The 61658-nt window shown below is 42.2% G+C and overlaps 2 protein-coding genes across 3 annotated transcripts; one reads left to right on the top strand and one right to left on the bottom strand.

Moving 5' to 3' along the window:
• Window positions 1-14749: 14749 nt before the first annotated feature.
• OXNAD1 (oxidoreductase NAD binding domain containing 1) lies at window positions 14750-46164 on the bottom strand. The gene is made up of 8 exons (XM_024197905.3): window positions 45949-46164; window positions 40831-40989; window positions 39436-39499; window positions 34941-35047; window positions 28237-28378; window positions 24081-24323; window positions 15921-16029; window positions 14750-15177 (listed from the first exon to the last, which is right to left on the bottom strand). The coding sequence occupies exons 2-8, from the start codon at window positions 40959-40961 to the stop codon at window positions 15023-15025; spliced, it is 951 nt and encodes a 316-aa protein (XP_024053673.2). The 5' UTR covers window positions 40962-40989; window positions 45949-46164; the 3' UTR covers window positions 14750-15022.
• Window positions 46165-46517: 353 nt separating this feature from the next.
• On the top strand, window positions 46518-53499 carry DPH3 (diphthamide biosynthesis 3). 2 transcript variants are annotated; one of them, XM_024197911.3, is made up of 3 exons: window positions 46518-46625; window positions 50171-50245; window positions 51648-53499. In XM_024197911.3, exons 1-3 carry the CDS (start codon window positions 46518-46520, stop codon window positions 51708-51710), a joined length of 246 nt encoding a protein of 81 aa, XP_024053679.1. In that variant the 3' UTR covers window positions 51711-53499. The 2 variants fall into 2 exon arrangements, with proteins under 2 accessions (XP_024053679.1, XP_024053680.1); XM_024197912.3 differs by lacking the exon at window positions 50171-50245.
• The last annotated feature ends 8159 nt before the right edge of the window (window positions 53500-61658 follow it).

Consider the following 61658-nt stretch of genomic DNA (forward strand, 5'->3'; position numbering starts at 1 on the left):
TAGTTAATGTGATGCCAATTTTAAAAAGCTCCAGAGGTAATCCCGGCAATTACAAGTCACTAAGCCTAACTTCAGTACCAGGCAAATTGGTTGAAACTATAGTGAAGAACAGAATTATCAGACGCATAGATGAACACAATTTGTTGGGGAAGAGTCAACATGGTTTTAGTAAAGGAAAAGCATGCTTCACCAATCTACTAGAATTCTTTGAGGGGTCAACAATCATGTGGATAAGGACGATTCAATGGATATAGTGTACTGAGATTTTCAGAAAGACTTTGACAAGGTCCCTCACCAAATGCTCTTAAGTAAAGTAAGATGGGAAGGTCCTCTCATGGATCACTAACTGGTTAAAAAATAGGAAACAAAGGGTAGGAATAAATGGTCAGTTTCAGAATGTAGAGAGGTAAATAATGGTGTCCCACAGGGGTCTGTACTGGGACCAATACTGTTCAACATATTCATGGAAAAAGGTAAACAGTGAGGTTGCAAAATTTGCAGATGATACAAAACTACTCAAAAGCGACAAAGTGTCCTGTGGCACCTTATAGACTAACAGATGTATTGGAGCATAAGCTTCCGTGGGTGAATACCCACTTCGTCAGACGTATATAGTGGAAATTTCCAGAGGCAGGTATAAATATGCAGGCAAGAATCAGTCTAGAGATAACGAGGTTAGTTCAATCGGAGGATGAGGCCCTCTTCCAGAACAGACTGTGAAGAGTTACAAAGGGATCTCATAAAACTGGGTGACTGGGCAACAAAATGGCAGATGAAATTCAATGTTGATAATGCAAAGTAATGCACATTGGAAAACACAATCCCAACTACACATATGAAATGATGGGGTCTAAATTAGCTGTTACCACTCAAGAAAGAGATGTTGAAGTCATTGTGGCTAGTTCTCTACAAACATCCACTCAATGTGCAGTGGCAGCCAAAAATGCTAAAAGAATGTTGGGAATCATTAGGGAAAGGGATAGATAGTAAGCCAGAAAATATATTACCCCTATATAAATCCATGGTATGCCCACATCTTGAATACTGTGTGCAGATCTGGTTGCCCCATATCTCAAAAAAAGATATATTGGAATTGGAAAAGGTACAGAAAAGGCAACAAATTAATTAGGGGTATGGAACAGCTTCCATATGGGGAGAGATTAATAAGACTGGGACTTTTCATCTTGGAAAAGAGACAACTAAGGGACGGATATGATAGAGGTCTATAAAATCATGACTGGTATGGAGAAAGTAAATAAGAAAGTGTTATTTACTCCTTCTCATAACACAAGAACTAGGGGTCCCCAAATGAAATTAACAGGCAGTAAGTTTAAAACAAACAAAAGAAAGTATTGCTTCATGCAATGCACAGTCAACCTGTGGAACGCTTTGCCAGAGGATGTTGTGAAGGCCAAGACTATATCAGGGTTCAAAGAAGAACAAGCTAAGTCCCTGGAGGATAGGCCCATCAATGGCTATTAGCCAGGATGGGCAGGGATGCAAAACCATGCTCTGAAGTGTCCCTAGCCTCTGTTTGCCAGATGCTGAGAATGGGCGACAGGCGATGGATCATTTGATGACTACCTGTTCTGTTCATTCCCTCTGAAGTACCTGGCATTGGCCACTGTTGGAGGACAGGATACTGGGCTAGATGGACCATTGGTCTGACACGGTATGGCTGTTCTTATGTTCAATGTAGTTTTTCCCATAGGCTGATTTGTGCCTGGTTATTCTCATTAGTCTTTCTTTGTACAGTATTTTAACTCAATAAAATGTGTTTTCTAAGTGCACATCATGCATGTTCAAGCTATTTTTTTAAACTACAGTCCACATCTAAAAGCAATAATGCAATTTGCCGAACACTGCAGGGAGAAAATAATCATACAACTTCAAATGTCCATCTAATTTGGATAATCGCGACTAAATTTAAATCACTCCATTTCATGCACAGAAAACATGTTAGGTTTCAGAGTAGCAGCCGTGTTAGTCTGTATCCGCAAAAAGAACAGGAGTACTTGTGGCACCTTAGAGACTAACAAATTTATTTGAGCATAAGCTTTCGTGGGCTACAGCCCACTTCATCAGATGCATAGAATGGAACATATAGTAAGGAGATATATATATACACATACAGAGAACATGAAAAGGTGGGAGTTGCCCTACCAACTCTAAGAGTCTAATTAATTAAGATGAGCAATTAGCAGCAGGAGAAAAAAAACTTTTGTTGTGATAATCAAGATGGCCCATTTCAGACAGTTTGACAAGAAGGTGTGAGGATACTTAACACGGGGAAATAGATTCAATGTGTGATTGCAGAGCCATTGGCCATTGCCTTTGAAAACTCATGGCGATCGGGGGAGGTCCCGGATGACTGGAAAAAGGCTAATGTAGTGCCCATCTTTAAAAAAGGGAAGAAGGAGGATCCGGGGAACTACAGGCCAGTCAGCCTCACCTCAGTCCCTGGAAAAATCATGGAGCAGGTGCTCAAGGAATCAATTATGAAACACTTAGAGGAGAGGAAAGTGATCAGGAACAGTCAGCATGGATTCACCAAGGGGAAGTCGTGCCCGACTAACCTAATTGCCTTCTATGATGAGATAACTGGCTCTGTGGATAAGGGGAAAGCAGTGGATGTGTTATTCCTTGACCTTAGCAAAGCTTTTGATACGGTCTCTCACAGTATTCTTGCCGCCAAGTTAAAGAAGTATGGGCTGGATGAATGGACTGTAAGGTGGATAGAAAGCTGGCTAGATCGTCAGGCTCAACGGGTAGTGATCAATGGCTCCATGTCTAGTTGGCAGCCGGTTTCAAGCGGAGTGCCCTAAGGGTCGGTCCTGGGGCCAGTTTTGTTTAATATCTTTATTAATGATCTGGAGGATGGTGTGGACTGCACTCTCAGCAAGTTTGCAGATGACACTAAACTGGGAGGCGTGGTAGATACACTGGAGGGTAGGGATCGGATACAGAGGGACCTAGACAAATTTGAGGATTGGGCCAAAAAAAACCTGATGAGGTTCAACAAGGACAAGAGCAGAGTCCTGCACTTAGGACGGAAGAATCCCATGCACTGCTACAGACTAGGGACTGAATGGCTAGGTAGCAGTTCTGCAGAAAAGGACCTAGGGGTCACAGTGGACGAGAAGCTGGATATGAGTCAACAGTGTGCTCTTGTTGCCAAGAAGGCTAACGGCATTTTGGGTTGTATAAGTAGGGGCATTGCCAGCAGATCAAGGAATGTGATTGTTCCCCTTTATTCGACATTGGTGAGGCCTCATCTAGAGTACTGTGTCCAGTTTTGGGCCCCACACTACAAGAAGGATGTGGAAAAATTGGAAAGAGTCCAGAGGAGGGCAACAAAAATGATTAGGGATCTGGAGCACATGACTTATGAGGAGAGGCTGAGGGAACTTGGATTGTTTAGTCTCCAGAAGAGAAGAATGAGGGGGGATTTGCTAGCTGCTTTCAACTACCTGAAGAGGGGTTCCAAAGAGGATGGAGCTCGGCTGTTCTCAGTGGTGGCACATGACAGAACAAGGAGCAATGGTTTCAAGTTGCAGTGCTGTAGATCTAGGTTGGATATTAGGAAACACTATTTCACTAGGAGGGTGGTGAAGCACTGGAATGCGTTACCTAGGGAGGTGGTGGAATCTCCTTCCTTGGAGGTTTTTAAGGCCCGGCTTGACAAAGCCCTGGCTGGAATGATTTAGTTGGGAATTGGTCCTGCTTTGAGCAGGGGGTTGGACTAGATGACCTCCTGAGGTCCCTTCCAACCCTGATATTCTATGATTCTATGAATGGCTTAGCCATTCCCAGTCTCTATTCAAGCCTAAATTGATGGTATCTAGTTTGCATATTAATTCAAGTTCAGCAGTTTCTCATTGAAGTCTGTTTTTGAAGCTTTTCTGTTGCAAGATTGCCACCTTTAAGTCTGTTGCTGTGTGACCAGAGAGGTTGAAGTGTTCTCCTACTGGTTTTTGAATGTTATGATTCCTGATGTCAGATTTGTGTCCATTTATTCTTTTGTGTAGAGACTGTCCAGTGTGGCCAATGTACATGACAGAGGGGCATTGCTGGCACATGATGGCATATATCACATTGGTAGATGTGCAGGTGAACGAGCCCCTGTTGGCGTGGCTGATGTGATTAGGTCCTATGATGATGTTACTTGAATAGATATGTGGACAGAGTTGGCATCGGGCTTTGTTGCAAGGATAGGTTCCTGGGTTAGTGTTTTTGTTCAGTGGTGTGTGGTTGCTGGTGAGTGTTTGCTTCAGGTTTGGGGGCTGTCTGTAAGCGAGGACAGGTCTGTCTCCCAAGATCTGTGCGAGTGAGGGATCATCTTTCAGGAAAGGTTGTAGATCTTCGATGATGCGCTGGAGAGGTTTTAGTTGGGGGCTGAAGGTGACGGCTAGTGGCGTTCTGGTATTTTCTTTGTTGGGACTGTCCTGTAGTAGGTTACTTCTAGGTACTCTTCTGGCTCTGTCAATCTGTTTTTTCACTTCACCAGGTGGGTATTGTAGTTTTAAGAATGCTTGATAGAGATCTTGTAGGTGCTTGTCTCTGTCTGAGGGATTGGAGCCATCTTGATTATCACTACAAAAGTTTTTTTTTCTCCTGCTGCTAATTGCTCATCTTAATTAATTAGCCTCTTAGAGTTGGTAGGGCAACTCCCACCTTTTCATGTTCTCTGTATGTGTATATATATCTCCTTACTATATGTTCTATGCAGCCAATGAAGTGGGCTGTAGCCCACGAAAGCTTATGCTCAAATAAATTTGTTAGTCTCTAAGGTGCCACAAGTACTCCTGTTCTTTTTGAGAAAACTTGTTAGTATTTTTTCCCACAATAACTGAAGAGTATTTAATTTAACAGAATATTAAAAAAAACAGGACTGTAAATAATTTTAATAACTTATGGTACTTTACAGTGAGTTCATTCTGTACCCTGAGGCAACGGCATGTTCCCATACCCTAAACATTCTTTCATTTATTTTCTATTTTAATACAAACACTGTACTCTGGATAGTTAGCAAAATTTGTTTGCAGATTTTATTGGCACAGTATCTTTTCAGTAACTGAGTATAAAACTGGTCCTTAAAACGCAGCCTCTGTCTTACTAAGTTTCTCTGAATTAAAAAATAAGTCAACCAGCATTCTAGGAAAATAGTTGATATAAAGACCATGTATGTTAAATAGTGAATTTCCACTGGAAAACGTGTTTGGTTGCACATGATGACCTACTTTGCTCTAATTGGATGTCAAACATTTACAAAGCTAAAAGAAGAAACAAATGTGAGTGGGAGGCATCTTATTTCACACTCTTGCTATTAGCTTGGCCTAGAAACAAGCACAATCAGTCACGCTGGTGAGTGGTTAAAGCAATATTCTATTAGCATTAGTTGCTGATGTTACAAATCTGGTTAACTAGTTCACTGGTCCCTATTTGAAAGAACTAAGGAGAGACTAATAAGGTTTAGATCCTCAGTGATATTTAGGCTCCTAACTTTCATTGATTTTAATGGAAGTTCAGAGCCTTGTCATAAACATACAGCTAAGGGTAGCACAAAATCCCTTTTTTACCTGTAAAGGGTTAATCCCTCCTTTACCTGTAAAGAGTTAAGAAGCTCAGATAACCTGGTTGGCACCTGATCAAAAGGACCAATAAGGGGAGAAGATACTTTCAAATCTGTGGGGGAAGGTTTTTGTTTTGTGTTCCTTTGTTCTCTCCGGGTCAGCGAGGAACCAGGGCAGGGAAAATACATCTCCCTAAGCCATATCTGAACTAAGCATCTAATATTACAGAAATAGTAAGTAATAGCAAGGAAATGCGTTATATTATCTTTTGTTTTAACTTATGAATTTTCCCTGTGCTAAGAGGGAGGTTTATCCCTGTTTTTTTTTTGTTTGTTTGTTTGTTTGTTGTTTTTTTTTTTTTTAACTTTAAGTTAGGATATTATTCTCAAGCCTCCCCAGGAAAGGAGGTGTAGGGACTTGGGGGGATAATTTGGGGGAGGTAGGGCTCCAAGTGGCCCTCCCTGAATGTTCGTTTAAATCACTTGGTGGTGGCAGCGATACCCAGGGCAAGGAAGGAATTTGTGCCTTGGGGAAGTTTTAAACCTAAGCTGGTAGAAATAAGCTTAGGGGTTTTTTCATGCGGGTCCCCACATCTGTACCCCAGAGTTCAGAGTGGGGAGGGAACCCTGATAAGCCTAAACATCCATAAGGATCTGAGTTTAAACCCTTGTACCAGATTAACTAAAGAAAATTGAACCAGATTAATGAAAGGGGTGATTTAAAACTTATTTAATTAAATTTCTGATTAATTTCAATTTAAACTAGGCTAATGTGATCTATATTAAATCAATAAGGAATCTGTTTAATCTAAACTGCAATAAACCACTTTGAAACCACAGAGCATTTGCACCAGTTTAACTATATTGGTTTAAAATGATACCTTCAGTTAAACTGATGCCACTTCCTCCATGTAGACAAGGCTGAGGAGATATCATGCCAATAGGTACAATATATTTTTTTCAATGGATACACTTTTCAATCACTTGCAGGTTCATAGTGATTATTAGAAAAATCTTGAAAACACAGTTCGCTATTCTTTTATTGGGTTATAATTACTGTACTGAAAATTTAAAAACCCTTTCTCTGGGAGCGTTTGACCTCTTCACACCCTAGCGATTTGTGTACACTATTTCCAAATCCCGAAATATTCAGAGAGCCAATTTTGGCAATGATTGCCACGCCAAGACACCTCATAGTCAGAGATTTTAATTACTTACCAGTACCCAGGTGCAATGGTTGAAATTTGCAAAGGCAAATAGGGATTTAGCCACACAAGTTCCACTCAAATGAACAGGACTTGTTTGGGTAAATCCCCTAGTTGACTTTGAAAATTCTCACCCACTGTCTCAAGGTGGCTGTGATGGGGGTGGAGAAGGGAGAGAGAGCAAGGTTCCAATGATAAGATCATGCAATTGTTTAATTTAGCTAATTTAGTGTTAGCCCTCCTTGCCATTCAGAGGTTTGAAAGAGAGTGGGACAGAGGCCAAGAAAGTGAAAGTGACTGTCCAGGTGTGGTGCTTGAAACCGGGACAATGGGGGCCACAGACGAGAAAAGGAATTGCTAGGTGAGGAGCCTGACTGACATGCCTAAACAACCAATCATACTCAGTCTAGCCTGCAAATGGCTGGGACAGCCCAGACATGGGTATCCAATCCAAACGAGCATGGTATTTGGGGCAAGCTAAGAGAGTTGGCTTCCAGCTGCAGGAGATAAGGCCTCTCTGTTGCTTTGTGCAGTGTAGGAGAGAGAACTCCAGTTTGCTTCTCTGTCAGAGGAGCATAACCAGCTTCACAGCAGTGTCCCCCCTTCAGATAGTTCTCCCCAAACCAATTTGGTTCTCAAAGGCAAGAGGCAGGGAGAGTAGCTAGTCCCCTTTCCTTCCCCTCCCCCCGCACCATCCTCAAGCCAGATCTAACAGGCACAGAGGAGAATTACCTTGCTGTGATCAACAGATTCTAGTATTCAGTGGGACAGGCCTGTCTGCCACCTGTTATGCCTATGTCTTGTCTTCCCTTGGCTTCTTGGTCCAAGTTTGAGCAACCCAGGGACTTGCTCCATGCCAGAGGGTGAGCTGTGTGCCTTGTAGAGGGCTGACATCACAACAGAGAGCACTGATTGCAGTTAGGAAAGGGCTTCCGGGTGAGTTAAATCCTGGTCTGTGTGTGCTTGGAGCGGTGAAAGCTCAGTCAAAGGATCTGCTAATAACTCACCATGCCAGTGATGCACAGGTCTGATGTGACTATTTTAACATTAAATTTACCTTTATTAAACCAGCAAACTTTTCACAGATTTTACCCACAGTTTAACTCATGTCCAGCGCTGCTAATGGTGACATGAGTCTCATTTAAGCGGGGCTGACTACCAGGGCAAAAATTTTCATCAGCAACAGTCTACCTATACTATTGACTGGAGTCAATTACCATGTTCAGCACCTCATCCATATGAGGAAAAAGTCTTCACAATGTAAGAGCTTTCTTTTATTTGTTCTAAAACTCCCTGCCAGCGAAGGCAGTGGATATCTGTGATGTGCTAATGGTAACTAGTTAATTAATGGAAGGCCTATAAGAGTATTTCATCATACCCACAATACTAAATGAGCTCATCATGACTGATAGAAAAGGAATTAGGAATACATTAAATTTAATAGAGTACCAACACAAGGGTACCTTGAAAACCATTTTTTAAAAAGACATATAAGAATTAATCAAAATTGTTTTTTCAAGTGTCCCACTTTTTCTAGTAACGGCCTATCCCTGTTTACCACACAAAGCTTGAACACTACATTGCTTCTTCAAAACAATCAACAGGATGATTGGTGTTTCTCTTTACATTTGTGCCCTTTAAATAGCAGAGGCTTCTTCCTGTTTCCTATCACTATAGGCTAAATAAACACTCTTGCTACTGGCCTGCATGTGTCTATGCTGCATGAATAATTCTTCCATTAAGATGGCTTCAGAGCAAATGAATTATAAATTACTATGTGGTATGAAAATGCTGGTGTTTCACTATTACACCATTAAGCTGCAGAAGAAAGATGCCAAACTATTCATAAGTAAAGAATCACCACAAACAACTAGTTAGTGATGAGTCTAAAGAACATAATTTAGTGTAGCAATTACATGGGGATTTTTGGACCACAAGAAAATTTTCCAGGTAGGTCAGAATTTTTACAACCATGTTGTGTATGAATTTAAGATGTTCTGTGTGCAGTGTAATTAAAGGAAACCTGCGCGCTCACCAACAGGCTAAAAGGTCACAAGGTAAGAAAACGTATTATGAATCTGATTATTTTTTGAATTACATCTTAGTTCTGAGCCTATTAGTGCAGATGGTCTCATATTGCTGAAATTATTTTTGTAATACTTTAGATGTAAATAACCACTTTGAATAAACAAGACATGTCCTTGTCCCTGTCTCAATCTGCATATAACATGGGATGCCAGAGGTGTGGTTGGAGGTGATAATTACAAAAGGATATGAAATGTCATTTGTTAAGTGGCCAGCTTGGTTTAACTTTCTGTTAATGTTTAAGTTTGAGGGAGCAGGGTGTGAAAGGGATGGTATTTGTGATACAGGGAGAATATGCCCTATTGATATAGTGTAACCCAGTTTAATGGCTTAAGAGTCATAGGGAATCTATGTTTAAAGATTGACTTTTAATTGGGAAATGGAAAGCATGTTGGAAACTGGTTTCTGGCCTCTTCTTTAGGGCTCTAGCACTGCCAATGGCACAGAATCTCACTTTTCAGGCAGATGATGGCTTCCCTCCAAATTAAGCTTTGAAATGCCAGTTCTGATCTCTTTAACACAACACATCCTGACATTTATTTATGTGGACAACTGCTTTGTTCCCACTGCACTTCTGGTGTGAGCAAACCAGCAACTATTTTTCTTTAAAACAGCAACATCAGGCTGCCACACTGACCCATTTAAACTTACATTTGCTGCCTGTGGGAATTCTGGCTGTCAAATGCAAATCCCACACCTGACGCCTTCCCGCAGCCCTGACCCATAGAAAGCAAATATTTCTAATCAGTTCTCCCAGAGTGCTGGGAGGTGGTGTAGTTAATTTTTCCAGGGGCTCCAACGTTGTCAGGGGTAGTAGGAGACCCCCATTTGTGGATGCTGTTAGATAGGGATGGTGCTGCCAGAAGAATAAAATGGTGCATCAGAGAACCATTCTGGCCCCAGGAAAAGCAATAGGAGCTACAGGGACCAGTTATTACTGTGACAGGTGACAATGTAAAGCCCTAACTAGCTCAGTGCTCTATGGCAGCAACCTGAACCCAAAGAGCAACTACCGCACAGGAAATTGCCAAGGTTGCTAGATGGACCCATATCAATACACTACCAGCTAGCTCTTCATTACTGTGACGCATCCTTTGGAAACAAGATGATTCATGTGTATGCAGTGGTATCTTACTATTTCTCCTTACTGTTCCCTACAGCCTATTAGTAACTCACTGGGGGAGAAATCAGTCCCAGAAAGGAAATTAGTAACGAATTTTCCATCCTCGGTTCATTTGGAACGTTGAAATCACTTTGGCCAAGAACTTGGGCTGAAGCCTGAAAGTAACCTCATCTTTATAAAACACTGTATAAGGGGAACCTGCCATGAAGGCCTGAATTTCCTCTACCTCTAAAACTGATGTAATGGCTACTAAAAAGGCAATTTTCATCAATAGGAGGCTAAGGGAATAGGTTGCTGATGGCTGAAATTGGGGACTCATCAATACTGTTACTATGATATTGAGGTTCAGGGGAGGGGGTTTCTGCCTGGAGGAAAAACATGAATAGAGCCCTTAAAGAATCTAGACCTTGTAGGGTGAGAAAATATGTGGCACTGGATAGGAGGGTGATGCACAGCTGTTAGTACTGAATGAACACTTCTGTCGCTTACTGAAAGTCCAGACTGCTTCAGGGATAGCAAATAGGCCAATAGCGCTGAAACGGGTGTTAAAGAAACTGGTGCTGATATGCTCACATATAAAGCTAAGTGAAAGAGAGTTTTCTAAGTCATTCTAGCGGAGGGTTTCCTGCTTTGCCGCACAATGCTCTGAACTTTAGGTGAACAGACACTTTTGGGTGATATCATCCAGTCAAGCATCTAGACAGTCAAATGTAACAAAGCTGGATCTGGGTGTAGGATCTGTCAGCTAGACCACATAAGACAGTGTTTCTCAACCAGGGGTACATGTACCCCTGGGGGTATGCAGAGGTCTTCCAGGGGGTACATCAACTCTTGAGCAGCGTTTCTCAACCTGTGGGCTGCAACCCCCAGGGAGCTCGTAGGATGAGTTTACGCGTGTTGCAAGTGAAGGGCCGGTGTTAGGGGGTGGCAACTGCCCAGGACCCACGAAGTTAAGTTACATGCTTCAGCCCCAGGTAGTGGAGCTTGGGCTTGAGCCCCGGGTGGCAGAGCTTTGGCCTCAGACTCCTGAAAGAGGTACAGTAGTCCAGAAAGGTTGAGAACCACTGAGGCAAGGTACTGAGAGGTTCATCAGATCCAAATACGAGAACTGCTTGGCCACTGGCCAGAGGTCTCATGATCATCAACCCTGCCTCTTGCGTCAGTTTCCTCAAGTCCTTAAGTATCATGGAGATCAGGGGGCAGGAATACCTCAATTCCAGTATCCAGGGGATGACAAAAGTGTCTGATCGTGAGCTTGGATTGCAGCCCCCCTACTCAAGCAGAACACTTGGCATTGCTTGTTCTGGTCTGTGGCAAATAAATAGGTCTAGAGCTCTGTTTGTGAAAGACTCTCTGCAGCACTGGTTCTTGATCAACCACTCGGTGTTGTCTGAGACCTGTCTGCTGACGTGATCTGCTAGCGAGTTCTGAATCTCTGGCAGATGCAGGAGCAGTGGTGTGATCTGGTGGTAAATAGACAAAGACCAGAGCCAACTGGTCCTCCCTATCTCCTAACATAATGTGCTGTCAGCAGCTGGCTTGTGGCTATATCTGGGATGGAGGTAGGAAGGCTTTGAATGCCAAGTGGATGGCACTAAGCTCTAAGTGGTTTATATGTAGCTGTGTTTCCCGCAGGGCCCACAGAATTTGGAAGAAGGAAGCTTCCTAAATTTGAAGGTGAGCCATCAGCTGTCAGGCTTCATAGGTGGAGGTGCAGAGGCTACTCCGTTGTACACCCGAGGGTGGTCTTACCACCAATTTAACAAGGAGAGGACTTCTGGAGGGACTGTGCCCAATACATCAATGTGGTGCCCGCTAATACGCTGATTTCAACCGCACATCTGTGGAGTGTAGGCTAACTGTGACAAACTGTGACACATAAGTGCTTGAGACCACTGTTCTCAATATCTGAGGCATATCCTCCCTGGTGTCTAAGTGAGCTTTAAGTCAGTCGATGAGAGTCACTATAATTTGGAATTGCTCCTGGTGGAAGGTAAGCTTTAACTGATCTGTAATCTAACGCTGCTCCTATGAACTCTATGCTTTAAGTCACAGTAAGTGAGACTTCTTCTCAGTTTTTGAGGCTCAGAGTGAAAAAAGCTTTAAGATTATTTGAATCCTTTTGGGGTGATCTTCCTTGGATCAGGTAGTAATGAATGTATGGGCCAGGGTAAACCCTCATCTTTTATCTCCTTAGAAGAGCTGCCACAACTGTCAAGTATTTGTTGAATATCCTCAGTACTGTGGAAAGACCAAAGGACAGGAATAGTAAGAGATCCACACTAGGAATCTGATGAATTTCCTGTGGGCAGGATGAACGTATGTGAAAGTAGGCTATTCTTTGCTTTCCTCCTTCTGTCTTTCCAGAACCAAAGGCTGCACTAGTTGACCTGGCTGTGATGGTCTGTACTGCCTCTTTGGGGAGGGAGAATCTAAGTCTGGAAGGTGCAGAAGACGCAGGCTGGTCAGTAGATTTAGTAGGAACCACTGACACTCTTAGTACCAGGACTCCAGAGGGGCCCTTTTGCTGCTTTTTATCCTTAAGAGTGTTGAGACTAAGATAAGTAAGAAGTTTGGTGACTCTTGTTTCTCCACATGGTAGGCACTGGAAGTTACCTGTGCCTTGTCTCATCTCTAGAGTAGTGCTCCTTTATGCCTGTTGAGGTTGTTAATGCTAGAATGGACATGGGTCCAGCACCAACAACCAACCTGGACTGATGTGTTGTTAATACTGGAATGACTGGGGCCGACTCACCAATCGCTCATGGAGAGGGACTAACTGGAGGATTGTGGTCAAGTTGCATCCTTCCTTTCAAGGACTTGCATTGAAAGTTCGAGGAGGAACAATACTGGGCAGACACCTCCACCTTTCTGAGTTTGCTGAGAGGAGTGACATATATAACATTGTTCAGGAATATGTTTCTCCACCAGGCAAGAGAGGCATCGGGAGTGCTGGACATTAAATGGCACTGAAGTTTTGAATGAGGGGACACATTGTCAACCCCAGGGATTTTACTTCTCCCATAATGCTGTACAGGGAGGGCTCTAGCCTAAAGAGAGCTTATGGGCAGAGAACTATCTATATAAACTAACCCTTGGAACAATTTACCAAGGTCACGGTGGATTCTTCATCACTAGTAATTTTTAAATCAAGATCAGCTGTTTTTCATTGATGCTCTAGGAGTTATTTTTGGGGACATTCTATGGCCTGTGTTATACAGGTGGTCAGACTAGATGATCACCTTGGTCCTTTCTGGCTTTGGAATCTAACAACTAAAGTCTACTAACTAATATTAGCACATGGTGCTGAGAAGCAGATGGACATGGCAAGGATCCTTCTTCACTGCTACAGGCAGCAAGAAGGAACTGAAGAATGGTTGGGCCTTCTCCACCCTTTATGCCCTTTGACTTGGAGGTGCAAGGACATTTAGGGCACAGGTATGGCCCCCAAGTGAAACTGATGGCCAAAAGCACAGGGTGTACAAACAGCACGAGTGGAATCCATATGGACAACAATAAAAGAATTGATACGTACCTCTCCTACATGAATGTGGGGAAGCAAATGCAAGATGGATGTTTGTGACCTCTTTTCCATTTATTTGTTTATCTTTAAGAAGGGATGTGTATGTACTGCAGAAAAAGAAAGTGAGTGTGTCTTTTTTGTAATAATTGAGTCCTGTATAATTGCTTTTCAAGGAGTTCTCTCTTCTGCATGGATGCTGAGAAAATCAGTAAACTCATTATCAAGCTTAAGAGAAAAGTCTTCAACAAACAAATCACATGCATGTTTAAATATCTTAACAAATCATACTACAGCAGAGTTATGAACACCTCGGGCCTGAATGGAGGTTGTTCATAACTCTGAAATGTTCATAACTCCGAACAAAACATTATGGTGGTTCTTTCAAAAGTTTACAACTGAACATTGACTTAATACAGCTTTGAAACTTTACTATACAGAAGAAAAATGCTGCTTTCCCTTTATTTTTTTAGTAGTTTACATTTAACACAGTACTATTCTGTATTTGGCACTTTTTTTTGGTCTCTGCTGCTGCTTGATTCTTCTGGTTCCAAATGAGGTGTGTGATTGACTGGTCAGTTCATAACTCTGAAGTTCTACTGTATTATGCAATTTATTTAGCACTTTGATAGCCTCAAACGTTTCACATAATTAGAAACTATACTCATACCAGAGTATACCACTCTTGTCACTTACCACCAATACAGTTGGCAGTGGCATACAGAAGTCCTTCTAAATGGCTTTCTCCCCTTGTACAACAAAGTGAATGGGTAAATTATCCAATTAAATAAAATTTAGGTAAGCAGAATGTAATTTAGAATTAGCCCAAGAGAAGCTGAGACTACTCTAGACTTTTGAATAGGATCTTTAATACCCAGAAGTGGTCAAGAACTGTTTATTCTTCTTTGAATGAGATGTAAGTCTCAGGAAAACAGCACCCTTATCAGGCTGCAGCATCTAAATAGGACTCTGGGAATTGTGTCAATATTGGTATTGTGTCAATATCACTATCTGCAACAGCTGGGAGATGAGACCCTCACCAACTAGTGACCCAGTCTGGCCTTGCTTAGCTTACAAAATTATGGTCTGAATTAATACATTACAGACTACATCTGGTCATTTTTACACATTTAGTTAATTGCAAGTTAAGTTATAGTCGTAATGAAAATAGTATTTAAATGTTTTAAAAGCTGCTTAATTAACAAAAAAGAGTACTACACAAATCAATCAATAGCAAATGAATGAAATACAACAATCAAATGGCTCATGTCTTTAATATAAAATACATTGTTTTTTTTCCAAAAACAATAAAACAGTAATGACCCAAATCAGAGTGCATTATAGGATAATTTAGGAATTGTTACTAAATACAAGAAGATTTCATGTGCGTATAGTGAAGTCTTGCAGTCAGTGAGGTCATAGTAGAGTCCATCTTCTGTGCATTTCAGGCACTTTTTATTTATCAAAATACATAGATTAGTTGTTTTCAGTTTTTATTTTCTGCTAAGTAGCTGTTGCTACCACCACTTCTCAAAGTAAATGCAGTCTGTAGGAACACCAAAGTTTTCTAGTAGTTTGGATATAGATTCTATCATTGGAGGTGGACCACAGATGTACCATAAAGTATCCTTAGACACATGTTTTTCTAGTTCCTTTTCAGATATTCTTCCCTCTACCAAAGAGAACACACATAGTTAAGAACAGAAATTCATATGAAGACAGATATTTATGCATGTCAAAAGGCAGTGGCCTAAAGTTTCTAACATGGAGTAGTGATTCTGGCGTTTCGACACCGGCCCTTTGAAAATCAGGCCTGTTTAAGGTTGCTCAAGTTAGGAAACCACACACACACAGGCATCCAAAACCACTTAGTCACCTGAAAGCTTAGATCAGTGTTTAAGAAAACACAGTGTCAATTTACAGGACATTAGTTCTTCAATTGCCATTAACAGTAACACAATACTGTACAACTAAAATATCCCATATTTCATTGAGAATAGATCACTCTCTATGCCAAGGACACCTTAAAGGCTGTGGGTTTATCCTGCTTTGTCATTACAGCTTTAAGCAAAGTAAATACAAGTGTTGAACGCGCAGAGAAGAGGACTGGGTATGAAGTGTAAATAAGAATTAACAGCAAGTAGAAACAATTCAGCCATAAGTGTAACAGAACTTGTGCAAGCATACTTGAGATGATTCAGAGGACCAAAAAGTACATACAATTAAATCATTCATGTTTCTCACGTACTAATTTTCCCACCTATCCCATTTTGTATGATTTTTTTTTTTTTAGATATTATAAAACATTAGATTATGCACATCAAACCTCTCAAAGTATAGGCTGAATAACACTAAGATCATAACTCCCACTGAACCAATTACTTTAACATCTCTAGGCATCACTGCAGTACGTACCAGTGATATATGGCTGAAGTTCTTCACAGATTTGTGAACTCTGTTGGGTAACATGGAAACTGCATGTGATCTTTCCAGGAAATTCGTTCATCAAACCAAAGATATTATTCTGGAATGTTAAACATACTTGGTCATACCACAGAGTCTATTAAATCAAAGCAGATGTGTGCACAGAATCCCAGAACACGGCTGACTGTACTATCTACTAAGATTCTGCACATCAAATTCTCTCTATTTAAGAATTTGATGGTTTGAGTTTAACAAGCCAGAACTTTTTAAGGACTTTGGACTTCTTTATCTGGAATCTGAATATGCTACCAATTATACTGCTGATGTTTTTCTCCGTTTCTGCAACTGTTTGTAATTAAACCACACTTGCATCTTATAACTATTTCCGCTCTTTTGTGGCTTCTCCTCTTGCAACTGTGAAGCTGTCAAAAAAGGCAAACTGGTCCCCATTTCCTCCCTCCACCTTCCAGAAACCTGATGTTTTTACTTTAAAATGAACAAGTTGTGCATTTCAGTTGTCCAGCCTTTAGGTCCAAGCCTGGAACCACCTCCCCTTGGTAATGTTACTAGCCTATTTTAAAAAAAATTAAAACTACCTACAGGATAAATTTGAATCCTATTAATACCCTGAGTAGAAACTCACTAATTCTCAATTCTGTAATCCACAAGTGTGATCATTCTCACCAAAACCCCAGTGGCCTCATGCCAATTCTCAGTGAAAATTTACTAGACCAGTGCTGTAATGAAGTCTCTCGACTACGACTTCATTAGTTACTATCTAGATCAGGGGTGGGCAAACTTTTTCACCTGAGGGCCACATCTGGGAATAGAAATTGTTTGGCGGGCCATGAATGCTTACAAAATTGGGGTTGGGGTGCAGGAGGTGGTGAGAGCTCCAGGGTCAGGCCAGAAATGAGGAGTTCAGGGTGCGGGAGGGGGCTCCAGGCTGGGGCGGGGGAGTAGGGTGCGGGGGGAGGGCTCCAGCTGGGGGTGCGGACTCTGGGGTGGGGCTGGGGATTTTGGAGGGCGGGAGGGGGATCAGGGCTGGGGCAGGGGTGCGGGAAAGGATGCAGGCTCCGGCTGGGGGTGCGGGCTCTGGGGATGCAGGAGGGTGCTCTGGGCTGGAATCGAGGGGTTCAGCGGGCAGGAGAGGGGATCAGGGCTGGGGTTGGGATGCGGGGAGAGGCTCAGGGGTGCAGGCTCTAGACAGCGCTTACCACAAGCGGCTCCCGGAAGCAGCAGCCATGTCCCCATTCCGGCTCCTACGCTTCTGGAAGCAGCGTGGAGCGGCCCCTGAGCCTGCTCCCTGGCTGGAGCGGCGGAGCGTGGCAAGCCCCAGACCCCGCTCCCCAGCGGGAATTCCAGGGCCGGCTTAAAACAGCTGGCGGTCTGGATCTGGCCCGTGAGCTGTAGTTTGCCCACCCCTGATCTAGATTCTAAGCTACTTGGGGCTTTCGTAATTGTAAAGGGCATTGGCAGTGCTCCACAAATTCATTTTAAAGAAAGTATATTATAGGATATTTGCTAGATTATTATGAAGTAAAATTGAACTACATTCTGTGATATAGTATCCTGGATTATTTTATCATTTGTTTGTTTACCCATGAGTAATCTGTCATGGGTCTCCCAGTCAATGAGAACAAGCTTGACTCCAGTGTATATTCAGAGAGGTATATAAAGAAGTTCTTGAACTCACTTTGAAGACTTGTTTTTAATGTTGGGGTGAACTTTAGTGCTCATGAAAGTAAGAGGACTTCAAATAGGATAAGGCATACAGACAGACAATTCTGCAAACAGCTCTGCCAATACCCCTCGTACTGACCCATTTTTACTTCCCTGATTATCTTCTGAACAGAATATGGAACTGTGCAGTGTTCTGGGGTACTTTTGAACCAAATCTTCTCCCAAAAATTGGAGACATCAGGACCTGGCTAAGCAGGTTCCCAAGCAGATTCACAGGCTTCCCTCTTACTTGTACATATATTGCCTATATATTCACTCTCAAGGAGTGCAGGCCATGATTCTGCACACACCTCAATGCCAAAAACTGGTGCAGAGAAAGGCAGTGCTTCCCCAGCATCCGTGCATCAGAGGTGTTTTTTTTATTCTGTCTGTCTGAATCTGCCAGTTGACAACTAATGTACAAAATGGATATGGCAGCTGGACAATGAGACCCCCATTGGGGAAAAGATCTCTCTTCTCATAGTGACTGGGAGATGGGAAGGGAAGAACAGTCACGTTCACATTAAAAGAAACGTGAGACAGCTATTTAAGCAGAGACTGGCAGTATCTACATTAATATGGTATAATGTATATAGTGGGTAATATACCATAGAGCTACATTTTCAAAGAGTTGGGCAACAGTAACTGCCTATGAAGTTGCTGAAGAGCATGCAAAAGAATAAGTGTCAGAGCAATGATTTACTGTAACTTGACAAGGTGATAGAAAGAAAGGTCTACTTCGCAAGTAATTTTTTCTTGGGGGTTAAAGGGTCCTCTGTATCCTTGCTGAAGCACTAAAGGTTTCCTGGGGAGTTTAATATGGGGTTGTCTCATGATAACAAGGAGAACCAAGCAATGATCATGCGTGCCCCAGCCCGGTGTACAAATTTATCAAAGATTTTTCATACATATTCTGAAGGCTAAATTTCAAGAGATCATGAAGAAAGAACATGCATAATAAATCATTCAAATGTGGCAATGCAATCTCTAGTCACATCTCATTATCACACTCTGTTCTCTTGCAAAATGCTCAAATATAAAGGCTATGCTCTCACAAAATTGCAGAAGATGATTTTTTAGAAAATATTGACACCTCCACCCCCATTCAAAATGGTATATATTTATAAACCACACAGGAACATTAGTAATTACTCTACGGAATGAAGCTATTGGTGCAAGTGTGTTATTCTGCCCCCAGCAGCAAAGAACATGAGATGCTTTAGTGGAAGCAAACACCTTCTCTGCCACGCAGGATGCATCTGGTTTAATTATGCAACACTGCGTGTAGAACGAAAATTCTTTGCTGAGTCTTGCAGACAATCCACCTTTCAACTGGATGCATAAGGTTTGATTAATTTTGACTTGCCTAGCACAACTGAGAAACAAGGATCATGTAATTACCCATTTTCCCCCGATTTATTGCTTATTGTTTGTATTACAATGAAGTCTATAGGCCCCAATGAGGGGCCCTGTAGTGTTAGACACTATACAGACTCATTGTGAGAGATGGTCTGAATCCCAAAGAACTTGTAATCTAAATAGACATGACAAACAGAGGGCTTGCTGGCAAGCATCATACCATTTCCAGATTTTTTTCTTACAGACACAGTAAGAAACATTACCTTTTATATCTAAATATCTTGCCTTTTAATTTCATTGTGTGTCATCTCATACTAGGCAACAGGGTTTTAGTAACTAAGAAGAGGGACTCATCAGTTCTTTGCATAGTTTAATATATTAAGCCCCTAACTCCTGTCCCTGAGACACTAAACAACCCCACTATACAATCATTGGATAAAAGTAGCCCTGACATTCCTATAGCCATCTTCCTTGACTTTGTAACTATATCATTAAAGTGCTGTGATCAAACATGCAGACATTCCATTAGATGAGGGCAAATTATTGCCAAATGTCACAACAGCTTCTGCATTATTTTACTAATTTCATATGCAAAAAATTATTTTATTCTAATTTGGCTATGCAATGGGTAGATACCTTCAGTGACCTACACACATTGACTTTCTTTTTCTCATGCAGGAGAATAATAGAAGTCAGAGGCAACCGGCGGATGTGAGCACTTTAGACAATGTTATACTAACAGGCTTCACCTTACATTTTACCTTGGATAACCTGTACATCAGCCATCTTGCTGCTCAATCTCCTAATGTGTTTAAATACATCTGAGAGTTTCCTAAACTTCAGTCTTTGCAAACCAAAATATTGTTTCACCTGGAGTTTTCACCCATTCACTGTCTACTTCCTACAAGTCATTAATATATTAAACCAAACCCAGTAGTGACCTCAGCCTCAGGCATTCAACCCATTTACTTATCTACATTCAGAGGAGCAGATCATACTGATCAGCCATTTTTTATATCCACCCAGATCTTTGCCCTTTTCCTAGTGTTTATTTTCTTCAATCCTTTATGACCAAAAGCCACTGATTTCTTCAAATAACCTAACTCATTAGAGAGAGAGACAATTTTCCCTTATGGAAGCTGTGCTGATTTGACACTAACAGTGTTATCAGTGACCCTACATCCAAGTGCTGTACTACTCAATCCTTAAACTGTCACATAAACATTGAGATGACGGCAAAGTATTATCACAAGGACTATATTATACTAAACAACCAACATAGTATTATGAGATGTAGCAGCAACATGATAGTTGATCAAAACTAGGGCTGGCAAAAACACAGAACTAACAGTTTTTTCCCCCCATTTAATTTGTGTTTTCACATTTTTGAGTTAGGAAAACAGAAGCAATTTAAAAAAATGTTGTTTGAAGAAAATCTATATAGGTACTTACACACCTAGCATTAGCAAATTCTGAACACCTCATAATTGCTAATGTTTTTTATCCTTAGCACCCCCTGTGATGTAAGGAAGCATTATTCCCAGCCATATGCTACCATCTCTACTTCTTAATTTTGTCAAAACTCTTCAGTATAAATTTGACCAAACCCAATTATTTGAAATTCACATATGCAAAATTTCATGCAAAAAAGGTGACTTTTTGTGTTTTCAAATTATGCAAGAAATTCTCAGTCTCTTGGCGTTTCAGGGTGTGAAATTTATGTAACCAAATAAAAAAAGTAACATTTAAAAAAAATGTTATAAAATTCAGCTTATTTCATCCAGACATAATCAAAACATAGTAGAAATGCCAACTTTGCTCTGAGACTTTTAGAGATGTTTATGGAAAAAAAATTAGGGAAGTTGCTTGGATCTCTCTCTCCACCTCCCTTCCCTTCCCCTCCACCTAAAGAAACCAGGACCTCCAACATCCCCTCCATGTTTATGGTCAAAGGCAGGTGTAGGGAAGCGGAAAGCTGCCTGCCTATGCCACTTAGGGCCTTCAATTATCTTGGTCAGTCCTCGTCCTGAACCTCCTTCCCAGGATGATCCTCCCCTCTGCTCTCTCCTCTGTCATGTTCCCTCTCTCCTTCTCTACTCTCATTGCCTCCTCCCACCCCTCTGGCTTCTCCTCCCCTGCAGACTCCCTGGTAAGGGTTTAATAGAAGACAAGCTGCAGTGATTATCTGTAGGGCCACAGCACAGGCTACGTGTTGTGCTCTCACTGCCGCATGCGGCCCCCCCGACCCTGGCGTGCTCTAGGTACATACAGCACATTAACATAGTCCAGCAGGGTATACACGGGGCAGCTAGAGCACGACACGCAGCCTGTGGTTTGGACAGTTAATTCAGCAGTGCCCCAACCCATTCTAAACCATCACGGCTTGCCTCCTATCAGATCCTCACAGTGGCCACAACATTATTTGCTATATTCGTAGGACCTGAGTGGTGGTTAGTGACACAGGCGTACATTTTATATATACATTTTATATATACATATGTATGTGTGTGTGTATGTATATATATACACATACACACACACACACGTGCGCACTTGCAAAAGTGATAGATTTAAACCTGGAATAGTAATTTCATAATTACATTTAAAAAAAATCAAGAGATTACTGAAAATAAGGGAGGGTTGGCATGTCTGACATAGCAGGTCAACAATGGTACAGAAAAAAAAAAATACGGGGTACATCAGTAAGGCAGAGCATAGAGATAAAAATACACTATACTTCTATGAAAAAGTTTCTTTCCACTGGTTGAAATAGTATTATTTTTAATGTATCAATAGCAATGAGCAGATTGTTAATGAGAACTTTTCACCATTAGGTCACTAAATCCAGCCCAGTTCTGTAATGAACAAGTCATGACTATACGACAGCTGTTTAGTGGCCTATGTATAATTTACTCCAGTTCCTAGTTCAGGAATGGGCAAACTACGGCCGCGTCCGGCCCATCAGGCCTTTTAATCTGTCCCTCAAGATCCTGCCGGGGAGCGGTGTCAGGGGCTTGCCCTGCTCCAGCACTCCGGCCAGGGAGCGGGGTCAGGGGCTTGCCACGCAGCTCCCAGAAGCAGTGGCATGTCCCCCCTCCAGCTCCTACGCATAGGGGCAGCCAGGGGGCTCTCTGCATGTTGCCCCTGCCCCAAACGCCAGCCCCTGCAGCTCCCATTGGCCGGGAACCGGGGCCAATGGGAGCTGCAGGGGCAGCGCCTGTTGACGGGACAGTGAGCAGAGCCACATGGCCGATGCCGCGCCTCCGTGTAGGAGCCATAGGGGGGCATGCCACTGCTTCTGGGAGCTGGGGGGGGGGGTGGCGCCTGCGGACGGGGCAGCGCGCAGAGCCACCTGGTCTTGCCTCCGCGTAGGAGCTGGATGGGGGACATGCTGCTGTTTCCGGGAGCTGCTTGAGGTAAGTGTTGCCCAGAGCCTGCCTGCACCCCTGGGGCCTCCCCCGTGGCCCCAACCACCTGCCCCAGCCCTGATCCTCCTCCTGCCCTCCAAACCCCTCAGTCCCAGCCTGGAGCACCCTCCTGCACCCTCAACCCGTCATCCCCAGCCCCACCCCAGAGCCTACACCCCCAGCTGGAGCCTGCACCCCTTCTCACTCCAACCCCCTGCCCAAGCCCGTAGCTCCCTCCCACACCCTGAACTCCTCATTTCTGGCCCCACCCCAGAGCCCACACCCCCAACCGGAGCCCTCAGCCCCTCCTGCACTCCAACCCCCAATTTTGTTAGCATTCATGGCCTGCCATACAATTTTTACACCCAGATGTAGCCAAAGGAGACCAAATAACCCTTTAATCTCTGGACCAGGATTCTGATACACATTAGTGGGATACTGTTGGCAAACTTGCACTTCACACAGGATATCTGTACCTTTTCTGCATGCTGAAAAATAATGTTGCATAACACATGCTGCTGTTCTGTGGGAAAAGGATGTCAATCTGCAGGGCTATCAATCCAACAACAGTCATCAGCACTACCTTCACCAAATCTTTTGAAACAATACCAATAAATATGTTCAGCCATTCGATGTGCACAGACACACACAACAGGGTGTAATACTTCAATATTCAGTTACAGTTTACATGGAGCAAAAATGTTTTGAAGCAACAATTTTGATCAGTTTGATAAATTCTTATTGTACAAGCCAAGAATGTGAATCACATAATCTGAAAAAAGATGAACCCTAGCGTCTCTGAAATTCCATCGGTGTAACTATACAATTTGTTTTCAAGAGTGGTCACTAGTTTCATATACTCAGCTTTAAATACCAAAGGTCTGATTATCAGGGATGATGATCAGAACCCACACCTCCAACTAAAGTCAAGGAGTGCTCTTGAAAAGAAAGAAAAATCAGTATCTTAAGAAGAGTACTCAGAAATAGAGGCATCAAAAATAAGATGCATCTTTTGAAAAATTGGCTAATTGTCTTTGAGGAGGTAATTTGTTTAGAGCTGTACAAGAATCATAGCTTTTTGACTAGAAATTTGGAAGGCTTCTTTTGGAAATGTTTGTGCTTTAACTGCAACTGTGGTTAATGCCACAAGACTATATTTGTTTAGAAGTTCCCCCGCATGTACTGATGCTGCTTCCTGACTATGTAATCTTTGCAATTGTGGGCACCTTGAAGATGCATGAACATGTATGCGCCTGTGCGTAATTTTAGCAAGAATTTTTCAGAAGACATTTTCCATTAGAACTGGTTTTATAGATCGACTTGACAACCTGTGACTAACTTTCAATTGTCTCTTTGGCAACCATTATACTGGATCATAAGGTCAGATGTTCCCAAATAGAAAGTAAATCAGAGGTATTTAAGTTCAATAAAACAGCAATAAGGGGGAAAGGCAGAAAATTTACACATACAGGGCCTGATTCTGCACCACGGAAGTCAATGGGGCAGGGACAGGCTTTTTGTTCTGTGTTTGTAGAGCCGTTAGCACAAGAGGGGCCTGGTCTATGAGAAGCACTTCTCCTCACTACATTGATACAAACCAACTGAACAAGAAGCCTTCTGAAAAGAACAAACAATTCAAGAAAACTACTTTCCTTTTACCTACCTTAAATAAGAGTTCATTTGTGTTTTTTGCACTATAGTACAGCTTCACTGTTCCCATTTTATACCCATTTTCTTCACTCTCTTGATTTCTATGAAAATCTGCTACATGTAGCAGTATGGAAAACAATGGGTTGATTCCTACTCCCCCTGCTATCAGCACAAGGTTTACAGGGGAGTCAGCAGGTTGAGGATCAAAGAAGAAATTGCCTCCCACTCGCAGAGCCACTTCTGAGTCAAGAGAGCACTAGGGGCAGAAAAAAAAGATAATATTTTAACTTTAACTAAAAGCAAAGGACAAAATACAAGTCGTCATACAGCGCTAAGTCATAAGACAAGCTGGGCTTCAGAATAAGATAATCATTGTTAGTTTTTACATATTTTACCATGAGGGAAAGCTCAAGTATTTTAAAAACACACACTCAAAATTAACCCAGTTATCTGAAGTCAGTTGGTTGAATGCCCTGAAGGGGCCTATTTTTTGCCCTCAGGCCAAGGCACGGCCCTGATAAAGGACTGATGACATTCCCCCATGAGGGCTGATGCAGGATATTTCACACTAAGGAGTGATTCATGTTAGGATTTTTACACAATGAAAATGTGTGTTGTTGTGAAGACCCAAGGTTAAAGTCTGAGATTCCCATTAAGTCCAGGGCCCTTATTCTCAGAAAGGCTCTGCTAAGGGAAAAGGAGCCAGGCCACGGGAGGAAGTCATGCTGCAGTTGTGTGGACCTAAAAAGGGCTGTCTTCCCCACTGCCACTCCAAAAAAGGAGAGAACCCCTTAAAAGAAACTTCTCTTACAGTGATATTTCTATCTGCTTTATTAAACAACTACAAAAACCACAGGGTAAAAATGTTACCCTTTCCCCCTCAAAATCAAAATTCCAGTCATATACAAACAGAGGTAGTATCTGAGAGCAACTCTGCAAAGAAAGTTTAATACATGGAAAAGTGAAACTGCCCTGAGTATATCACACTGGGGTAACGTCCCCTTGGAATATGAGAAAGCTTTTTCAATTCCAGACTGACACCCTTGCATGAAGGGGGAAATTGAGATAGAAAAATTAAGCAAGGTCACGAGTTAGTAGCAGAACCAGGGATAGAAGACAGAACTCCTGATCAGAATCTTATGTTCTGACTCTAGACCACACAGATGGGGAAGAACAAACAGGAAAGAGGAACAAACAGAAAAAGGAGGAGAGGTAAAAATACAAGAAAAGGGGGAGAAAAAATCCACCAGGAACAGCAATTCATCAGTCACAGACAAAAAGCGCTGCCTCCAGAAAGTCTCTTCTATTATCAGGAAATAGCAATTGAAACAGACGAGGCCAAATCACTTCATGTTAAGGTGAGAAAAAACAAAACAAAAAAATGTTGAGGCAGGCTAGAAGACTGACCCTTATTTGTCATTTTGGTGGGATGCTACTACTACAAAACCATTTATGAAGTGAACCTGAAGATTAAGGTAGACACTTGTCAGGCTCCAGCAGACCGAGAAATTACTGTCTTGAGTGCTTTACAAAACAATAAGTAAAGCAAAATCAAAAAGGTGAATCTTGGGTAGAGTTAAGTGACATTGTCTCAACCAGGTCTACCATGAAGAGTAGATTTCCATCAGTGACAGGCATATATTTAGTAAAGGTCCAAGCCCCAAAAGACTACCTGTACCAAGATGAGAAAAGAAGATCCTTTGAAGCAGAGTGTTACACACAACTGGGATTGTAAGGAAGCAGGAGGCCCATAAAGTAATTATCATCATCACCCTAAAACCCAAAATGTTTCTTTCCTTGCTAATTGTATTGTGTAATGTGGACAAAGAGTGAGTTCCTCTTATCTGCCAGTCAAGTGGTATTAGGCAATCTGTATGCGTTATTTTTGAGCCCAGTTCCTCCTCCTTTTCCCAGCACACTGGCAGGCTCTTTCCATTTTTCCATGCCTCACAGAGGCACCTTCTTTCTTCCAGGCCTCAGAAGAGGTCAAGAAGTACCTGGAACAGGGGAAGACAGACTTTCTCCCAGAAAATAAAACAGGAAGAGACAAAAGTGCCCGCCCCTGTCCACTTTGTATCCCTCACCATCTTGGCCTCTTGTAGAATGAGCACAGTCAGGCCTCAGAGTGGAGAAGGGGGCGGGGCTCTGAGTTAGGCAACTGTTTTTTACACCAGCAGCCCCCTGTGCAGTTCAGGGACCAATGGAATAACCTGACTGACAGATAAGAAAGACACACCTATGCATCCATACTAATGGAAACCACATTAGAGAAGAAGCTTATTACACCTCTACCCCGATATAACGCGGTCCTCAGGAGCCAAAAATCCCTACCGCGTTATAGGTGAAATCCCGTTATATCAGGGTAGCAGTGGCAGGGCTTCAGCGGGGATTTAAAGAGCCCAGGGCTAGAGGTGTATTAAGAATCACCATGTTAGTGAAGACTATTAATTCTGGGGTGATTTGGTGGGGAAGCATCACCCTGTAGCATAGAACTAGCATATTCTACTAAAATTTCAAGCATTGCATTGAAATGGCGTAGGCTGAGAGACAAAGAAGATGGATTCAACAGCAAAAAAACTACACTACAACTTTATCCACAGAAGTGTGTCTTCTTCAAGTTGTTAAGATTATAAGTGTATTGGAAACACGCAGGATGAAATATACTATTATAAATAAGGTATTAAAAGTTAATTATGAAAAAATCAATTTGAAAAAATCAGGTGCAATAAGTAAATAAGACAGATAATATTTAGCATTTCTAAAGCATCCTTTATCCTGGAATCTCAAAATGCATTACAAATTAAATGTAATTGATTAAGTCTCACGGCTTCCCTACCAAGTAAGTGTCACAGGATTCAAAGAGGTCATTACATTTTTCCTTCCCCTTTCCTCATTACAGAAATAAAGTACTTGCTTAATAGAAAACTCAGTTCATATTCTGAGGAATCTTCTGCAGCATCAGCTTTTGAACTAGTTTACATGTGAACTGAGTATTTTCCTGTGAATTCACCTAGAAAATTCAACAGCAGTGTTAAGGACAGATAACAGCTTCAGAGATGCCGCAGAGATGGAAGATTAAGTTAGGCTTTCAGTAGTATTACTGAGCAACACCAAAGAAATAGGAAACGTCCCTGTGTACTCTCGTTAAGTGTGTAGCCAGTGACATTGGTCCTACATTTTCTACACAGCCTTTCAAAATAAGTCATTTCATTTAAAGTCCAGCGATGCATGAAACTAACTTGATTTAACAGCAGCAGAAGTGCAGTGCAAGGTCACATGGTGACTGCTGGGTTAGGATCAACCTGGGGATTCTCACTGCTTGATTTTTTACTGTGACTCTTCTGGTCAATAAACAGAGCAGCAATGGCTGTAACCTTGGAAGAATCTGTTAGCCTAGACCTTGCAGCCACACTTAGAGAACTATGGACGATAGGCATAGGATAGTAAGTAGAAGGGATGATATCTGAACAGACAGCGTGGAAGGAAATCTTGTGACCATAATTAAACTGTGGTAAATAGGAGAATCTAGGATAAAAAATGCTCCAAGGCCTCAAGAAGTACCCATCACAAAACAGCAGGGGGGAAAAGAATCAGACTACTCTTAGCATGACAAAAAGAAAGGGGCCTTAAATTGTCTCAAAATGTAATCCAGAGTATTGGGATTTTGTCATCTCTGAAGTATTGTGTTGCTTTACCGATTATGTATTACTGACATAAGGGTCCCTTTTATAACATATGATTTTTGTCTGTCAACCATTTGTAACTGTATAAACATTTAAACTTACTAACTGTGACCCTTCAGTTACACATGATTGCTGGAAAGTTCCACAAATACAGGATGCTAGATATAGCTAAGTAATATAACAGAGCTGTATCTAAGAGCAAGATTCAGAAAAGAGGCACCAACAAGTTAGAACATCACAACTTTAGACTCAGGTTACCACATGCAAATTATGTTATTTCACGGCCTCTTACAAAGCAGATTATTTTATTCAAGATAAATGTTAAGGCCAATTAAATGAGATGTTTAGAAATTGTGTATTAATAAGGGCCCATATCCTATTCACTGAAGTCAATGGGAGTTTTGCTACTGACTTCAATGGGAAAGAATCAAGTTCTAAGTGAAAAATGACTTGTTCAGTCTGTAATCATCTGCAAATATCATTTACCTGAGTGTGAATCCAGTGAGCAGGAGGATGTACAGTATGTTTTACTGCCAGTTCCAATACTCCCTCTTGTTCCAGTAGACCAGGGCTGGAACATATTGAGAATCCACCAACTACAGCAACTTTAGGAATAAAGAAATCTACCCTAAGAAATAGTTAAATAAAAGAAACTTTAAAAACAAGGCAAGAGAACGTTCACCAAGTTTCCTCCAACTCAAAATGGCTGGCTTGATCTCAGTACTCTGTATTTATCAAAACGTATGCATTTTGATTTCTATAAGGTTCAGAACCCAACAGAGATAGTGCACACTAGCAGTTTTTGTATTTGTATGTTTCGATAACAAAATAACTGAACAAAACTTTTTTACAAAGTTGAGTAACCACTTCTTATTACTAGCTTAACAATAAGAAGCATTTGGCATCCGAACACAGCTTGAGTAATGCCATCAAATCAGAATTCTTTTCACCTACGACTGTAAAGGGACAGGATTATTTCTTTTTCTTCACAGATTGCCAGAAAGTAAAATACATTTGTATTATACTGGCACATTTCTAGGTTGTTCTTGAGGCTTAAGTACAATGTATAAAAAAGGAGTACTACAATCTTACGTTATTAGTCATTTACTTAAGTTTAGCTATGTATTTTAAAAGTCAATATGGTCCAGCCAGAGGACCCAGTTCCCACCGTTTTCAGCACCACGAATTCTCCCTTTGATTTTCAAACTACTGTACCTTACTAGGAAAGGGATTGGAAAACTAATTTAGGAAAACAGATTTTAATTACATACACATGCACTCTTCTGAGAGTAAGAAATATGACTGTTAAAAAATTCTTTACATACCTATTTATTTTTATATGTCAAAAAATGAAAGCCACTAAAATAAGTGATACTGCTTTACATGTTAAACTGCAGCTCCCTCTAGTGACATACAACATTTTGATCATATACAAGAAGCATTTTTATAATGTGTGTTGGTCTAAACCAGGGGTCTCAAACTTAAATGACCATGAGGGCCACATGAGGACTAGTACATTGGCCCGAGGGCCGCATTACTGACACCTCCCCCGCCCGCCCTCAGCCCCGCCCCCACTCCACCCCTTCCATGAGGCCCCGCCCCTGCCCCGCCTCTTCCCACCCCTTCCCTGCCCCCATTCCAACCCCTTCCGCGAAATCCCCACCCCAACTCTGCCCCCCTCCCTGTCCCCAGGGGGTGCAGGAGGGGTGTGGAGTGTGGTGGGGGCTCAGGGCAGGGAGTTGGGGTGTGGGGTGTAGGAGGGGTGAGGGGTACAGCAAGGGGTCAGGGTGCAGGGTGCGGCAGGGAGCTCAGGGCAGGGGGTTGGGGTGCAAGAGGAGTGTGGGGTGTGGCAGGGGGCTCAGGGCAGTGGGTTGGGATGCAGGAGGGGTGCGAGGTGAGGCGGTGGTTCAGGGCAGGGGGTCGGGGTGCAGCAGGGGGCTCAGGGCAGGGGGTTCGGCTGCAGGAGGGGTTCGGGGGGCAGGATCTGGCCCGGCGCGTACCAGGGACAGGGCAGGCTCCCTGCCTGCCTACCCTGCCCCCGCAAGAGGCTGGAAAGTGGGGAAGGGGGGGCGGAGGGGCTGTGTGTTTCTGTTGCTTGAGGCACCGCCTCCAGCAGCTCCCACTGGCCGCGGTTCCCCGTTCCCGGCCAATGGGAGCTGCTGGGGGCGCTGCCTAAAGCAACAGCCACACACAGCCCCTCTGCCCCCCCTTCCCCACGTTCCAGCCTCTTCCCAGAGCTGTGCAGGGCAGGGCAGGCAGGCAGGGAGCCTGCCCTGCTCCCGGTGCACGTCCGTCCGGTAAACATTGGGGGAGGGCGGGGGGACTGCGAGGGGCTTGCGGGCCGCAGAAAATCATCCCGAGGGCCGCCCGCGGGCCGCGTGTTTGAGACCCCTGGTCTAAACTAAATTTAGAACACACACTTAAGAACTTAAAGTTCAGAAATTAACATGTTGTAAAAGGCTAGGTATATCAGTGGCTGGCAAGTTACAAGACAAGCCTTTGCCATCGGGGATTCTCTGTGCATGTGGATCATTCCCAAATGATGCTAGTAAAGCTATAGAACAACAATGTATCAAATAATATAAGAAGCCTACTAAAAATATTTGGAGTCTTAGTAAATGTGTTTCACATTGTATTGCAAAATATGGTCATGTTACTTTCAGAGCAGCTAAAAGTCAAATTCAATGCTCAACATTAAAATTCTTTGTCTTCCATTTTCTTCCAGCTGTACTCACAAATGAAAGACAGATACCTCATAGTTCAGTTTAAATAACTTCAGAAAGCTAGGGGTAATTTTCAGAAGTTATGAGCCTCAATCAAGGTCAATGGGAGTTGCTGTGTTCCATCATCTCTGAAAATCAGGTCTTAACTCAGAATCTTCTACTGGTAGTTTTCAAACTCCCAAAGAGAGCTGCCTTAATATTTAAGCAGTCAAGCATATTCCCACTGTTCTGCTGCAAATACCAAAATTCTGACTTCTATTATAAATTTTATGTTAAGGTCAGTTGGGCTGCTCTCTCCGTGAACTGAGCACTGTGGTAAAGACTGCTAAATATGGGAGAATGACGAATTAGTCAATTAAGGCCTGAGATGACACCCCGCACAAAATGCTGTAAAGTAAATATTCAGTTCTGATCAAAATTATGTCTGTCAGCTTCTTTAATAGCCCCAGATAATGCACAATGAGTCATTAAGTTGGCTAGTTAAATGAGGATGGTAGGAGGAGTGTGGCTTAGCTTCTATCGCATGGATGTTTTCAACTGGTGGGTTGTGATCCCAAAAGAGATTCTGAACGGCAGCTGGGGGTAACGCTAGGGGGCAAGGCACTGGCAATGTTATTATCTAAAGCACAGAAAATCTTTCTCCTCCACTCCCAGCACACCCTTACCCTTCAGAGAGAAGTATTCTCCATCAATCTCTCAAAAACACACACAAGTTACATAGACTTATCATTAACACATTTTTTACTCTTTTATAGTAAATGTAGGGAGGTCATGACATTTTTGGGTTGCCAACCTGAAAAGGCTGAGAAACATTGTTTTACAGGACAGGAGGCCTGAGGAGACTGCCTAATCTAGAGAAATTAAGGGCCTGACTTTCAGATTTCCTCAGTGCCTGCCGCTCCCATTGCCTTCAAATGGAGCTGTCAGCACAAATGAAGGTACTCAGCACCTCTGGTAAACAGGCTCTAAGTAATTAGACTGGGAAGTTGAGTAAAGGTGATTCAATTCTGCGCTGCAATATTTACTGTACCAAAGAACACCTCAACTGAGGATACTAAAGCTCTGTACCACCCTCTACAGGAAAGGAATAAACTGGAATGCTCAGACTAGGATGGAGGGCACTTAAACCACAAATCACGGTCCACAATCATGCCAAAGTAAGTATTCTGGTTATGTACAGGGGAAATTACTAGTTTCTTAAAACCCTGTTTGAGATCACACCAAATTCAAACAAAAATTATTAAAAAGCATGAATTTTCAGTAAAGATTTAACCTTCTAAAATATTACTTACGCAAGTGTGTACCTTTTTTAAAAAATACATAATTTTTTAAACTTAGCTCACTATGGACAGCAGAAGTTTTAATGGGCTACATACTATGCTGTAATATAATATCTTGAACTGACTTCTGCTTCTGAAAGCTTGCCTTACTTTACCAGGGTGTGAGAGGACATGGGAGGACTTTCAAAGTAATACACTACTGGTGACGGTTTAAGTGGAGTAATTCTAGAAAAACATATATATCCAACAAGGGGAAGCCAAGATAAGGGAAGATGCTGCATTTAAAAAGAGGAAAGAGAATTTGTAAACTTATAGGTATGTCTCAGTCACATATCCTCCTTTGTCTGTTAAAGTTTTTAAAGCCAAAGATTCAGAAAAGAGATAAATATCCAACAGTTGCTGGAATAAGAAGTTAGAAGTATTAAGATGAGCTTGAAGTTACTGGTCCTTTGTCCTTCAGCCCTTCATGATACTTAGAAACAAACATATGCATGCACAATCTATCAAATTCAAAAATTCCTTATTACAGCAACAAATCTCTTCTTGTTCATTTTAATTATTACTTGTAACTTGATAGACAACAGAAGTCTATTAGATCCTGGGACAACAAATCAACTTTTTTTGCTTATGTAAACCAAGATTATGAAAGCTCCATTTTCTGTGTTAATACTATGAAGACAAACTTTAGCTCTGGCATCTCACTGACATGTTAGGCTTTTCTATTCAGAAAACTGTTTATTCTTGGCACTATTCCTCAGAAAACATGACCACGGTTTATAGCTTCCAGTACAGAGAAGTTGACATGCCAAAAAACAGCCTTAGAATACTTTCAAGGAAAAAGAATATGAAAAGAGTAATTATAATTAAAGCTTTCATTTTTCAGAGTGATAATTGCTAAAACATTTTTGATGGGTAAATGTGTTTTTTGAAGAACTGGCAAGCAATAATTTAATATGCGTCACTCCACATGTGCAAAAACTGCAACAAAATGCTCCACAAACAAAAATTATTGCAATCAACATCTTGTTTTTCTGGTTCTAAATTTAAGAGTCTGGATATTAAGACTACATTGGTAACACATGCTGTTAACACCCTAGCAGTTAAACTTTGATTCCAGCAAAAGCAGTTTCCAGCTGGACTAAGCCAACAGGAAGTTTAAAAAAAAAAAAAAAGTTAAAGGACCACTGTGAGCTGTTTGCAGTGTTGGTCCCAGGATATCAGAGAGACAAGGTGGGTGACGTAATATCTTTTATTGGACCAACTTCTGTTGGTGACAGAGAGAAGCTTTCGAGCTTACACAGAGCTCCTCTTCAGATCTGGGACATGAAGAAGAATTCTGTGTAAGCCTGAAAGCTTCTCTCTGTCATCAACAGAAACTGACCCAATAAAAGATATTACCTCATCCACCTTGTCTCTCACTGTCAAGAGTGAGAGGTCCAGATTGTAACTTATCCTACAAAATACTATTTGAATTGAAACATGGAATTCCTCCTGATTCTGAAAAATTCTAACACTCCTAAAACTGTAACATTGTTTAAATAGCAATTGTGACCCAGGGACTGCTTGGTGCCAACTGGCAGAGGGCACAGAGGTGCATAGGTTTTTACAGGTATCCGGCAGATGTATGCATAATAGTTCACCGAAGGGTGGCATGTGAGGTCCCTACTGAGAGTCAGTAGCCCACTGGTCATCATACTCACTGTGAAATGTACACAAAAATAATATTTAAGGAGTTAGATATCTATACTAAAAATTATGTTCTTGAGGTCTTGAATTAAGGCAGGTGACATAACTCAGAAATGTTCCATTCAGGCAGGAGGTAACAGACACCTATGTCTTTGTCTGGTCATCTGTGTATTGTACACCTCACAATGGATGCCTATTTGCCTACTGAGCCACAGGCTAACTAAGAGATTGCAAAATCTAGGAGAGAGGGAATTCCCAGTAGGAAACAAACACCTGGGTGAGGGGGTGCTCTGGTTTATGAAGAAATACAAAGGATTGGTCTGTTATATATTGGGATGCAAGGACACCCCCAGGTCCTTCACCGAGAAGGCAAGCTGACAGCATGCTTGTCTCATAAAAGGAGGATCACAGCCAGCCTAGCTATAAATCGCGGCAAGGATTTTTGGGTGAGCAAAACTTAATTAGACACGAGAATATCTTGTTAATTATGTTTAGGGTCTAGCATGCATGTTATGGTTTTATTTTATATGTAACCATTCTTGTTTCCAATACTTCTATTTGCTATTACTTTGAATCTCCATGCTTTGTTAAAGAAACTTATTCCTGATTTCACCATAAATATATCTAAGAGCTCCACGTTCAGCAGAGGAGGTGGAATTGGTAAACTAGGGTACACTGTTTCTTTGGAAAAAGCAAATCCGTGAACACTGCAAGCATCCAGTGGATGAGAGGCTGGGCACTCCAGTGAGATGATTAGAGGGCTAGAGGATTGGGGTGTGCCAATTGCTACCTGTAGAATAACTACGGGACTTGCAAGGCTTAGAGGGGAGTACTTGTGTTGCTCATGGCCAGTGGAATTGGGGAGCTGACCCCCAAAAGGCACAGACAAGGATTCTTCATGCTAAAGACAGGTGGTAGCAAGGAGCCTTAAAGCCCTGGGTATCCTTGGGAAATGTCACAACAGTTAATCCACAGAATGGCCTAAGCAGTGAATTGGGTTTGTTTTCAAGTATACACCTACCCAAACTAACCCAGCAGATCTAATTTTAGGGGGACAAAGGTCAACATAACTTTTTAGAGTTTTTTAATTATAAAACTGTAAAACCAAATTAAAATTAACTTTCACATTTGCAGCACTCAGTCTCTGCTCCATTGTGCAGCTAGCTATCAGAGTAATGGAATACAAGTAGTGTGTAAAGAGATTCATAGAGCAATAAGTTAATGGATATAAACCACAGGTCATCATTGAAGGAATCAAAATGAAAACTGGCAAATATTAATTTTTTTTCTATTTGTATGAATATGGATGTATTTAATAAAGCACAGTTTACAATTATGAGGTTGAATTTAACAGCTGTTTTATACAGCATTTATGACTAAAATAGTATGTTATATAAATATAATGGAGAATCATTATCCCAGTATCTTCCTTTTAACATTTCATCATCCTGGACTTTCTGTAAGCAATTTCCCCCCCCACAAAATCAGAGAGAAGTCTTACCACTGTCCTGCTTTAAAAGTAAAATCCTTATTTGTGACAGCCAAGCGAAGTCTTTTAACTGTTTCAGATTCATTGGTGATGCCACACACTTTTGCTGGAGTAATAACCTAGAGAAAGGAGAATGAATCATTATATTACAGTAGTGTCATTTTCAGCAAATGTGCTTGAGACCGTCCATGGAAGTTATGCATCATTAACTATAGCATTTCATAATTTTAAAACATTACCACGTATCCACCACAGTGGGAAAATAATAAAAAAAAATAATGGAATCACACAGAAAACCACACTTCATTAAATGTATACAACAACTCCAAGATTTTTTGGAAATTTTAATCAGGGTTAATCTAAACCTGTGTATAAATTTAAATTATTTTCATCCAGATTAAATTGAACTATATACATTCTAGATTACTTTTAAAAAAAAAAGTAAGATATATCTAGATACAAACATGCAACATTATCCCCATCTGGCTATTTTTACTGAACATCTATAATGTACAACATTCACACCCAGCAAACATGTGAACTGAATGATAGTGGAAATCGTAAAGTAATCTTCAAAATAAAGACTCTTTTCAGATATCCAAAAATCTCTAAAATGGAATGGCTATAAACAGTCACTATGGCCCTGACTCAGCAAGGTACTTGTTCCATCAGTTTCCATCGGACTATTACTGTGCTTGCTAAATTGTATGTTAGGTGATCTTTGGTGAATTTGCGGCTACCACCAGTGGTTCCCAAACTTTTTCTCTGTGTGATAGGAAACCTCACACTAGAGCTGAAGGGGTTAAAGAGCAATTCTGTGCTCTGATGACCCCACCCAGCCGCACCTGCAGAGCATGACCCAGATTGAGGTGGAGCTTAAAAGGAAGCCAAAAAGCTCAGAAGGGTTTTTTTTGTACAAAGCAGGGAGAAGGCTACCCTACCAGCTCCTGAGGAGGGGTGCTGCAGAAGCCAACTTTTAGAGACAATGAGCCTATCTGCTGGACCCAGACATAATGAAGGTACCGTTAGTACCTTTTTCTATTACCGTTTCACAATAGAGAACAAAACTTGGACAACAAAGTGGGTGGTAAAAAAGGTCCCAGGGAGGGCAGCCGTAAGGTACTCCTGAATGCTGAACCCTTACAAGCCCTGGGCTAGAGCCTGGTGGAGTGGGAGGATCTAGGCTCCCCTACCATCCCTCTCTGCATTAAGAAGGGCCTAACCCCTAATCACTAGGTGATGCTTCCAACGAGCACTGACCATTACACTCTGTATGACCCCATTTTCAGAGGTATTGCTTCCCATGACTCTAGACAGCTTGGAAGACACAGTGTGAGGTCACGCACATCGAAGATGCCAATTTGTGCCATAAAATGGCATCCTCCACACAGTGTGCCCTTGCACAAAAGGTACATGCAAGGTTATACTGTGCGAAGGATGCCATTTTGTAAAGTGGCATTTTCCCCACACTCAGGATCCCCAGTTGGGATCATGACCCATTGTTTGGAAACTGCTGGGTTACCTAGTTAGGTAAAACTGTTCAACTAACAGAAAACAGAAATATAACTAAGATCTGTTCAGAATGGTATCTCTGAAGGAGAGATCTCCCAATAGGAATCATGTGGCTGTTCACAGAATAAGCATTCTGCCCTCACTCTAGTGCAGCGTTTCTCAAACGCGGCTACTGTGGCCGCATGCAGCCACCAGGGGCTTTTCTTGCAGCCATAGCCTCCTGGGGTGTGATTGGGGTGGGGGAGGGAAGCAGTGGCCTCTTCCCCCTCCCTGGTGCTCCTGGATATACCACCTTGGTGTTGGTTTCTGGGGCCGCCAGCAGGGGTTGGGCCCTGCCCCCCTCTGGAGACATCTGGGGCACAACACTAGCGGACTTTTTTCAGTTGTTGTTGAAAATTCAGCAAAACAGAATTACTAGGTTTTGTAAATAGGCCAGTCTCTGTCCTAGGCTGTAAAACATTTAAAAAATGTTTAATGCCATCTACTACATTAGCTCTCCCAGTCTGATGTTTCCTACAACACATGATTGTGCTATTTCTCATCTGTACAAGATCAAATAATTTAACAAATGAAACTTTAACCAGTCTTGCTCTAATTTAAAACACATGGCAGGAAATGAATTTCTCCATAAAACAACATTTGAACATGTCTACTGTCCAGTAAAACAACAGGACACTTGCCAACTTAAAACAAAGTTAGAGTAGTGTACTTTTCTTTTCCACTTTAATAGACAATATTAAACAGGAAATGCAGTCATACTGGTTAACGAGACAAGTGTCAGGTAGGCTATTTAAATGTTTCTCTTATGTAATGCTCTTAGTGCCGGAAATGTGCATACACTTTTGACATTCCTTCTCCCCTTCCCTTCCTAACCCCCCCCCCCCCCCCGAGTTCTTCTTTGGCCTACATTTTTGACAAAACACTGGAATTTTAATTATTACTCCATAGTAAGTTGGTGCAGAAAACTAAGTTTTATGTAGGGCAGGGGTTGGCAACCTTTCAGAAGTGGTGTGCCGAGTCTTCATTTATTCACTCTAATGTAAGGTTTCGTGTGCCAGTAATACATTTTAATGTTTTTAGAAGGTCTCTATAAGTCTATAATATATAACTAAACTATTGTTGTATGTAAAGTAAATAAGGTTTTTAAAATGTTTAAGAAACTTCATTTAAAATTAAATTAAAATGCAGAGCCCCCCTGACCGGTGACCAGGACCCGGGCAGTGTGAGTGTCACTGAAAATCAGTTCGCGTGGCACCTTTGGCACGCGTGCCATAGGTTGCCTACCCCTGATGTAGGGTGATCAAGGACCCTCAGAGAAGATTCTGACCATCCATAAGAGTAACCAACTAGCCCAGATCAAGATTTGGCAGAATAAAAGACCCAGACATTCATTTTTTTTCATCTGGATTTCATTGTAGATGGACAAAGTTTCAGCCAGTCTTTCTTGCACTTGCTATTTGTGCTACATCCTTGAGTATGTGATAACTAGTGTACTCATCCACATTACTGCAACACAGAAATATCCTCCATTAATCTTTCCAAAGGATTACAAAAACCAAGCAAGGTAATGTGGAGAGGGAAGCCAATTACTAACTACATAGGGTTTACAGCTAAACAGGAGATTTGAAAGGACCTATTCTAACTGGTCAGAAATAAAGTGACAACATGTAACAACTAAGAATAAATTAAGCATGGGGAAAAAAATAAGTTCCCAGATGTTCCAGAAAGTTGAGGTAGCAGCACTGAACCCTCCTTTCTTTACTTGCCCTGCAAAGTTCTCCATTCCCTCTTCAAGCTAACCAATCCCCATCCCTTAACACAGCTCCACTTCCCAGCTGCATTGAAATTCAAAAAAAGATGTAGAATCACTTTACTACTGAAACCTTATTAATGAAGAAAGCAAGTTATTTATATTCAAAATATCTGCAACTCTTTTGTTAACTTATTTAAACTAATTCATTCCAAACAGAAGAAAAAATTTCTGTTAAAGATGCAGCACTTTCACCTCTTAAATCAAAGAGTAGGGAAGTTCACAATACAGTAACTCCTCACTTAACATCCTAGTTATGTTCTTGAAAAATGCAACTTTAAGCAAATCCAATTTCCCCATAAGAATTAATGTAAACAGGGAGGGTTAAATTCCAGGGAAATTTTTTTCACCAGACAAAAGACATTGTATACATGTACAGTAAGTTTTAAATAACTTTAAACAAACAATTTAATACTGTACTCACCACTGATTGTGAAGCTTGGTTGAGACAGGGGCATAACAGGGTCGGGGCGCAAGGGTTTGCCCCACTCCAGGCGTTCCAGCCGGGGAGCAGGGTCGGGGCAAGGGGACTTGCCCCACTCCGCCCAGCGCTCCAAGCAGGGCAAGCCCCCACCCCTGCTCCCCGGTAGGAGCGCTGGGCGGGCGGAACAGGGCAAGCCCCCGCGCCCCTACCCCACTCCCCGGCAGAAGCGGCGGGCAGAGCAGCGGGAGCCAAATGTTATAAGGAAACAGTGCAGGACATTAAAGGAGTATGTTCTCTAATAGACCAGCGACCTAATAACATCGTCCCAGTTAATGCTGTTTTGTTAAGTGAGGAGTTACTGTACATATCAGATACCTCTAAAAGATGTTCTCTGGGGGGAAATCCCATGGTTCCTTAAAAGCCTATGTATCAATGATGGTAATACAAATAATAAGTGACTAAGATTTCCTTAACTAGAACAATCCAAACTGAACTAGGAGACTACTAATTCCTGATTAAACGTGTCAAAAAAAGAATGACAGCCATTCATTCTTTAACATCATTTTGTTTCACCCATCCAAAAAAAAACCATGCCTTTTTACAAAAGTGTCTTCGAAAAAAAAATGAAAAAAAAAAAAAAAGACAAATGGCACAAAATCTTGTATAGAAAAGAAAGAAGCCTAATCACCATCAAATAGGATTATCCAGTCTCTTCATAACACAAAGAAAAACATTTCAGTTCTGCAGAACAGAACACTAACCTCCTGTCGAAAGTTATTTGCCGTTCTCTCCAGATGATCCATTTTCCTTTTGGATTTCATTGTGCTTCAACAAAAAGCAAATCAAGATTAACGTCATTACTGCAACTGCAAAGCATTAGTGCTTCGCTTAAATGGTAGGAATTTCTATTGACAATTTAACCACTTTAATCAATCTGCCATTCTAGACTATGTTAATTTAAACAAAAATTAAATGAAGTCAGACACTAATCTCACCTCAGATTTAATCTTAGAAGGCTAACACTAGAGCTGGTTGGGAAATTTTCAATAGAAAATACTCATTTGCCAAAAACTAAACTTTTCACAGGAACATTCGTTTCGACAAAACTTTCATCACACAGGTTTCTCTAGTCCAGGGCGGAAATTCTGGTCACAACCAGAGAGAGATCCCCACACACCATAATAGCCAAGCCTGGTGATTACCCACCAGTGATTTGGGAGGCCAAAGTTCAAGTCTATGTTCTGCCTGATTAAGAGCAGAGACTTAAACTTGGATCTCCTGCATCCCAGGTAAGTGCCCTAACCACCAGGCTATAGCAGTGGCTCTCAACCTTCCCAGACTACTGTACTCCTTTCAGGAGTCTGATTTGTCTTGTGTACCCCAAGTTTCACCTCACTTTAAAAACGACTTGCTTACAAAATCAGACCTAAAAATACAAGTGTCACAGCACACTATTACTGGAATTGCTCACTTTCTCATTTTGACTATATAATTATAAAATCAACTGGAATAGAAATATTATACTTCATTTCAGTGTATAGTAAAATAGAGCAGTATAAACAGGTCATTGTCAGTTTGTACTGACTTCGCTAGTGCTTTTAATCTAGCCTGTTGTAAAACTAGGCAAATATCTAGATGAGTTGATGTACCCCCAGAAGACCTCTGAGTACCCCCAGGGGTACATGTACCCCTAGTGGAGAACCACTGGGCTGTAGAACCTCTCGCCCATGAATATTTACCTAGTTATACAATATGGAACTCTAATAGTAGAGATAGACAGAGAGAGACTAACTCTATAGCCTGTGGTTAGGGCACTCATCTGGGCCAGGGAGAGTAGGGACTTGAACCAGGGTTTCCCTCAACCCAGGTAAGTGCCCTAAGCACTAGGTTATTTCTGTCTCCCTCATATTTTTTTTTTCACAAAAATTGTTGAAAGATTTCAAAAACCCAATTTGAACACCTCAACATTTTTTGTGACTAGAATTCTTGTGCGCCAGCCAGCCCTACTTACTAATGTCTTTAAAATACAACCAGGTGATTGATAGAGTATTTCTATAATTCTTTAAAGTTTGTTCAGCCTCTGACACTCATAACACGGTTATCACAATCTCTTTAAAAACAAAATTTTTAGTCGTGTTGGTAGACTGATAACCTACCCATTCATTGTGCAGGAACACAAAGCAGAGTACTTCAACCGTAACAATGCAGAATGAGCGGGGGAAATTCGAGCAGTACCTCTCAGTAACTGAGGAATAGCAAAAGCTGCAGAAATGGTAGTGTGGGCCATGGTGTTCCCTGGTCAAAGTCACCAGCTCCTGAAAATTCAATTTAAAATAATTATTAAACAACTTCTTATTATTCAGCTTGATTGCTTTCATCTGTAAATCAATAGGCATCAGGTTTGAAAACCGTTCAAAACCTCCAATATCCTGTGAACATCTCCCCTTTATCCTAAACTATAAAACATAGTTAATTTGGGGTATATATTTTATATCCATCAAATACTAATTACTTTATTTCAAAAGAAACCTTTTTCTTTAAGTGGTCCATGTGGAATAGATTGGTCACAGTTCATTCCCAAGGGGTAGGTGCCCACAGCACAAAAATCAACCAAAATTGTAATCTCATCAAAGATAGCAAAGAATTGAACAGGCATGGAGACAACGATCTTCTCACCCTTACAAATCATCCCTCCGGGTCATCACTGAGGGGGTATACTGGTTGGACAGCAAGGGAAAGATTATATAGCAACTGCCTAGGACACTTGCACACACCCTCTTTCCTAACCATTCAAAAACTATCTTTAAAAACGATGACACTACACCATGATGATGCAATAAGCATAATGCACTATAGTGATTTGTCTGTCCTCAATAAGACTCATGTTTGTAAAAGCCTAAACAGTACATTTTCATCTGAAGGTGCAGACAGTTACAAAATAAGGTGAATATATAGCTTTGATTCAAAACCACCTACTATCTGAACAAGCAGCTGCACCAACCAGACAAAAGCGAAGTGATCAAGAATAGTACAAGAAAACAAACTAGGAAATCCCCTTGGCTTCACTTTCCGGATCAGGCCCCCTAATGAACCACTATGTCTTTCTGTTGGTACATGCCTGTGTTTTTCTTGAGATTGGATTATCATAATTCTTGATCTCATTTTTAGGATGCAGTTTACTGATGTCGCAGCCTCTTGCATCTCTACAAGTATTCTTAATCTCTCCTTCACATTTAAAAATCTTACTTTGACATACACTGGATTTTTGTAATGATTTTAGAAGGGATTTTTTTGTTTTTTTCCACTGTAAATTCTTTAAAATGGCAACAATCCAGTATGCCTGACTGATTATACTGTATGTTCTAGGCTTTCACTAAGAACTGCATTGGCTGGTTACCGAATAAAGTCTACTGTCCATAATCTTGTGAAAATAGAAGTAGAGGAAAATGGAAGTAGATCCCTCAAATGGAATGCATTTATTATTTATTTAAAATGCCCAATTTCAGACTTAAGAAGTGTTTGCTGCTGCTACTTTTAACATTTCTCAATTTGTGATCACTTTGTAGTGTTTATCTGCACAGTACACTGCAACTTTTTAATATAGGATTCTATAAAAGTGTCTTGTCATAAGGCACCAGGACTGAACAATGGTTTGTAAAAACTTTTTGCTGCAGTATATGCTATAGAATACTCAATTTAAACAATACTCTATACAGTACACACATTTTTAGAAGATGCTGATTAGCAATCTGTCAAATGGACTATTTTCATATATATTAAAGTCACAATATATTTCCACAAAAAGTTAGAACTGACAAAAAGAAGTGAGAAGAAAATAAGACAAATGTTTTTTTAATATGGTCTACAGATTTCTCCCAAACTCTGTGAAGGCTTAGCACAATGTTGTTGCTGATTGTGGGACTTGATTTAAATTGCATAGGAAAAGACTAGAATAGGCAGGTATTTTTAAAAAAATACCTGTCACGGCAGCAGGTAGCTTTTTCCCTTAATGTCAAACCGTGTACAGACAGATAACTGTAACGTCATGTGACAACATCACAATATCAAAGATGCTAAGTACATTTAAGAAAATCAATAGCCAACTGTAAATAAGATATCAGAATACCTAAGGCTTTTGACATAATCCACAAAATTTATAAAACAAGTAACATCACTGTCCTTTTTCAGAGATGCTTCTTGTTTAATCCTCCCATATCCTTAAAAACCAGTTCTACTAACTATAACCACATCTGCTGGTAAATGGCCTAACTTTAGAATCCCATTGTAACTTACTTTTAGGGATTCCGTTTGGCTGCTTTGTTTTAAACAGTTGTGTTTCGCATGTGTTTGCTTCCCTTCAGTAGTTTGATAAAGTTGAAGTTAACCTTCTTTCTACCTTCACTTGACAGTGCCCTTCAAGAGGAGAGTGGTTTTTATCTTTAAATTAAGACTTTAAAAATTGGGGAAGGCAAGGCCAAAATATGAGCTAAATAGTAAGTCATTATACTGAACACAAAGACTGAGCTTTGCTGTAAGAGCTGCAATACTCAGGGGACGTCTATCGGGGATCGATTTATCACGTCTCGTCTGGATGCGATAAATCGATCCGCGAATAGATGCCTGTACTCCACCTCGGCAGGAGGAGTAGGCGGAGTCGACGGGGGAGCCGCGGCAGCTGACTCACCGCCGTGAGGACAGCCAGGTAAGTCAACTAAGAAGTTGCATATCTTAGTTCGAACCTCCCCGCTAGTGTAGCCCAGGCCTCCATCAGGGCTTGAAAGATTCCCTGAACACACACAATAGTCACCTAAAGACTAAGACCATGTCTATACCAGCGAGCTTATAGCGGCACAGCTGTACTGATCACTTGTGCAGCCACTCTAAGTCAACAGGAGAGAGCTCGCCTGTCAGCATAATAAAACCACTTAACGAAAAGCTCTTCCACTGACATAGCTCTGTGCACACTACCACTTATGCTGGCAAAATTTACGTCGTTCAGGAGGTGTTTTATTTCACACCCCTAACATTAGTTTTGCCGGCACAAGTGGTAGTGTAAACATGACCTTTGGGCTTGTCTACACTTACAGCGCTGCTGTAGCACTTTATGAAGATGCTATCTACACCGAGAGGAAAGCTCCTCCCATTGGCATAGGTACTCCACCTCCCCAAAAGGCAGTAGCTGTGTCCTCCCACTGACATAGTGCTGTCTACGCCTGGAGTTCGGTCGGTATAACTGTGTGGCTCAGGGATGTGGATTTTCCATACCTGTGAGCAATGTAGTTATACTGACGTAGGTTGGGAGTGTAGACCAAGGCTAAGCCTACTAGTTGGTGGAAGAAATCTGTTCCACCAAGCATGCTCCCTCAAAGCTACCCCTATATAATTTACATTGCCATGTAATCACTTCCCACTCCCAACAAAATCAATTCTAACACATCACCCTATAATTAATAAATTCCATGCTCTCCTATGAACGAATTCTGAGTTCCTCTCCCTAAGTTAATGAATTCTGTGCTATCCCCCACTCTACCCCAGAAATTACTTCTGGATGTTTTCTGTTCCCATTAATGAATTAAGGACAACAACCCCTGCCTATTAATGAACCATAGCACTGTCAAGTAAAGGTGGAAAGAAGATTAGCTTCAATTTTATCAAACTACTGAAGGGAAGCAAACACATTCAAAACACAACTGTTTAAAATAAACTAGTCAAACTGAATCTTTTGCAGCGCATCTTTTTTTAAAAAAGATTATGAAGTGCTTTGATAATAAGCACTCTATAACAGATATGTTATTTGGGAGCTACTGCCCTCCTAGATGTGCACGGGGGCTTTCATTTGCCCAGCTCCTGTTCATTTGAACTGCTCCATTCCTTACTTCCCATTTCCTCTCCTCTCCGTTCCCTCCAAGAAAAGCAGCAGCAGTTCCAGTCACTCTATTCCTCCCTTTCCCTCTCCATCCTATTAGAGATGTGGTGCTACTTCCTTGTTCCTCTCCTTCCACACAGGACAGCACTACAGTGGATCCAGTCTGCTTGCTCCCTCTCTAAGAACAGCGTGGGCTAAAATTCTGTTTGACCACAGTACTTGTTGTTTTCCAAATGGTATTCAAGTTTCTCAAGGACAGCAAGCCATTTTAGATGATAGTAAAACATGTTTGCAGAGTGCACTACTGTAAATGTCAATCCACTAATGTTGTTAGAAAACAATATACAGTAGAACCTCAGAGTTACAAACAGTGACGTTATGAAGTGACCAGTCAACCACCTCATTTGGAACCAGAAGCAGGCAATCAGGCAGCAGCAGAGACCAAATAAGCAAATACTGTACAGTACTATGTTAAATGTAAACTACTAAAAAAGGGAAAGTTTAAAAAAATTGACAAGGTAAGGAAACCATTTCTGTGCTTGTTTCATTTAAATTAAGATGGTTAAAAGCAGTATTTTTCTTCTGTAAAGTTTCAAAGCTGTATTAAGTCAATGCTCAGATGTAAACTTTTGAAAGTTATGTTTTGTTCAGTTATGAACATTTCAGAGTTATGAACAACCTCCATTCCCCATGTGTTCATAACTAAGGTTCTACTGTACCTACAAAGAGCTGCTAGTCTTCTTTTCTTTTTTCTTAAGAGCATAACACGAGGGCCTTATAAACATACCTTCGCTTCTATAGAAGAGTCACAATTGCAAACTTATTTTAGAGGTATCCTAAAGCTGATTGCTGGTACTATTAATAAGCATATAAGCAATAGGTTTTGTGTAGTGTATACATGTGTGCAACACGTTATAGGAAGGAGATCCCCATCGCTAGATTAAGTTGTAGCACCACGTCGAAACATTTGCTGTCAGCCACTCACACCCTCCTATGTCTGTCACTTTCTGAACCGCTATTGCCTGTATCAGATTTCTGTCACACCTGGCCAAAAGCCGCATCACAGGAAACCTCCGACTAAAGCTAGGGCCAAACATAACTCCGCCACCTCCCGCAGGCAGCGCACGAGTCCTGCCGGTCCCCGCCTTAGCTCTGGGCGCTAAGTGCGGCTCGATGCACCTCTCTTCCCTCGCTCTCTGGCAGGGCCCTGCCCCGCTTCCCCGCCCGTGCCAGCGCCTGGCTGCCTAGGCAGGTCCCGGGCGCATGGGCCTCCCCCGGCCGGGGACAGAGAAGAGGGGCCGAGCCAAGCCTCAGCCGCCACCCCAGGAAGAAGAGGCGGGGTCGGGGGCTTGTTTCTCCGCGCGCCCGCTAAGTGACTGTTTGGCTCCCTCACCCACGGGCAACTCACTCATTCCCCCTTCCTCGTGCACCCGGCACCCCAGCTGCCCTACCGGCGCCGCATCCGCATCATGTGATGGGGGCGCCCGCCTACCGCGAAGCCAGTGCCGTAGTCACGTGATAAAGGCCACGCCCCTACGTTCGCTGACAGGCTACGCCCCAGTGGCCCAAAGGGCAAGAGAACTACCGCCTGCCCTGTCAGGAGCTGTGCCCCGGGCCGGGGGGGTGGGGAGACTATCTGTGCTCTCCCCTGGATATGCGCTGACAAGGGACCAACAGCCCCATTTCCCCCTCTCGCTGGTTCTGAGGCAATCCCTGCTCTCTCCCCATTGGCTCCCCGCGGCTTGTGACGCATGTGGCGGGGTCTGTCACAGAAACATCCCCGCCCCCTAGAGAGTGAATGGCGCATGGGTGATGGCCTGCCGGAAAATGGATTTCGGCGCACGCGCAGTGCGCTTCCGGCTTGACAGGCGATTGGCGCACACAGAAGAGCCGGCCCGGAAGTGGGCTGGCGGCGTACTTGACGTGAGTACGGGGGAAGAGGGACGGCGCATGCGCACTTGAGAGCCGGCGGCGGCGATGTCGGTGTTTCATGATGAGGTGGAGATCGAGGACTTCGAGTACGACGAGGAGACCGAGACCTACAGCTACCCGTGCCCGTGCGGGGACCGCTTCCTCATCACCCGGGTACGGAGCGCGAGGGGGGCGGGCGAGCACAAAGCCCGGCCTCTCCCGATCGGTGCGCGGGGCCCGGGACGTTACCAACGGCCGCCGGCTCGGCTCGCTAGCGGTAGCCGTTACTGAGAGCTAGGCGCGCTCGCGCTCTGGCGGCGGGGGGCGCGTTGCGATGCGGGGTTGCGGCCGGCATGGCCCAGGTAGAGTCAGGTATTCTTGTAACGTGGGCAGGCGTTGTGCAGTTAGCCGCGGGGCTGTTGTAGGTAAAACCCGGGAGGAAGGTGTCGTTTGCCCTCCTTAGCCTCTTTCCACTGCAGGTTAGGCCACCGAGTGTCCGCAGTAAGGGGACACTTCGTGTCCCCAGCGTGCTGAAAACAGCGTAAAGCGTTGTAAACAGGACTTGCAATACTTATGAATGCCTTTTAAACACAAGCTGTTAGGCCGACAAATCTACCATTGTTCCCTATCCAGCCTCCCTTGCACCCTCATTGTCACTGTTACATATATTGAACTTGCACTTCTGTACTTTGGCACAAACATATCGCCATGTTGCCCTCTGATTTTATTTCAGAGACCGTTTCTCAGGCCTTTCCCTCATCAATTCCCTCCCATTCCCCCCCCACCCCCCCCGTTTTAACTGGTTCTCTATGACACCTGTACAAATGGGGTGGGGCTGCAGACATCAGAGACAAATACTGCTGATGACTTAGAAACAGTGTTAGCCACACAGTATTAGAGTTGTCAACTATGAATAATAATGATTCGTTAACATCCGAGTCAGCATTGTAATCTGTGTTCTCAGTGCTAAGAAAATGTGTATTTTTCCAATGGGGTAACTAATGTGTATTACCTATACCGCTGTAAAAACGTAGTGTAAAGAGTCAGACAAGGCACTTTAGTTCCACCAAAGGCCAACTAGATGAGAGCACTATGCCCTCCCACCCAATCAATGAAAAAGTAATGGGATCATTCCTTTTTTAAGAATCCTTTATTTTTGGCAGTACAGAGCAGTAAATATGTCAGAATGAAGAACATCACTGAAATGTATCATAAAATATGTAGCATACATAAAAGGCTGTGAAATTAAAATATGCAATTAGGAGTATAAATAATCTACTAGAAAAATCAACATGTATGTATGCAACAAGTGAAGTAATAGAAGAGTAAATTGTGCACCGTAGTGTTTGGAGGATGGGAGATTACTTACAGAAATTAGGATTTTTAATAAGTTTTCAGTTACAAAGGGTGGGGGGTCATATTCCTGGAGGTCCAAACCCGTATTTAATGTTATAGGAATGTACATCCATTTTAGGTACAGTAAAAGCTGTGTTATCCAGCCCTGTACCAACTGGACAGCTCTATAAACTGGTATTTCTAATCTTCATAGAAAGTTTAGTTTATAGTCTAGTTGGCGCGGGGTTGGCAGGCTCCCTACCTGGCTCCGCATGGCTCCCCAGAAATGGCGACATGTCCCCGTTGCTCCTAGGCAGAGGAACGGTCATGAGGGGTTAGGAGTGAGGGAGGGGGTGCGGGACTGGGGGTTGGGGCATGAGAGGAGGTGCGGGGTGGGGGCTCTGGTAGAGAGTTTGGGTACGGGAGAGGGGTTGGGGTGTGGGAGGGAGCTCGGGGTGCCGGATCCGGGGGGCGCGCAACTCGGGCGGCTCCCCACAAGTGTCAATCTGTCCCGGCTGCTCCTAGGCGGAGGTGTGGCAGGCAGCTCTGTGCACTGCCCCTGCCTGCAGGCGCTGCCCCTGCAGCTTCCATTGGCCATGGTTTCCGGCCAATGGGACTGCGGAGACAGCGCTCGGGGCGGGGCAGTGTGCAGAGCTGGCTGCCGCACCTCTGCCTAGGAGGAGCTGGGACAGGTCACTGTTTGTGGGGAGCCTCCTGAGGTGAGCACCCCCCTGGATCCGGCACCCTGAGCCTCCTCCCCAGCCCCACACCCAAACTCCCTCCCTCTTAGTTAACCAGCGTTTTTCACTTACTGGCACCTCCCATTCCCCCAACATGGAAACAGCTTTTACTGTATATGGATTCTTTGGGAGGGGTAACAGCAAAAGTATGAAGCTAGTATCCCCGAAGGCACAGAAACAAAAAGGCAAATTGCAAGAAATGTTTTTTAATTTCATTACTTTCAGGTGCATAACACATGATTGTTAGACTGAGAACCACAAGAATCCATCTTTGGTTGTATATTTTATTGTATATTGCATGTAAAAATTTACCTGTGAGAAGGATTTCATACAAGGTAGAACAGTGCCCTTAGGACCAGTTTTTTAAAGGTATTTAGGTGACTGGGGGGATTTTTAAAGGCATTTAGGTGCTTTCAGTCTTTTAAAAACTTGGCCTTTAGTGATTATTTTGGAGCCACGTTCTATACACAAGTGGTGACACGTGGAAAAAGTACTAGGGTGCTGAATAGGGAGGCAAATAACAGTTGACAAAGACAGTTCCCATTTGCAGATCAAAGGGAACTGAAGAAGTTTTGACACGAACCCAGGAAATCAGTCAGTCTTGAAGTCATATGACCCCCAAAGAATAAAATTGTCTAATAAAAAAAAACCAAACCAGAAACACAAATTTAGAATTAAAAACAAATATCACAATACTAGAAATGTTGAGACGTGATTGCTGAAGCTACTAGCAACTATTAATATTTGACTTAGTTTATATTTTTAATAGCAAATAAACACAGTAACATCCATCTGCACAGTGTTAACAAAGGTAAATGATGAAGTACTAAGAGTAATAAAAATAACATTTTAAAAGTAAATCATTTAAAGAAGTGAAACTTGTAATCCACTGTAAATGTAGAAAAAGGCAGTCCGATTCAGGTAATCAGAACAGCAGCTAGGATAATCTGTGAACTGCTGTGCGGCTTTATGCAGACATATAAACTAATATGAGATTCTTTTAAACACTAAAAACGTTTGACAATTATAACTTTTGGAGGAGAGTGATGTAAAAAAAATTTCACTCCTTTAGCAGATCAATACATCATATCAGAAGGGAAGAGCTGCTTTGTCTAGTCATTGGGTGCTCTGTGCTTTTAAGAACATAGACTGGGAAGTGGGTGCTGAATTATACTGTCTTGTGGAGGGTGTGGGAGCAGCAGCTCCCTGCCGTATTTTTGTAACAACTGCAAATGGCTCCCATTTGTGGTAATGTTTTCCCTTCTCCCCCTCCCTATCCCAGAGTCTTCCTCTGCCACTGTCTGGCAGTGCCTTACTGTGGTTCTTAACCCTGGTTTTTGCACCCTGTCCCTGATTTTGCCCCCATCCCTTCTCCTTCATCCAGCTGTTTAATCCTCTTGTGTATTGTTTCTCCCACACACAGATTCTGTCCATCCCTCCCCTCCAATTTGCTCCCTTTAGTCCCTGTGAATAGCAAGGCAGTAAGGGCAGAGTGAGGATAGCAGATATTAGTGAGCACTCTAGCTCACATGAGCAAGCTTATAACAGCTAAGCAGCACATCGGGTCAGGCAGAGGAATACAACCTTACACCAGCAGTGCAGCACAGCTGCGGAGCAATGACTGTGTCCCTGGCTCTGTTGCAGGAGGATTTGGAGAATGGGGAGGATGTGGCCACCTGCCCCAGCTGCTCCTTGATTGTGAGGGTGATCTATGACCAGGTGAGAATGGGGTCAGCCTAGGGGTGAGTGGGAGCCTGGGGATGCAAGTGTCTCTCTCCCTCGGTGGCTTTGTGGCAGCGGGCGACTCCGTTGAGGCAAACAGGTGTCTGGTACATCTTTAAACCCTATCCAGTCCTTAGTGTAATCAGGGTTTATCGCTTTAATAGCATGCTGGCTTGTCGCAGAGGACCCCAGGCTCCCTCTAGGGTCAACTGTGACTGTGTAAAACACTCTTGAAGATGTTAAACCTCCGCGCTAGTTTAAAAACATGTTAATTATAACATGTTGGTTGACACACTGTTCTAGTCTGGACATGTTCTGAGCCAGGACATCTGACTGCATGCATACAGCTGCCACTGGTAGCTTTAAATTGCTTATCCAGGTAGGTCTCCTGAGAAGTTGCACTCAGGCCCTGGATACACTAGGAAATTTCTTACCTGTATTTCAGGAACTGTGTGGTTGCACTGGTACCACCCGCATAGGTGTTAGTATAGATGGATGCAGGCAGTCTTTCCCTCATGTGGCTAGATCTGCTCCAGATAATTAGGTGACATAACAATGGTAATGCCAACAGCCAGTTTACATTTATGCTGCCAGCAATGGTGGGAGATTTTCCATGAGAAAAAAGTCATTGTAGATGCATTCTTTTGGGGTTTTTTTATAAATTAAAGGGGCACTCTAAGGATAAAGTCATATATTGTAAATAAATTTTTGTTGTGTAATACATAACAGAACAAAAATTTATTTACATTTTACTGCCGCAGCAGTCCATCAGCAGAGCTTTGAAGTTCGTAAAGATAATTGAAATCTAATCATATATGCATATGTTCAAAAACCCAGAGTGAATAAACATTTCAAACTAGCAGAAACCGTCCTGTGCACTGACTAGATTATGTTAAGGAGCTCACATAAATCAAATGTGAAGTTTCTATGCCATATATAGGAGCTAGTTGTTGATACTATTTTTCAAACACTGAAAATAAATATTGAATTAGAATTTTTTTCCAAAATTCACGTTAATATTTTTTTTCCCCAATTCCCTCTTACCCACAGTCCGTACATACCTTAAAAGAAACTTCTTTTTGGTAGGAGGATAGACTAAATGAAGAGTAGATAAAATTGTTCTTATAATAGGAAGCTAGTTACAACCTTAATTGCACAGCCTCCGTAATCCAAATTAGCAATGATGTTTTTTAGTTAGCCAAATGACAAGCCTATTGAAACATACTTGTATGTTATCAGTTCTTGCATATTTTTATATGAAAGTTTAATTTCAGGCTTCAGTTGCATCTGTGGCTATAATAAAACTGTTTTGCCAGATAAAACAAAATTATCTTACTTTATACTGCTTGTGAGGGCGGCAGTGGAAATTAGTTATAACACTTCGTTTTTGTTTTTTTAGGAACAGTTTGTGTGTGGTGAAGTAGTCTCAGCGCCTACAAGCAAGGAATTGGTTAAATGCTGATGAATGCTATGTGGACTCTGCTCTTCTTGAACAAAAAAAAACAATGTGTGGATGTCAATGTGGAAAAATTCGCAGAGTTCTGTACTTCTAGAGGTGTTTGCTCCTCAAATACCCGGGCAATGACTCACTACTATTTATCAACAGCCTCTAGTAGTGTGAAATAATCCAAAAAGACAAGTGGGTTTGTGCCTGAAAGCATATAATTCTTAAATTATTGTAAAATGTTTTAAGACTTTGAGAAGCTCTTGAGGATAGGATGCAAATCAACAAAAGCGTTTTCCAGTCCATTGCATTATAAGGGTGTGAAATTTGTATGCTAAACCTAGCTAAAGAGTAGCTATTCTCCAGTCTCTGGACCAGCAAAGACTCCTTGTTGCTGCACAGAATGAAATACTTTGATCATCAACCGATGAGGGCTTAAGAAAAGGTTGGCTCTATCAATGATGTATGTTACAAAATGATTCACCACATGGAAAAAGTTGGACTGTTAGAATGGTAGAAGACTTTTTCTAGTTTGGGCAATAGAAGGTGTTCTGGTGGGAAACAAACAGCTGCAGTTTCTGCCTTCAGTAGGTACAACTTATTTGTTGCACCTGTCATATCTGTTGCTTGCTGCATTAAAGTAAACAAATCTTTAGTCCTAGAGTCTTAAGCAATCATGTGATAATGGCTACCAAGCTAAACTTACTTAAAACAAACTAGATAACTTCCAATTCCCTTGTTTAGATTGCGCAAAGAGAGACACGGTGGGCCACATTCAGTAATACTCATGCAGTCCTGGTAACTTCCCATGAATGCACCTTCACTCCCAGTGGGGTGAATGGGTGTAACTGCGGGCAGCATTTGATCCAGTTTTTTCTGAGCAACTTGGGTGAACTCATCTGACCCTACTACATCAAATAGTCAATAAGGCTGCAAGTTATTCTCAATGCTATTTGTCAATGTATGAATAGTGTAGCTGTGTTTCTATTGTACGTCTCAATGTTTATATTATTCTTTACCAATGTAGACCCTGGTCCAGTAAGTGCTTTCCCAGCAGGAGTCTTTGCATGAGTGCAGGTTTGCATATGACTAAATGGTGGTCTTAAGACCGAGAAAACCTTGAAAGAACACACTCCAAAATACTTTATTCTTGGGCTGCTTTACAAATTTATACTTTATAACACTGATGTGGTTTGTTTACTACTCATGTCACTCAGCTTGGGCACCGAATATAAAAAAGTCAGTTTCACTATTTCGAGCTTTCCTATGTTAATCCAATCCTGCAATAAGTGAGTTTGTACGTGCTAGAGGGGGATAACTAAATCCAAACAAAATCATGGAAAAAATTGTTATGAGGTTTGGTAAAACCTTGTTTTTGCCAAACCTAGATGGTTCCAAAATGTATTCATTAACTACAAGTTCTGAATCTGAACTGGATGATACTATGATTTTAACAAATAATTGTTTCATTGGTTGGCCACAAGGTGGTGCTGGATTCCTATGTTTAAAAACTGCTGTGGTCTCGATTTATTTAAAATATATTTTTACAAATATTTATTTTGTTTATTTAAATAAAAGTTTTAAAAACTGTATCATTAATTGTAAGGGACCATCATTTATTCTGATTGTATATCACCTAGAACAGGGGGGCCCTGTTGTATTGATACTGATTTTAAAGGCCTAAGGAGTTAAAGACCTTTGTAAACTCTTTCACTGTCCAGCATTAAACGGTGATAGATAGGCTCAGAGTTATTTTTGACAGAAACCTTGGATTTACTTGGTTATTTGGCAGACAGCAAACGCATTCATTCAGGTTGACAGTTTATTGATTAAACATAAAGAGAACAAGGAATTAAAACAAACATTTATATTGAAACTGTGGTTGAGTGATTATACAAAACAAACTTAGTCAGACCCTATCAGTCTCCCTCCTTTTAGAATAGAAACATCATTAATAATCTTTGATTTAAAGGAAAAAGTTCATTTTACACTCAGTCCTGATGAGTGAAGGGCATTCACTTATCCTGCTGTTAACAGACAGATGCAAGGTAGCGCAGAAACAGGATTAAAAAATAAATGAGTGAAACACATCTTTTGTTGATATTTTTTTGGAAGACTGGACAGCTGGTTCATTATAAGTGGATGCTTTAGCTGGCAAGTCAACCATGACACCTGCTGCTTAGACCCCGGTTCAGGCTCTGGTCATGGATGTCATCTGATTGGATTCTTTCTTCTTAACAAGGAAGGATGAATGCAGTATAGTTGATTTCAGGATTGAATGAAAAGCCCAGAGAATGAGAGGAGGAAAGAAGGGGGATAGAAAGCAGTACAACAAGGGAAGGGGCAATTAGAGATACCCCCTTCCCCCCCGCCCCCCAATTGGGTGAAGACTGGATGTCGTGATGATGCAGTGACTTTCAGCACTCTCAGATGAAAACAAAATTCCTTAAACAAGCACAAGGCTAGCTGGTTTTCCTCTTGAGAATCAAGTCCCTTACCCTCATCTGCTCTTTCTGACTTGAGGCTGAGGAAGCTGAGATGAGTTGCAATGCTGGCAAGTTGGGAGATGAGCTGGGGATGGTCTCTTTTTAAGATCCAGACCCTCCCTCTCTCCCCCCCCCCCCCCCCCCAAAAAAAGAGTAACAGTGAGTGACACATTTTATCCTGATTATTTTGTACACCAATTATATCTATTTCTGTAAAGCCAAACTTGGCATAGGTAACTTTGTTCCCACATTTTCTTGTTTACTAAATATCTCACCACCATCCTTGACTTATATCAGTAGGCCATTTTTGTTTGGACTAATTCAATTTTTCTATTTGGTTTTCTTGCACCTATCCATTTCATTTATTGAAAATGGGTCAAGTTGTTTTCCATGGTTAATTCCTAGGCAGGCAAAAGGTCTTAGGGGGTTGTTACATTTTGTGAACTTTCATGTACTTCACGCAGTTGAGCTTAGGGTACATTTTTAGGTCCAATAATCACAGTAGCCCTACTGGTGACTGGCTGCCCACTAGTGTAATATAAGTAAGGCCCTTAGTTTTTGTTTGTACTAAATTTATCAGAAAAATCCTGCTTGTATCATTATACCTATTTTATAGCTACACGTACTACTATAATAAAGTAATCAAAGAGAGGGATTCTAGACACCACTATTGTTCCAAGAAAGTAACAAGGTTTTGTATTTTTACTGGGAGTAAACCAAGAAATTATAAATGATGCTTCTTCAGAGAGATGATAAATACAGAGCTGGAAGCAATAGCCCGCCTGGTATATGAAGGATATTGGAAGATTTCCACTGTGTTGTGTGCCACCCTTGGCTCCAAATCTCCTTATTTATGAGAATTTTGTGTGTCTGTTTTAAATTAAACTCAGAAATTAAAATAATGCTAAACCTTATTATCAGGCTGTGGAATTTGCCCCAGAATCTACCTGTTGTGCTTCATAATCCAAACTGTCCTTTAAAAAAATATTCTAGCCATTTAAGTTTGTGAAGGGAGTACAGACCAATGCTGCAATGTCTGCTTGAGTCTGTGAACAGCCTGCAATAGATTCTTTCTCTTGGGACCCCGACTTAAAAAGAGATCTAATCTAGTAAGCAAATTGTGCCAGTGACCCTTTAAATGTCCAAAGGCACATTCCAGCACCATTCTGCACTTGCTCAGCCTATTGTTGAACTGCTCCTTACTGCTGTCCAGGGGGCCTGTGTGCGGCTTCATGAGCCATGGGAGCAAGGGGTAGGCTGGGTCTCCCAGGATCACTATTGACATTTGTATGTCATCAATGGTTATTTTGCGGTCCAGAAATAAAGTCACGGATTGCAGCTTTCTGAACAGACCTGTGTTCCTAAAGATGTGTGTCATGCACCTCTCCTGACTATCCCACATTGATGTTGGTGAAACACCCTCTGTGATCCACCAGCACTTGCAACACCATTGAAAAGTTTCCCTTTCGGTTTATGTACTCTTTGGCAAGGTGGTGCCAAAATTGGGATACGTGTGCCATCTAGCGTCCCACCACAGTTAGGGAACCCCATCGTGGCAAAACCATCCATTCTGTCCTGCATATTTCCCAGAGTCACCATCTTTTTTAGCAGAAATCGATTAATGGCCCTGCAAACTTGGATCACAACAACTTCCATGGTGGATTTACCCACTCCAAATTGATTCCCCACTGACCAGTAGCAGTCTGGCGTTGCAAGCTTCTACAGAGCAATCACCACTCGCTTCTCCACTGTCACAGTAAATCTCATTTTAGTGTTGCTGTGCTTCAGGGCTGGGGAAAGTTCTGCACAAATTTCCGGGAAAGTGGCCATTCGAAAGTTCTGCAGCCACTGCTCGTCATCCCATAACTGCATAATGATGCAATCCCACTAGTCAGTGCTCGTTTCCTGGGACCAGAAATATGTTCAGCCGCTGCGTGGCTGCCAGCAGCAACTGGGAATTGTTTCATGCTCCAGCTTGCAGCAAGACTGCTCGAAGGACGTTGCAATGTTCCGCATGGCAGCTCCTGTCTCGGCTCTGGAAATAGTGCAGGTTAAGGTGAGAGGTGTTTGTAATGCTCACAACAAGAATGCACAGCTGAGTGGGGTTCATGCCTCTCGGGCTATGGTGTATGCGTGGCTAAGCCAGGCTTTTGAAAAAGGACACAAAAAGTATGGGTTGTTTGCCATTGATATCAGGGGAGGGAGGAAACTGCATTGTGAGATGTCGAAGCCATGTTCCCATTCTACCCTGCGACAATGTTTTGGTCCCATGAGTCATTACAAGCCCTTTCCAACTCCCCCTGTGGCTAGTTGCACTGTGGGATGCACAAGCACTGCTAGTGAGGATGCACTCCACCGAGACCATGAGCGTGGTGTGGACACGCCCAACTGATTAATTACTGCAGCGGCTAGATGTCGATTTAAATTAACTCGACTTAATTTTGTAGTGTAGCCATGCCCTGAGTCTAGGGCCATCAGCAATGGAACTCTCTCCGAGAGGAAGTCTACCAAAATCCCTTATTAGCAGCTGATGCAGATGATGAAAGGGTGATGCATTTAGGCAGGTTTGTCCTTTTCTAATTTGTGCTCCCCTTCCCCCCCTACTGCTTTGGCTTTACTTGTTTGAATCTTTTAAGTCATTTTCTTCCATATTCTTTGTGTTGGGAATTATCATTTACATTACTTGTTATATGGCACCATAAGTGTCCACAGTCTTTTAAAGCTGTTGCCCAAGAAGCTTTCTTTGGTACAGTGGTTTTTCTGAGGGCTATTTGGTTGCCCTGATGCCAGATTCTTTGGTTGAGATTGGTGGGCCTGTTGAGGCTGGGAGATGTTTATTTCTAATTTTAATATATTGTATTAACTTTATTGTAGGGAGTGGGGATGCTGCCTGTTATGTGCCTTATACATTGGGGTCCTCCCATGATGTATTGGCTTGTGTACCCCCTCCCTCTCCTTACAGGAGAAAACCAGACCAGTTCAGTGCTTATTAGTGTGTTATGCTTACATTCTAGTGACTGACCTGAAAAAAGGATAGTGAGTCTGATTGTTAATGAGTCATTAATAATGACTGTAATAGAGTGTAGGGGCACCATGAACAAGGGGTTAACTATAACTCAGTTTCCCTTCCCTTTGCATAGGTACTCAGGGAACGGCTACTTCTTGGGACCCACAGGGAAGAGCACCTAAAATGAGGTTGGCATGGAAGTGCCTTCTCAGCCTCAGCGCTAACCTTCTCTGTTGAGAACATGATACACAATTGAATGTTGACAAACTTTGCAGGCAGCTAGTCAGAGGGTCAGATCCTGCAGCCCTTCCTTGAACAAGTAAGGATTCCCATTCACTATAATGGGACAAATGAAACGCCTCCTCCACAACCACAGAAGGCTGCTTAGCAGTAGAATTCTGCCATGCAAGGGGGCCTGGATGATGGGGACTGGTGCACAGCTCCATATCCTGCAGCAGCAAAGAGAGAACTGCTTGTGGCACAGGCAGGTCAGGAGGATATGCTGGTATATGGGTTCTTCCTTTCTTGGGGCCTGCAAAAGGGCTTGGGGAAACTATTCCAGTTTGTGAGGGGAAGATTCCTCTCCCCAGCACAACTAGTCATGGGCACAGGATTTGCTCCTTAATTAGTAAAGCCTAGTGAGCAGTTTAGTGTACTGTGCTGCACACCTACCAAGATACAGAAGGAGCATAGATGTGTAATATATTGATTGTCTATGCATGATACCTTTATCCTTCATTAGAAATATGTGGGTGATTTCCTCATGTTCAGCCTTGTCTGGAAAGCTGTTATTTCATCTGTTCAGGGTTGAAAATAAGAAATGCCATACGTATAGGTACACACAGACATTTTATTTTGGTTGATACAGAAGATTACCTTGTTAGAATAATTTAATATGTTGCCCTACAAAACACTCCTTGATCCTTTTAAGTCCTTTTTGTTTGTTTTCCTGTTAATTTTTCAAGTCTGGGAGTTTCCTAGCTAAAGGACAATTCAAAGAAATCAGCAGTTGGAGAAAACATGAAGAACCTAGTCTGACTCAATGTTTTAAACTAAGAGGCCCACTTTCATGATATTATACATAACAGGATTTGATAGCGCTTTCTCAGCCAGAGAAATTCTGGCAGTACATTTGCCAAATGAAAGCTCTTACAAAGGGAGGATTTGATAGCATACTAGGTTAAACCAAGCTTTTCATTCAGAGACAATGACTGCCAGTCCCACACAGATTGCAGCAAGGCCACCCAAATGTAGAATTTCCACTTAGTAAGGCCAAATTCCCCATACTCTTTTGATTTTTTGCAACTGTAGCAGGGCTGTGTCCTTGATTTCTTTCCATGCCAAATAAAGTGTCTGTACATTTTGTCTAGTTTGTTCTTGTACTATTTAGGCAGTTATATCAGGAGCACCTGCAAAAATAAAGTGTTCTGGAGAAAGGCTCAGGTTTGATGCATTAATCATCTCAAGGAACCATGAAATTATCATGCCAGAATTGTAAACAGGTTTCTAAATTGCATTGCAAAGGCAGTTTATTAAGATTAAACAGGCTGGGGCTATTCTGCTCTCTAGGCATGTAAAGCCCTCTGAGGAACAGTTGATATAAAGTACCTTATAAATGATGCTTTGGGCCAAGCTCTGCAGTTACATTTGTATAAATCCTTGATCACTAAATCTGGAGTAAGTCAAGCTACTTTTATTACATTACTCCAGATTTACACCCATGAAAATAAAAGCAGAATGTTGCTCTTAGTCTGTATTTGAAACCAGCATAGTTTCACACCAAAAACTAATCCTAAAAACTCTAAAATTAGCTGATCCCTCATCATTGCTCTTAGATGTTTACAAACAGATGAACTACCCAAGATCAGAGAATAAAGGACATCAGCAGCAAATAGGGAGATTCTGAGCTCCGTGCCTATAACAACTATTCCTAATCTGAATCTGAATGCGGATTCCCATGTGTCAGCTGAAAGAGCAGGTTGGACATGTGGGATAGAAGGGCTCAGATTACGAGTCACTTTTGCAGAAAGAAGTCTGTGCTTTATAACACAACGACATTGTTCTGACTGATGTCTCATCTACATTTAGAGCTCTCTGAAGGCCCTCAGTATTATTGCTCGGTAGTGCAATGAGTCATTATAGAGTGATACATCCCACAATTGTGACTGACAATAACCTCCAAATGTCTCAGTTCTTTTGACTAGAATCACCGTTACTTGTAATAACTTGCCATAATGCATCAGACTTTTGGCCCCTTCTGATGCTTCAGAAGAAAGTGACAACTCCTACCCCACAAACACACCCCAATTCACCTGGCCAATTGTGCAATGCTATATGGAGAGGAAAATGTCGTATGGAGCATTGTAGGAAACACCTTCATGCCCTGAAGCATGATGTTGAAGGTTCCCTTTGTTAACTTGCTCTTGGAAATCCCACCATTTTTTCATTACCTAACAGTCCAATGCAAGCCAACCCAAAACTAAGAGAGCAGGGTTTCTTAACTGTGGCAGAAATCTGTATTGCTCTTGGATATCAATTAATGAACAGTTCTGGGCTCCTCCACTCTTAGCTTTGTGGAACAGAAAAAGGAGCTCTAATAGGAGAGGTTCTCTAGCTCACTGGAACAAATCACCACTTGCACATCCTGAAGATTGCAGAATGAAAATCCCCTTTAGGTTTGTCTTTCTGATTAGATGAAGAAAGAAGGAATAAGGAGCTCTTACTGCATCTGCATGGGCTGTGTGCTGTCTCTGTAGCTTATGTTAGGCCTGGCCCTATTGAACAGTTACACAAATGCCATTAACGTAGCTTACTAAAAACAGTCTCTTAAAAATATTCCTTATATTTTTTTCCCCGATTGAGTAGAAAGTCTATCTTCTCCTCTTTGTATTTATAGCAATAACTTATCTTTTGTGTAAACATCATGAGAGTAAACACCAAAGTCCGTGCAGAGAAATATTGCAGCTGTTTAGAAAGAGATTCACTTATTCAGCCTTCAGATTGTACTGTACACTACCCAGGCTCACTCCAGAATAGAACAGAATATCAATGCTGACCTCTCACATCGGTTCTGTATCATCAAAGTTCCTGATTACCTTTCTACCTCATCCAGAAGCCTGGCATAATACAGCTTTCTGGTGACTAATCTAAATTACAGATCACTTTTTAAAAACGTTGGAGATTATATTTTTGAAAATATATATTGTTATGATGGGTCACTAGATGGTGCTGTTACACATCATCTTACAAGAACTTTTTCTTAATTTGTGAGGAAATTTTAAACTTGAAAGAAAATGCTTGCCAGGGGATGTTGGTTTGGGGGCCTGGGTTTCTTTTGGGGAGATGTGGTAAGCAGCAAATGAGTTTTCTCTTGGCTTTAATCTCTAACTACAGTCCATTCTTGAGGCAGAGTTGTTTCCTGGAAACTGGGCATTGGTGTGTGGGCTGAGAACCCTGGAAGAGGGTATTGCCTGCAGGCTGTCTGTGAGAACCTCTGTTCCAGGACTGGTGTATGTTTGTGTACTCATACACCACACCTCTGATTTCTCCTCCAAAGGCAAGCTGACCTGCAAGGCCTGACATCTACTGCTTGGCAGAGAGGTAACAATATTATATGCAATATCTGTATCCACCTACTCCAGGGGTCGGCAACGTTGGCACGCGGCTCGCCAGGGTAAGCACCCTGGCGGGCCGGGCCAATTTTATTTACCTGTTGACGCAGCAGGTTCGGCCGATCGCGGCCCCCACTGGCCGCGGTTTGCCGTCCCGGGCCAATGGGGGCAGCGAGAAGCCGCGGCCAGCACATCGCTCGCCTGTGCCGCTTCTTGCCGCCCCCATTGGCCCGGGACGGCGAACCGCGGCCAGTGGGGGCCACGATCGGCCGAACCTGCCGCGTCAGCAGGTAAATAAAACTGACCCGGCCCGCCAGGGTGCTTACCCTGGCGAGCCGCGTGCCGAACATTGCCGACCCCTGACCTACTCTATAATCATAATGTTAGGAAATTGTTTCTGCACTATAAGCATCCAAGATGTGTGATCATTCAGCAAGGTAAAAGTCCCTGAGGTGGCCTTTGGGGTGTTTCACAGGTTGTGGTCTCTAGAGGTTAGTTGCTGCAGAGGTGTCACAGACCTGTCAAACTCCCCCTTGCTGGATATACCTCAGGCTGCTGTATTTGGATCCATACCCTGAATCTGTGTGCTTTTAAGTTCTCCTGGGTCTGGATAGATTCCAGGCCTTTCTTTGGCCACTAGGCTCACTCCCTGGGCATAGACTCTGCCTGCTACCTCTTCTTATACATGGGACTCAACAGTCCAGCTGCCCTAGCCCCAAGACCAGTATCGAACCCATCCCAATACACTCCAGCAGCTTAAGCATATCCTCCCCCAGAGCTCCACCCTCATGAGTACATTAGTTATAGTTTAACCCTTCAGGAACATGTAATATTTGAAACAGACACAATCTTTGCAGATGGA

The sequence above is a fragment of the Terrapene carolina genome, unplaced genomic scaffold, assembly GCF_002925995.2.
Source record: "Terrapene carolina triunguis isolate 2854851 unplaced genomic scaffold, T_m_triunguis-2.0 Scaffold84, whole genome shotgun sequence".
In the NCBI taxonomy this organism is placed as follows: domain Eukaryota; kingdom Metazoa; phylum Chordata; order Testudines; family Emydidae; genus Terrapene; species Terrapene triunguis.

Bases quoted from the DNA above. Each gene is read 5' to 3' on its own strand.
- DPH3 (XM_024197911.3), top strand. From the start codon at position 46,518: ATGTCGGTGTTTCATGATGAGGTGGAGATCGAGGACTTCGAGTACGAC. The intron at 46,626-50,170 runs GTACGGAGCGCG...GCTCTGTTGCAG, and splicing joins ACCGCTTCCTCATCACCCGG to GAGGATTTGGAGAATGGGGA. The intron at 50,246-51,647 runs GTGAGAATGGGG...TTGTTTTTTTAG, and splicing joins TGAGGGTGATCTATGACCAG to GAACAGTTTGTGTGTGGTGA.
- OXNAD1 (XM_024197905.3), bottom strand. From the start codon at position 40,961: ATGGCCCACACTACCATTTCTGCAGCTTTTGCTATTCCTCAGTTACTG. The intron at 35,048-39,435 runs GTTAGTGTTCTG...TCCTTTCTCTAG, and splicing joins CAAATAACTTTCGACAGGAG to GTTATTACTCCAGCAAAAGT. The intron at 24,324-28,236 runs GTAAATGATATT...TTCTGCCCCTAG, and splicing joins CTCACTGGATTCACACTCAG to TGCTCTCTTGACTCAGAAGT.